We start from the raw sequence: 72,089 nt of genomic DNA on the forward strand, positions 1-72,089 counted from the left end.
TTCCTGAGGGGAGGCTGAAGACAAAGGGGTGACCACAGCCAGGGCCCCTTGACTCTGAAATGACCCGTCTCAAAGGGGTGACCCCAGCCAGGGCCCCTTGACTCTGAAATGACCCGTCTCAAAGGGGTGACCACAGCCAGGGCCCCTTGACTCTGAAAAGACCCGTCTCAAAGGGGTGACCACAGCCAGGGCCCCTTGACTCTGAAATGACCACAGCCAGGGCCCCTGGACTCTGAAATGACCCGTCAGTCAGGCTCATCAATAGCTCAGAAAAGTTGAACATGGAATTGTTTGCTCCTAAATGTTTTTTAGATCTCACTGAAATGTATACACGTTATCATGATTTCATTTTGTTGTTGATTTTATACAAAGCTCATTGTTTTTGATAAGTGCTTTATAATAGCATCCCAAATGTGCTGACATCATCACATTTGGGCAAGTTGCTATGGCCAAATTTATCCCAATGAGTGTTTTTGTGCAAAACTAATGCTTGGAATGGATTCAGCATCATGAAAACCCCCTAGTTTGACATGTCACATGCTACTTAAAAAGCATAAGGAAATTTAGAAAAGATTTCCTTATAATAGGATGTCAATGGTGGCCATACTGTACAGGCCATTTTCAACACTCAGACAATTCCAGGCAACTTTTCTGTTATTCAGGATATATTGAAGATGCAAAATCAGCTGAGTTTGTTTTTTTGCAATTAGATTGAGGTTGATCCTGTATTTTCCATAGATTTCCTGTACTACAAACAGACAGGCAAGGATGGCACTTAGAGCAAAGGTCAAGGGGTCACAGAACCAGTAGGGTTCATCTTCATACTCCAGGGAGTATATTTAAGTACTGTACTTAAGTAGGCTACACATTTTGAGGTGTACTTTACTTGAGTGTTTCCAATTCACGGTACTTTTACTTCTGCTCCACTACATCTCGGAGGCAAATATTGTACTTTTAATCCACTACATTTATTTGAAAACTTTCGTTACTTTGTGGATTTTGATTATTATTACAAAACATGCATTAACCACTTCAGCCCTATACACTGGACAGACCATTCAACATTCAGCCCTATACACTGGACAGACCATTCAACATTCAGCCCTATACACTGGACAGACCATTCAACATTCAGCCCTATACACTGGACAGACCATTCAACATTCAGCCCTATACACTGGACAGACCATTCAACATTCAGCCCTATACACTGGACAGACCATTCAACATTCAGCCCTATACACTGGACAGACCATTCAACATTCCTAATGACTGACATTACAGTACCAGTAATTGGAGCACCACTGCTAGCAGGCCTAAAAATATCGTTTTGTGATTGCAATGGTGAAAATCTACTGTACGTGAGCTCCATGCTTGATTATAAACGTATTATTCATTAACCGCATGGCCCTGGGCGACAGCCAAATTAAGGCTGGAATAACCAACAGGGATGCTGCCAGTCATAGCAATTTCCTATGTAAGGTCATGAAATATTAAATAAATAATGAGTATACGTTTGTAATGTGTTCCCTGGTGTTTTATGATGACAAAGGGCTTGGCCAAGAATGGGGTTTTATAACTGTGTGGCGTGTAGTGCTTCACTTCCTGAAAGCCCAGCGCAGTGATCAGCTGTCGCAGAGGAAATGACCTCTGTCATATTTGTTCCTTGAGAGAGACTGCTGTAGATTCCCTTTGGTACAGTCAATTCCTATGGCAGCAGGGCAATTCACTCCAAACCCATGATAAAGGTTTGAATGTCGAGAAAATGAAATCAATGTTTCAAATGTTGAATAAATATTTCCTAATATGACATGAACATGTATTTATACTTACATTTACTGTATAGCCTAGAGACACCAATAATGTTATTTATATTATATTTTCATTGTCATATCACGTTTAGTTATTTATTAGGCAGTCAGAGGCAGTAGGAAAGCTAAGAGAGCGGATTATGAGAGAATAGGCCCCTGGGCACGGACTTGTAAAGAATAATAAAAAATAAAGCACTGACTTGCAGCCAAGTCAGTGCCATCACTTTTTTCACCTGCCAGCTGCCACAGGATATACTGTACAGCATGCACAGGCTCCACACGACGCCACCAATACTGGTATATTAACTGTACTTTACACAGGCTCCACACGACGCCACCAATACTGGTATATTAACTGTACTTTACACAGGCTCCACACGACGCCACCAATACTGGTATATTAACTGTACTTTACACAGGCTCCACACGACTCCACCAATACTGGTATATTAACTGTACTTTACACAGGCTCCACACGACGCCACCAATACTGGTATATTAACTGTACTTTACACAGGCTCCACACGACGCCACCAATACTGGTATATTAACTGTACTTTACACAGGCTCCACACGACGCCACCAATACTGGTATATTAACTGTACTTTACACAGGCTCCACACGACGCCAGCAATACTGGTATATTAACTGTACTTTACACAGGCTCCACACGACGCCACCAATACTGGTATATTAACTGTACTTTACACAGGCTCCACACGACGCCACCAATACTGGTATATTAACTGTACTTTACACAGGCTCCACACGACGCCACCAATACTGGTATATTAACTGTACTTTACACAGGCTCCACACGACGCCACCAATACTGGTATATTAACTGTACTTTACACAGGCTCCACACGACGCCACCAATACTGGTATATTAACTGTACTTTACACAGGCTCCACACGACGCCACCAATACTGGTATATTAACTGTACTTTACACAGGCGCCACACCACGCCACCAATACTGGTATATTAACTGGACTTTACACAGGCTCCACACGACGCCACCAATACTGGTATATTAACTGTACTTTACACAGGCTCCACACGACGCCACCAATACTGGTATATTAACTGTACTTTACACAGGCTCCACACGACTCCACCAATACTGGTATATTAACTGTACTTTACACAGGCTCCACACGACGCCACCAATACTGGTATATTAACTGTACTTTACACAGGCTCCACACGACTCCACCAATACTGGTATATTAACTGTACTTTACACAGGCTCCACACGACTCCACCAATACTGGTATATTAACTGTACTTTACACAGGCTCCACACAACGCCACCAATACTGGTATATTAACTGTACTTTACACAGGCTCCACACGACTCCACCAATACTGGTATATTAACTGTACTTTACACAGGCTCCACACGACTCCACCAATACTGGTATATTAACTGTACTTTACACAGGCTCCACACGACGCCACCAATACTGGTATATTAACTGTACTTTACACAGGCTCCACACGACTCCACCAATACTGGTATATTAACTGTACTTTACACAGGCTCCACACGACTCCACCAATACTGGTATATTAACTGTACTTTACACAGGCTCCACACGACTCCACCAATACTGGTATATTAACTGTACTTTACACAGGCTCCACACGACGCCACCAATACTGGTATATTAACTGTACTTTACACAGGCTCCACACGACGCCACCAATACTGGTATATTAACTGTACTTTACACAGGCTCCACACGACTCCACCAATACTGGTATATTAACTGTACTTTACACAGGCTCCACACGATGCCACCAATACTGGTATATTAACTGTACTTTACACAGGCTCCACACGACTCCACCAATACTGGTATATGCTGCAGGCCTTTGTGTTTATTTTAAACTTGCTTTATTATATTGTATTTCTTTTCTGTTTTGTTAGGCGACCTTGGGTGACCTGAAAGGCGCTATATAAATAAAATGTATTATTATTATTATTATTATTATATTAACTGTACTTTACACAGGCTCCACACGACGCCACCAATACTGGTATATTAACTGTACTTTACACAGGCTCCACACGACTCCACCAATACTGGTATATTAACTGTACTTTACACAGGCTCCACACGACGCCACCAATACTGGTATATTAACTGTACTTTACACAGGCTCCACACGACGCCACCAATACTGGTATATTAACTGTACTTTACACAGGCTCCACACGACTCCACCAATACTGGTATATTAACTGTACTTTACACAGGCTCCACACGACGCCACCAATACTGGTATATTAACTGTACTTTACACAGGCTCCACACGACGCCACCAATACTGGTATATTAACTGTACTTTACACAGGCTCCACACGACTCCACCAATACTGGTATATTAACTGTACTTTACACAGGCTCCACACGACGCCACCAATACTGGTATATTAACTGTACTTTACACAGGCTCCACACGACTCCACCAATACTGGTATATTAACTGTACTTTACACAGGCTCCACACGACGCCACCAATACTGGTATATTAACTGTACTTTACACAGGCTCCACACGACTCCACCAATACTGGTATATTAACTGTACTTTACACAGGCTCCACACGACGCCACCAATACTGGTATATTAACTGTACTTTACACAGGCTCCACACGACGCCACCAATACTGGTATATTAACTGTACTTTACACAGGCTCCACACGACGCCACCAATACTGGTATATTAACTGTACTTTACACAGGCTCCACACGACTCCACCAATACTGGTATATTAACTGTACTTTACACAGGCTCCACACGACGCCACCAATACTGGTATATTAACTGTACTTTACACAGGCTCCACACGACTCCACCAATACTGGTATATTAACTGTACTTTACACAGGCTCCACACGACGCCACCAATACTGGTATATTAACTGTACTTTACACAGGCTCCACACGACGCCACCAATACTGGTATATTAACTGTACTTTACACAGGCGCCACACCACGCCACCAATACTGGTATATTAACTGTACTTTACACAGGCTCCACACGACGCCACCAATACTGGTATATTAACTGTACTTTACACAGGCTCCACACGACTCCACCAATACTGGTATATTAACTGTACTTTACACAGGCTCCACACGATGCCACCAATACTGGTATATTAACTGTACTTTACACAGGCTCCACACGACTCCACCAATACTGGTATATGCTGCAGGCCTTTGTGTTTATTTTAAACTTGCTTTATTATATTGTATTTCTTTTCTGTTTTGTTAGGCGACCTTGGGTGACCTGAAAGGCGCTATATAAATAAAATGTATTATTATTATTATTATTATTATATTAACTACTTTACACAGGCTCCACACGACGCCACCAATACTGGTATATTAACTGTACTTTACACAGGCTCCACACGACGCCACCAATACTGGTATATTAACTGTACTTTACACAGGCTCCACACGACGCCACCAATACTGGTATATTAACTGTACTTTACACAGGCTCCACACGACTCCACCAATACTGGTATATTAACTGTACTTTACACAGGCTCCACACGACGCCACCAATACTGGTATATTAACTGTACTTTACACAGGCTCCACACGACGCCACCAATACTGGTATATTAACTGTACTTTACACAGGCTCCACACGACGCCACCAATACTGGTATATTAACTGTACTTTACACAGGCTCCACACGACTCCACCAATACTGGTATATTAACTGTACTTTACACAGGCTCCACACGACGCCACCAATACTGGTATATTAACTGTACTTTACACAGGCTCCACACGACGCCACCAATACTGGTATATTAACTGTACTTTACACAGGCTCCACACGACTCCACCAATACTGGTATATTAACTGTACTTTACACAGGCTCCACACGACGCCACCAATACTGGTATATTAACTGTACTTTACACAGGCTCCACACGACGCCACCAATACTGGTATATTAACTGTACTTTACACAGGCTCCACACGACTCCACCAATACTGGTATATTAACTGTACTTTACACAGGCTCCACACGACGCCACCAATACTGGTATATTAACTGTACTTTACACAGGCTCCACACGACTCCACCAATACTGGTATATTAACTGTACTTTACACAGGCTCCACACGACGCCACCAATACTGGTATATTAACTGTACTTTACACAGGCTCCACACGACTCCACCAATACTGGTATATTAACTGTACTTTACACAGGCTCCACACGACGCCACCAATACTGGTATATTAACTGTACTTTACACAGGCTCCACACGACGCCACCAATACTGGTATATTAACTGTACTTTACACAGGCTCCACACGACTCCACCAATACTGGTATATTAACTGTACTTTACACAGGCTCCACACGACGCCACCAATACTGGTATATTAACTGTACTTTACACAGGCTCCACACGACGCCACCAATACTGGTATATTAACTGTACTTTACACAGGCTCCACACGACTCCACCAATACTGGTATATTAACTGTACTTTACACAGGCTCCACACGATGCCACCAATACTGGTATATTAACTGTACTTTACACAGGCTCCACACGACGCCACCAATACTGGTATAATAACTGTACTTTACACAGGCTCCACACGACTCCACCAATACTGGTATATTAACTGTACTTTACACAGGCTCCACACGACGCCACCAATACTGGTATATTAACTGTACTTTACACAGGCTCCACACGACGCCACCAATACTGGTATATTAACTGTACTTTACACAGGCTCCACACGACGCCACCAATACTGGTATATTAACTGTACTTTACACAGGCTCCACACGACTCCACCAATACTGGTATATTAACTGTACTTTACACAGGCTCCACACGACTCCACCAATACTGGTATATTAACTGTACTTTACACAGGCTCCACACGACGCCACCAATACTGGTATATTAACTGTACTTTACACAGGCTCCACACGACGCCACCAATACTGGTATATTAACTGTACTTTACACAGGCTCCACACGACGCCACCAATACTGGTATATTAACTGTACTTTACACAGGCTCCACACGACTCCACCAATACTGGTATATTAACTGTACTTTACACAGGCTCCACACGACGCCACCAATACTGGTATATTAACTGTACTTTACACAGGCTCCACACGACGCCACCAATACTGGTATATTAACTGTACTTTACACAGGCTCCACACGACGCCACCAATACTGGTATATTAACTGTACTTTACACAGGCTCCACACGACGCCACCAATACTGGTATATTAACTGTACTTTACACAGGCTCCACACGACGCCACCAATACTGGTATATTAACTGTACTTTCACATCTTGCCTCAATAGGATTTACGGCACACATAACACACAATTAACGGCAACAGCATACTTAACATAAGTAAGATTATACTGTACATCGATTCCTGCATTTCAAGCGTTTTTTAACAAAAATACACTGCTTTCTGAACCACAAATAAGAGATTAGGTTAAGCCACCTACTGTATAATATCAACAAAAAGAAAACCTAGCCTGGGCCATGGCTCAGCGGTCCAGGCACCTTGGCTGGTAATCCAGTCTGGCAGTGTGCCGCGGGTTCGACTCCCGATCCCGACGGCCTTTACTGCATGTCTTCCCCCCCATCTTTCTCCCCATTTCCTGTCAGCCTACTGTCTGTCCCTCCAAAATCTAAAAACACAATTGACAGCAAGCTATGGTATCACATGCGCGTGATTATAAATCCCACCAATGTTCTAGGATAGACCCGCCTTACCATGTGTCTGATTGGCTCCCGGGCAGTCATAGATTTACTGATGTTAGGGTTAAGATTAGGTTTAGGTATAGTTTTACTGATGTTAGGGTTAAGATTAGGTTTAGGTATAGTTTTACTGAGGAGGATAGGTTTAGGTTAGGCTCAGGCATCGTTGCAAAAACAAGAACTGTCAATCACAGGCCAATGACAGCGGGGCTTTCCTAGAACTACGGTGGGATCCATAATAACGCGCCACGCACAGTAGGCCTATAGCAAACACAAGTATATAGTACGTATGTACAGTATTTGGTACTATCCTGCTTCATACAAAATCATCCACAATCCCACATACTGTAGTTGGACTACTCCGTCACTTACTTGCCAGTGTCATTGTGCCTCGGGTTTGGTTCTTGGCGATGTCACCGTCGTCCGTTTCTCCAATTGGCGAAAAAGCAGGAAATGATGGTCCCCATGGTAACGTGACTTTCCATCAATCAGGGCAGGCCAAATATTATCAGTGACCTGTGGTCATGCCTGCCAGGAATGATAAATACAATAAAATATTTAGCAACTATGGAAAAGGCCTTGGGTTTCTCACACACACATAACAGAAAGCCAGCACAGGACACACACACATAACAGCAAGCCAGCACAGACACACAGACACACAGACACACAGACACACACACACACACACACACACACACACACACACACACACACACACACACACACACACACACACACACACACACACCTCCCTGATGGCACTGAGGGGAGAGAGTATCCCCCAAAACAGCAGACATCTCTCACCTTTGACAGGGAAATGAACTTCGACTCATTTCAGAGGGTATAGTTCAGGGGGAAACTTCAACAGGTTCATATTATAAGTGTTAATTTGAGAGCTCATTCCTAGAGAAGTTGCTACTGTATGAGTCTAGGATGGGTGTGTGGTGCACCCCCCTCCCCCTCCCTCCTCCCCAAACCAGAAGGATGTTATCTAAAAAGGAAGTGCTGCAATGACGTGTATTCATTTTCATAAACGTGTAATTTGTTCAATGTACTATAATTGTGTGTACATTTTCAGTATGAAAAGGCCAAACAAATCGTCTAGACTCTACAACAGTGGTTTTCAGTGGAAACCAAATGGACCCTTACAGGTGCATATGGTTTAATTTTACACTCTTGTGAGTTCATTGTTAAACATCTGCTAATGATTTACAAGTCTAGATCAGATTCTAAAAATGTCTTCTACATCCTGACAGTTTTCTGAAAAAGCTATGTTTCTATGTCAGTGGTTCTTCGATTTTTCAAAAATAGCAGACCTACAAGCTCGTAGCGCGCCACTCGGTGGCGCGCTATGAGCTTGTAGATTATTCTAGTTTATTTTGCTAGCTTTAGTTATAATAATAATAATTTCTTCCGTTTTCTACATGAATATAACCATATAAAATTAAATGGGAGTTAAATGCTGCAATTTGTAAAAATGGCAAAATATGACTCCTAACGTTGTTGAAGTGGGACTCATCAAATGTCCCTGGGACTCATCTAAAAGACCATCCCTGCATCCCGGGACTTATTACATTGAAAACCTATTTACATCACTGATTGTTAATAATTGAATCAACCTTTCCTGTTGTCTCTCCTATGGTACCAAAATCTAAAAAACAAAAATACATCGCATGGATGCACCTGGCACTAGTGGGACGTATCCTCAGTGATGTATCCCAAGGTCATCAGGGTTTCAGGTCTCCCAGCATCATACCCCTCACTTAGGTGACCCAGCCGAGGTGATCAAGTCCCGACTTGCGTCCCAGTAACTACCCTCGATCAGTCCCATTAGGGAAAAACCAGGGCCACACAATCCGTTCCTCCTGAACTACTCTGCCGGGACTGGGTATGCGGGAGGATCGCATCAATCTGGCACGTGGAAGGACTAGGCTCTGTGGGTTGACTCCTGTCCGTGCCCCTCTTACGTCTCACCAGGTCCACTCCTGCTCTCACCAGGTCCAGCACCTATGCGTTGCACCAGACTCCCAGCACCAGGCACTTCATTCAGGAGTGGTGGATTCTCAAGCCGCAATGGTTCTGCACTCTGCAGGCTCCACCTGGCCCATGGTGGTGCCGCAGGCTCCGCTTGCGGCTTGAATGGCCCTCCTAAAGGCCTCACCGTGGGGTTGCTTCGTCCTCACGGAAGACACATCAATACAGCATGTACTGGAATTGTGGACAAAATCTTTTGGGTCCGAGAGGCTAAATCTCATCAAATAGTGGTCTGTGGCTGAAATGCCAAATAAATAATGGGCCTTGATGCGAAAAGGTTGAACACCACTGCTCTACCACTGCTACACGCAATTTCATTTGATCGAACAGCATCCCCTTGCTTACTTACTTTACTTACGCCTATAGCCCAACTTTGGGCATAGGCCACGAACAAGAGCTCTCCAGACATCCCGGTCCTGGGCCATTTTCTCCAGCTGTCCCCATGTGTGGCCAGATCTCTTCACATCTGCATCCAGGTCACGGCGCCAGGTGTTTCGTGGTCTGCCCCTCTTCCTTCTCTCCAGAACAGGGCATGTCTTGTGATGCTAGATGCAGGCGTGCGAAGAGTGTGGCCGATCCATCGCCAGCGCCCCCTGCAGAGGCAATTAAACATTCTAGTGTAAATATCAGCCGACCTCTGATAAGAACAGAAGAGGAGTGGCATTTGGATTCCAGCTAAAGTTGATAATTATCAATTAGATACACCCATTAGACAGCCAGGAAAGAGAAAATAAATAAATACAGGCTCCAGTACATGCAGCACATGACAGTTTCAAACGCAATACATCATGATTGTGGTCGAGCCATCAGGATGTGACCGCCAGATACTCTAAACCGGCAGTTTATTTATTCAGAGAGAGAGAGAGAGTGCCGATTGAGATGTACCAGTGGGAGTTCACTCAGTGTAATTATGGTGATAATACCATTGATTAGCAGACTCTGAATTCTTTCCCCACACATGAGCAGCTGGTATTGTTTTTTTAAATATTTTTTTTATATCCCACGATTTTGTAACCCATTTTTCACCCCTGTGTCAATTATCTAATGTGATCCTGGGCTCTACACACCCTCCGCCAACCTAGTCCCCATATATGGGGGACATGAAGAGAGCAACAGACTTGAACTCATGCTTCCTTCATGGATGAGTGTCCAAGTTGCTCCTTTACACCCGAGTTTCCTTGGTTGGACGTAGCGCGTCCCCTCCATCAGGTGCCCCGGCTGGCCAGGGGCAGCTGGTATTCGCATGGACACAAATCCCATGCCAACTGGATTCACATCATGATTCCATATCTCTCCATTACCCTACTCTCATATGGTTGCCATCATAATGTCTGTGTGCAGAGCTGCAGACACACAGACTTACACGCACGCGCACACACACATGACTATAGGTGAATTACAGTAAGTAATAAGTGAAGTATTATTCATCCTTTATTTGACCAGATTCCGATGGAAATTCTTGTTTTAAATTACTACCTGGGAATAAGTAGTAGATAAAATACAAATAAAGTAATACACACTAGGCTATGTTTCATGCAAGTGACATTAAAAATGGAGAACCAACCTTTTTATCTTTAACAAAGCTGACAACTCCCCCATGTGTCCTCAAACACATACACAAACAGCATAAGGGAAGTCCGCAGTTTTTTCAGATAGCCACTAGTCCTACTCATATAAAGACAAATAGCAAAAACAAAATTGCTGACAAAAGCTTGTAGATATAGCATTTTCAAAACTTATTTTTAAACAATGTTAGTGTTCTCCATACAATTATGTTGTGTTGTGTTTATGTTGGACTACCGGTAGCATCGCTCCAAACAGATAAGGCCCAAAGCAGGTCCCCCCGCCACCCCCACCCCTTTGGTCCTTGGCGCAACCACAAGGGTGGCCTGCAGGACGGTAGGACCCCATGTTGGGAAACAGTCTGAGCAATATCACATATTGTAGATACTAATTATGAATAATAAAATGTCTCACAGTAGCATGTATAGCCGCCTACACTCAAGGCTTCATTGCAGTGAAGTCATTTCCGAGAGAAAGGAAAAGGAGGTGGAGTGGTTTACTAATCTCAACCACAAGGATGACATACATGTTGTTATTAAGGCTCTCCTTGTGTGGAGCTACAGTATATTCATGGCACGTGTGCAATTGCACGTGGCTCTCAGTGTGTGTGTGTGTGTGTGTGCATTAAGAGTCTGGGACCGTGTGTGGGTGGGGGGGGGGGGTGGCGGGTGACATTTGGCAATTCCCACGGCATTTCTCACCAAGATGGTAATTGTATTTGTAAACACATAGGGAAGTGTCTGCAGAGGCTGTTTTTTTCCCTTCCTTACACTCGGTAACAAAGTGTTGCACATCAAAGACAAAATGCAAACAACATCCCAATTCCCCCTGAGGGAATTCACACGTTTGTGTCTCGTCTCGTTGTCCCGCTGTGCATTACTAATCTAATGCATTGAGATGATGAGTTATCTTAACCCATGTTGACCTGGGAACGATTCTATAAATGTCTTGACAGTTTTCTGAAAAAGCTATGTTTCTATGTCAGTCGTTCTTCGATTTAAAAAAAATAGCAGACCTACAAGCTCGTAGCGCGCTATGAAATTGTAGATCTGCTATTTTTCAATAGCTAAAGCATAACATAATGTGTGTGTGTGTGTGTGTGTGTGTGTGGTGGTCCTGTGCTCATTAGCAGCTCGTTTTCTTGTTAGCTCATAGTGCTTAACTGATGATTGGGGCAGAAACTGATCGGTGCTCCTGCTGTTGCTGTGAGACATTTCACAAGATCTTTTACTGGAAGTGCTATTTAGGCAGAACTCGTAATAATTAACTGCTGCTGGTGTTCTGGATGCTAGGCTACAGACACATACTAGACTTACTACTTTTTTTCCTTCTTTTTTGTGCAGTCAGGAGCACGTATTTTAATGTTAACGAGAAAGAAAGCAACAACGTGTGGTTAAAGACTCAGAGGGGGCCAATTATATTTGAGTTAGGTGGGCAAGTACTCAGGTCTTTTTTATTGGCCTAAAATATTGTCTATATTTCATGAATCCACTTGCTGACCGGCTGTCGGTATTGGGCAATATTTTTTATAGGGGTTTCTTGTGACCGTTAGCTGAGTGGAGCTGAGTTTTCAGTGTTACAGACTATTTTTTCTTCTTGTGACCCTAGTTTGACATGTCACATGCTACTTAAAGCATAAGGGAAGTTTGACATTTTTGCCTGCCATAGTGGTAGCTGGTAGGGTCACAAGAAACCCCTATAAAAATATTGCCCAATACCAACAGCCGGTCAGCAAGTGGATTCATGAATGTATACATACAGTATATATACAATGTATATACGTATATAGACAATATTTTAGGCCAATAAAAAAAGACTATACAAAATTTCCCACTTTAAACAAAAGAAGCCTGTCGTCTGCTGGACTAATACAATGAGAGAGAGAGAGAGAGAGAGAGAGAGAGAGAGAGAGAGAGAACATGAATAGAAACAATTAAAATAGGCTATAAAAAAACACAATTAAGCGTTGGCAGAAAAAGGTGAATGAATGCAGCGCATACCCATTACACAATATAGGCCAAATTAAACAGCAAGGAAGAAATAGATACAAAGGAAGGAAGAAATAAATACAATGGTGGCACTTACTTTATTTTCTTGACAAAGTCAATGGCCGACCTTCTTTCCCTCTGGTCAAAGATGCCATAAAGTCCTTGTCAATTTCATAATAAGTCTCGCATTTGTTCAATGTAAATAAGAGCCCAGGAGGAAGCCTGGAAGCCAAGCATTCTGACACAGCCTGTAGCCGTTGTGCTTAATTGTCAATAAAAAGACCATTCCTTTATATTTTAGCTCCGTTTTCAGTTTGAAAATGTTATTAAAAGAAGAAACAAAAGCAATAGCATCCTCCATGTCGTGAGTCGTGACCGCCGCCATTGTGGGAAAAGAAAATACAAAAAAGCGCGCGCACCTGCACCAGCTGCTGAACTTGACCAATTAACACATGAGAACCAACCAATGGATCCCAGAAATGAGTGGATGGATGGATATCACTGTATTGGACCTTAAATGAGATATTATGTATTTGGCCCCTCATTAATTTTTTTCATTCATCATGTAAATATAAAACCAAATGTAATATAAATAGATATAATAAAAATATATAAATGTTCTGGTTACCGGAACAATGTTTAGGAGGAAACTGCATGTGGAAAGGTGCACTTTTAAATAACTGATTGATTGATTGATTGATTGAAGAATTTATTAACAGTTTGCAGAATTACAGTACATTTCAAGCACAAACTCAATACAAAGGCTGTTAACTGTGAGTGGACGACCCAATTAAGCATTACACTTGTTTCCAACAGGGTCCACCATGTTCAAATCATCAAAACATTTAGAGACGTACAAATAGACTAGTTTTAATTATGTGTAACCCTGAGCCAATAATTAATACAAATAAATAAATGCTCACCTTACCACATGCCACGTTGAACGGAGTCCCCCAGGGCTCTATGCTAGTAGGTTTTGTTTTCACTCTACATTAAATATCTTGGTTGAAAATAGCCATGCACCGACAAGTTTACAATTACCACGCGTCGCAGTAAGCTTGTCGATTTTCTATTGTCTCTGAAAGCTTTCGCCACAATAGAGGGTATGTGTGTGACATCATCATCATACCCGGAAGTTACGCGGGAACACTTACTGAGTGACAGCCCATACATACAAACAGATAACTCCTATTTGATTGCATTAAACAACTTTAAATTAAACATTAAATTAACTTTGCCACTAGATTTGCTACTCGATCTGCCATTCACTTTATGCATGCGCATACCCTCTATACCGATGCTGGGGTTTAAGTGACTCAGACAAGAAAGCTATAGCATGTGGGCAGGTTAAAGATGATGGTACTACGATTATTGCGATCGTAAGTCGCAGATATGAAAACCTGCAAAACCCATCACTCGATTCGTCACGCCACCATATATGGCCGTCAGCCTGTCACGCCTTGTGACACGTCACGCCACCAAATATATGTATTTTCGATTGGGCCTTTTGACTCATATAGGCTTTCAGCTTTCAGGAAGAAACAAACAATACACAGGGAAGAATAACCACAGCCGAGGGGGTCTATTAAAGTATGTTAACTCCATACACATACAAAGAAATCATGGCACTCCATCTTTAAGGTCGCTTTCTGGGCGCTGTCCCCTACTGTATGTGGTCGATGTGTTGACACACATTAATCTAATCTTGCACGTGGCAGATTTCATAAAAGTCATACACAACGCCTGAGTGTAGCCAGTGCCAAATCTAATCAAACGCATGGCCTATGCATAATCATCTACGGTACCCACCCACTCATGCATCATGTTGACTCAGCTTTTCCCATGTTACAGGAAATCAGAGCATTTTGTGCTATGCATATAATATATTGTACGGATAGCACAAAATGCTCTGAAATTATGAGAATCATTAGTGCTTTAGGCCAAAACCTCTTATTTGCAACCAAACGTTTGCGAGTAGTTGCATGAAACCATTATCCCCAATGACAGTTGCAAGGAGTTGCATTGTTGTTGGAAACCGTTTTGTTGCAATGAGTTGCATTTATGCAATTTAGGCCTTAAACACACACACACGCACACACACACACACAGACCAAAGGTTTCAGTACCTGATGCACGCCACACAACAGCACAGTTCATAGTAATAGATAATCTAATATGTTATGGTTAAATATACTCCCTCGATCATATCCATGCACTTATAATAGACCTGGATGGATGGCAATTGGTCAACAGAAGAAAAATGTCATTAAGAGATCATCTAACCATGCAAATACCGATCGAATGTCTTTGGAAGAGTTGCCTTTGAATAAAGAAATTAAATAAGAAAAACAATGCCTGGCTGAAACTAACAGCTCATCTGTCATAGTGTAATCTTTTAATAATGCTCCTGTGGAAAAATTGGTCCTATAAAATAAACACAGACCGTGTGGAGTCTGTTCCAACTGTCATGGTTCATTCCAAGCCAATTAGCTTGGCCTGGCCTGGCCTTTAATCACACGTGTTGAGCCCCGTCACTTCCAATTTGATACAGAATTCATTCAACAATACATAATCAGCCAATCCAGATGTTTTGAAAGGGCAAAGAGCATGTGAGGACCACTATGTAACCAATTGAACCCCAGCATCCATCTTCTGTGGCCAAAAATAGCAGATCTGGCCAGGCACCTTGGCTGGTAATCCAGTCTGGCAGTGTGCCGCGGGTTCGACTCCCGATCCCGACGGCCTTTACTGCATGTCTTCCCCCCCATCTCTCTCCCCATTTCCTGTCAGCCTACTGTCTGTCCCTCCATAAAAATATAAAATAAAGGCGAAAGCCACAAAAAAAAATAGCAGATCTACAAGCTCACAATATGTCACAACGCAACACGTTCTGAGCTTGTAGATCAATTGTTTTTGCCAAAGAGATTCTGGGTGACCTGAGGGGGGCGGGTAGCCTCGGTCCCAGGCTTACTTATCTGGGGGGGGGGGGGGGGGGGGGTACAGGGCCAACTGAGGTTCAGTTCAAAGGCATAACAGGTCTCACATGTCTCTCCATCGCTTTAATAAACACGTCCGTTGTCCGTCAGAGGTAAATAAACGTGAAAAGGACATATTTTGTGTTCTGCATGGCTATTCCTTCATTGTACCTTTGAGCCTTGCACCTATAAGACCAGTCATCTACCTTTGAGCCTTGCACCTATAAGACCAGTCATCTACCTTTGAGCCTTGCACCTATAAGACCAGTCATCTACCTTTGAGCCTTGCACCTATAAGACCAGTCATCTACCTTTGAGCCTTGCACCTATAAGACCAGTCATCTACCTTTGAGCCTTGCACCTATAAGACCAGTCATCTACCTTTGAGCCTTGCACCTATAAGACCAGTCATCTACCTTTGAGCCTTGCACCTATAAGACCAGTCATCTAATTTGGAGCGTTGCAGGCTTTCTGCTTTAGCATTTTCTCTTTCTCTTAGTGTCAAACCACCTGTCAGCTCAATCAGAACAGTTCATCTTCGTCACGGGAGGCTGCCAGGAACCCTGACGCATGGTTTCCAATGGTGACTGTCATTCTGGAATAGAACACTGAGGATGACAGGAAAATACAGGATGGCCTTCACTTTCCATGTGGGTGAGATGGTGAATAGATCTACTCCGGTCAACTACCGGTCAAAACAGTCATTACCGCTTTAGTGACATTTCAGGGGGGGGGGGAAAGGGAAAAGGTTATGGGGGAATGTGATATAGTTTTTACTAGGGAAGATGATTAGGTAGTTATATTTGGGGAATGGTTTTTATGGCTGTGTTATCAGTTTGTGAGGTGAGGTTGTGAATGTGCTTTCTGAGGTCTGGGGAATAATTATAAAATATAAAAAGCCATCGACTGTCCAGGATAATTTGATGACCGCTGATGTGATATTCATTTTCCAGGTGTTTCCATGGTTGGAAATCCACTCAACAAAGATCAGGTTTGGAGGAACATTGACAAATGTTTCACAAAGTCATAAATCCAGTGTCTTATTTCTTCACTCAATGATGTACTTATAAAGAAATACTATACAAATACTATACAAATAAAGAAAAGCCAGTGTGAAAACCGGTAATACAATAGTATGTTCATTTTATGTCACTTACTGTACAGATACGTATACTGTATGCTGAAAGGAGAAAAAATATATAAAGTTTGTGCTTCTTAATTGCAGCTTTGGTCAAGAAGTATCCACTTTTTATAAAAAGGTACCTGTCTGGTAGTGGTAAATCAGACCAAGCCAGTGTGGTCTATTCTAGACATAGACAATACCAAAACTGAAGAGGAGGGAATGAATATACTGTAGCAAGTATCAAATACTGCAATGTAGAAATACTCTGTTACAGTAGTACATTTCGGAATTCAAAATGTACTTGTAGTATTGGTATCCAAATGTACTCAAAGTACCAAAACTAAAATTACTTCACAAGTAATTGTATGCACATCCTTTGCAAATAGCAGATCTACAAGCTCACAATGCCAAAGTGGTTAATGTTTGTTTTGTAATAATAATCAAAATATACAAAGTAACTAAGAGTAGAAGTAAGTACTGGAAATAGGAAATATTTTAATTTCCACCAATAGAAACGATCTCATGGTCAAGTTGAGCATGGCAGTGGTGAGAGGTTTGGTTGAAATGATAAACCACAACGTTATAAAAATACAACATATTAGCCACTAATCAGGTAAACCGTGTGTGTGTGTGTGTGTGTGTGTGTGTGTACGCGTGCATGCGCACACACACAGTGTGTGAGCTTGCACTGTACAGGCAATTCTCTTGACAAATGGCGTAGAGGGAAAGAATTGCACTCCGTGTGTGTGTGTGTGTGTGTGCGTGCGTGCGTGCGTGCGTGCGTGCGTGCGTGTGTTTGTGTGTGAATGACCATGCGCAACATATTTTGCTCAATGCCATGTTAACGACATAATATTATAAATACAATCAATACAAAAATATATCCATCCATGGCATTTAAAAAATAAAAAACTATAAAAAAAAAAATTCACAGTAGCGACAGCTTGTGTTTTTCTACTCTCTCCGTCCCTCACCTTGTCTCTTCTCTCCTCTATATCTGCATGTATCTCTCACCTTGTCTCTTCTCTCCTCTATATCTGCATGTATCCCTCACCTCGTCTCTTCTCTCCTCTATATCTGCATGTATCTCTCACCTCGTCTCTTCTCTCCTCTATATCTGCATGTATCTCTCACCTTGTCTCTTCTCTCCTCTATATCTGCATGTATCTCTCACCTTGTCTCTTCTCTCCTCTATATCTGCATGTATCTCTCACCTTGTCTCTTCTCTCCTCTATATCTGCATGTATCTCTCACCTTGTCTCTTCTCTCCTCTATATCTGCATGTATCTCTCACCTTGTCTCTTCTCTCCTCTATATCTGCATGTATCTCTCACCTAGTCTCTTCTCTCCTCTATATCTGCATGTATCTCTCACCTTGTCTCTTCTCTCCTCTATATCTGCATGTATCTCTCACCTTGTCTCTTCTCTCCTCTATATCTGCATGTATCTCACCTTGTCTCTTCTCTCCTCTATATCTGCATGTATCTCTCACCTTGTCTCTTCTCTCCTCTATATCTGCATGTATCTCACCTTGTCTCTTCTCTCCTCTATATCTGCATGTATCTCTCACCTTGTCTCTTCTCTCCTCTATATCTGCATGTATCTCACCTTGTCTCTTCTCTCCTCTATATCTGCATGTATCTCTCACCTTGTCTCTTCTCTCCTCTATATCTGCATGTATCTCTCACCTTGTCTCTTCTCTCCTCTATATCTGCATGTATCTCTCACCTCGTCTCTTCTCTCCTCTATATCTGCATGTATCTCTCACCTTGTCTCTTCTCTCCTCTATATCTGCATGTATCTCTCACCTCGTCTCTTCTCTCCTCTATATCTGCATGTATCTCTCACCTCGTCTCTTCTCTCCTCTATATCTGCATGTATCTCTCACCTTGTCTCTTCTCTCCTCTATATCTGCATGTATCTCACCTTGTCTCTTCTCTCCTCTATATCTGCATGTATCTCTCACCTTGTCTCTTCTCTCCTCTATATCTGCATGTATCTCACCTTGTCTCTTCTCTCCTCTATATCTGCATGTATCCCTCACCTTGTCTCTTCTCTATATCTGCATGTATCTCTCACCTTGTCTCTTCTCTCCTCTATATCTGCATGTATCTCTCACCTTGTCTCTTCTCTCCTCTATATCTGCATGTATCTCTCACCTCGTCTCTTCTCTCCTCTATATCTGCATGTATCTCTCACCTCGTCTCTTCTCTCCTCTATATCTGCATGTATCTCTCAGTTTTCTGGCCAAGTCATATCCTGTCAAGTCATATGCTGACAGTGTTTATCCAGACCATTTTTCAGAACCATTTTCCGGGATGATTTGATAACATCTCGTCTGTGATATAAAAAGATTCAGGGGTTTCCACGGTTGGAAGTTTGCAAATGCACCATGTTCTGGCCAAAACTTTCTGAAATGTTTCAAAGAAATTATATTCCAAGAAATTTCAAATATGTACAGAATTAAAAAAAAGGTCTTATGACAAAGCATACAGTACTGTATGTGTTGTATGTGTGGTTAACCACTTGAACCCTAGAGACCCTATTCTGCGCCAGTAGGTGAACATTTGGCATCAATAAGCAGCCATTCGCCAAAAATCGGCAATCAACAAGCTCACAACAACAGTGTATGAGCTTGCACTGTACAGTCTCTTGACAAATGGCCATAGAGGGAAAGAATTGCACTCCGTGTGAACTGAGCGGTGCAGTGTGTGTGTGTGTGTGTGTGTGTGTGTGTGTGTGTGTGTGTGTACCTGCGTGCGTGCGCATGTGTAATTAGCTTGGAATGGCCTGGCATCTGCAGGGGTCAATAGGTCGTACTCTGTAAACAGCAGGGTCAATAGGACCTACTCTAAACAGACAGGGACAGACAGACAGACAAACAGACAGACAGACAGACAGATTCCCTTTAAAGGAGACGGTGTGCACCGCTCAAAAAGGAGCGGAGAAAGCATAGAGAAGTGGTGTTTGTTCTGTTTTTGTTCCGTGTCACACGGTCACAGCTCAGAGTGCAGTGGAGCTGTGGACGAATCGGACCGCCTGTCGTCTCCTCCTCTACCCCTCGGCACCTCCTCCTCCTCCTTGTGGTTTCTGTCTTCCTCGCTGTCGTTTCTGGCCACGCCCCTTCCTCTCTTCTTCTTCTCCTTGGTCTGTGGCGTTCGCTGCTGAGCGTGGCCAGGCACTTCCTGGTCCATGACCGCCAGGAAGTCGTAGAACGGAGCAACGGGCATCCATCGCTCGTCGCCCATCATTCCTGGAGGTTATGGCAGACAGGTAATAATGAATTGCATTTTTATAGCGCTTTTCCAAGTGCTCAAAGCGCTTTACAATGGTTCATTCATTCATACATTGGGAGGTGAAGCGGCAAACAGTTCACACCAGTATCCTCACTTCCCACATTCACACACCAATGGTGGCGAGCTCACACCGACTGACTCATTGGATGCAATGTAGGGTTCAGTGTCTTGCCCAAGGACACTTCGACATGTAACATGATGTATGAAATTCGATCTAAGGTTAAGTCGGCTCAAACTACCACCTGTCTTGATTTTATTAAGATTTGACTGCAACAGTGAAACCGTTTTAAAAGTTGTTTGGTGTACGGCTGGCATAAACAGTCTAAGCTTGCCTTGCAAAAAATAAAGCCAGTTAAGTAGATTGTTGGCAAATACTTAATCTAGCCTAAGCGCCAAAGCAGTGAACAGAACAGAACACATCTGTGGAGGTTTAACAGAGATAATGAATGGAATGTTGTTGGTAATAGTGACAGATTGGTTATGGAGTGTCTGGCACATATCAGACCACGACAGGCGACGAGTATGAACCAGATCGGTGCTGCCGTGTTCAGGTCTCCAACTATACTGGTGGTCAAACTGGTCCGAGTAAAGAACAGTCAAAGGTTCATGACTTAAAGGACCACTTCACCACTTTTCAACATCTCTTCATATGATTGGTCCTCACTAATATTCATGGTAAAACACCACCATTTTTTCCTACCCAGTCTGTGTCTCATAGGAGGGCTTTGGGCAGTTCGGACACCCGTCCACCAGTGACATCATCATTAGGCAGATTTTTTTTTAAACAAGATTTGGATTTTTATTATCGTGAGAACGATGGCTTCAACTTTTGCATTGCAACTTTTCAGGAAATGAAAGCCTGCCGTTTCTATTAGCTTGGATTCACCATCAATGATGTCACTGGTGGACGGGTTTCTGAACTGCCCACAGCCTTCCTATGAGACACAGACTGAGTAGGAAACATTTGTGGTATTTTATCATGAACATTAGTTAGGACCAATTATAGGAAGAGAAGTTGAAAAGTGGTGAAGTGGTCCTTTAAGCCTTAGATTAACTGAATGATCACAATCATCATCATCATTATCACCATCAAGTAGCAGCTGCAACACTTAGAGACCCTTTTATTAGGAGAATTATAATGCAGACCCTAAATTATAAACCTCTCACGCATTCCTTTCACACATAGTAATGCCTTCAGGTGAGGTCATCATAGTTCAAGTGGATCCAGAACTACACTACAGAGTAACATTTGCGGTGGTACTTTTAACTTTGTGAGTGTACAAAATTACAAATGCACTAAATGGACGTTATGGGTTAATTTGGTTACGTTTGTACACTCAGAGTAGGCATAGGAAGAAAAATAGAATTGTGTGAGAATAGTGACCTCAATAGAGCGTCGCAGTCCTTCCCCCTTTCAAGAGGACGCCAGGCCCAGGAAATGATTCCCAATGCATTTTTCCCATAGACATTTCAAAAAGTATTTATTTAAAGACCATATAAGCATCGTACAAACCCAACTCGAGTCGTGACAAATCATGACAACAAACACAATATTTTGGACCAAACAAATAATTACAAAGAAGAAAAACAACAAAGAAAGTGTTGTAACCTGCCGCTTTCTTCTTCTTTCTAATTATTTGTTCGGCCCGTTTGTTGTCATGATTTGTCATGACAAGAGTTGGCTTTGTACAAGGCTTAAAAGGTCTTTAAATAAATACTTTTTGAAATGTCTATGAGGAAAATGAACAGAGAATCATTTCCTGGGCCCTGGTAGGGGGCGGGACTGCGACGCTCTATTCTTGTGGAGCAAAATTGAGATTCACATTTTAGCAGGAATCATGCAGCACTAGCAGACACTGCCACACGCTGCCATGCCTGGATTAATGAATGGAAATGACCACAGCTATAGGCTCACTGTGTCACAGTAAAATCCCTTTCATATTAGTTGTAAAAATTAAATTTTGCTTGTTCATTTTTTTTTCCACATGAGGCCATTTACAAGCTTTAGCTTCCAGCTTAAAATAGCAGACAGACTGCCCCATACTTTCCACCTAATCTCCACTCACTAACTGACCAAGGTTCTTACTGTCAAATTGTATTTTCTGCTGTTGTATTGTGTATTTATTTATGTATTTATGCGTATTCTATTTTGTGTTTTTTAACTTTTTTTCTCTCTGGGACATGGTCTCTGTTAAGGACCAAACAATGAAGTGAATAAAAAATAAAATAAATAATACACCCTAAGAACTAAGAACTACTTTTTACAATCATTTGCGTGTGGTTTCAAAACAAAGCCTTTAAAGTAAACTGATTCTTTGTAACAGTGCTTTGTGTTAGAAGAGAACATCATTCTAAAACGAGTAGATCTGGGGTTGGCTTTCACCCGCTGACAAAGACTTGAGGAGGAGGACAACTTGGCCTGTTGTTTACAAGTGGCAGAATGCAACTCAGCATATCTTTAAAAACCCAATATGTAATGTAACATGAATTGCAATGTGTCAAAATATGACAGAACCTAAAATATGTCTGTTGGTAATTTATTACACACTGAATGCTGGTATGAGTACAGTACAGTTCAGATACACTTTTACTTGTGAAATGAGTGCATTCCAACTTCAAGTCCTGCCTTCTGCGTTGTCTGGGTAATCTAATTCCCCAACTTCACATTCTCTGCAGTAAGGCGACCCCCCGCTGACATTTTCAAAGCACATTGGCTTATCCCAGAAAGCATACTGGATACCGCTTGCTGTTTTAACTAATAGATGTTAGGACAGCAAATCCTGCTGTATTTCCTGCTAGACAGTTCTTTGGATGACCAGACTCTCTCTCCCTGTGTGTGCGTCTCTCCCTGTCCCTCCATCTCTCAGGCCTATACAAATCTGACAAGGTGACCACAGTGAGATAGGCTAAAGCCCTGCAGATGGAGTGAGGTCATGCTGTATCTGTTGATGTGTGAGCAGTTATTCACTTGGCCTGCTGCTAACATAATGTCAGTTATTCACTTGGCCTGCTGCTAACATAATGTCAGTTATTCACTTGGCCTGCTGCTAACATAATGTCAGTTATTCACTTGGCCTGCTGCTAACATAATGTCAGTTATTCACTTGGCCTGCTGCTAACATAATGTCAGTTATTCACTTGGCCTGCTGCTAACATAATGTCAACGGTGCATTTGTCTTGCAGCAGGGTTCGAGTTTCAGCATGTGCTCATGCCACAGAAAGAGACACAATGAGAGAGAGAGAGAGAGAGAGAGAGAGAGAGAGAGAGAGAGAGAGAGAGAGAGAGAAGGATAGAAAGAACGAGCGAGCGAGAGAACGAGACAGTAAAATAAAGAGATAAAGCCAGGGTGATTTACTGTATGTTAATTAGCTGACTCAGCAGCGCAAATGAAAGCAACGTGAGCTTGCAGGGCACAAATATTTTTACAAACTAAGGAGAACAGGTGTCTCTGAACCATAGAAGATGTTGTTCACACTCACAGCACACAGACTGGCTGGTGGCTACATGGACGGTGTCTCAGAACCATAGAAGATGTTGTTCACAGCACACAGACTGGCTGGTGGCTACATGGACAATATGTATTCATTCAGAGAATGAATTCATTCCGAACAGAAATGTATAGAGAGTATGCGCGGGACATCATCACCAAACCAGGAAGTTATGCAGGAACGCCCACTGAGTGGCAAAAAACTACTTTCTGGCCTTGACAGCCCATGCATCCACACAGAAAAGTCCTATCTGATTGCAGTAAACGTCATTAAACAATGTTAAACTCACTTTGCCTGTTGCTTTGCCACTCGATTTGCCACTCGATGGGCCATTCACTTTAAGCATGCGCATACCCTCTATACCCAACTGTTTACATGGAACCTGAATAAAAGTATTCCTCGTTCCTCATTGGTTTGCATGACCAAAGCATTGTGCTTTTCTCTAACAGCAGCACTAAGGGCAGACATGTGTCAAATAATGCATGTATTCCAAATTCTCATTAGCGTTCCGAATAAAGTTTTTACATGGTAAATATATCCCGATTCAAACGGTATATCCCTCCAAACCCGAAAGAAATTTAATTTGGGTCAGACCGGAATGGAATATTCTATTCCAATCTTAGTTAGTGTTTACATTTTTCTTAATACGTGGAATATATCTGTCCATGTAAATGTAACATGGTTAATAATGCTTCCACTTGCCCAGTCATTAGATGTGTATTGTTTAAGAGATCTGGCCTTTGGTTGCCTTTAAGTTTAAGGGAATGACGTAACCTGTTGTACTTCCTATTTCATCTTTGCTATGAAAGCGCAAATGTTAATGTGGAAAACACAGATCAGCAACTGAGAATCCTGGTCTGTTACATAAACACAGCCAGTGTTCCTGAGATGTGAACAGATTAGATAAATAGGGCAATTCAATGCAGGGCTCATTTTAACACTGGATAAATAACATTGCAGAAATGTCATTTTTAGGCTAACACAAAAAGCCTGGGGACTTATTTCCATTGTGGTCCTAAGTATTAAATTAATCAATGACAGTTGCACAGTAGACAGTTGTACTTTACCTCCCCCTAGAGGATAAAACATGAACTGCAACATGAACGTCACTTCTCCACTCCATTCTAGACCTTCTTTTTAAAATTGCATTCATTTCCAGAACTTGATTGAATGTTTTCTATTATCTTTATCTTATAGATATCTTATAGATTATCCCCCCACCTCCATCACCCCCGGTCTTACCTGCAGGTGGTTCAACCCCGTCCGCTATCCTCTGTAGCCACTGGATGATGGAGTGTGCCACTATGGGGGAGTTAGGGGGGTAGTGGTAGAGCTCCCGGCCAGTAGACAGATGGGACAGGACCAGAGCAGGGAGGGCGGGCAGAGAGCCCAGGTATGACTCTAGGACAGAGGCTCCGGCTGGAGTATGTCCTCTACGGAGGAAATAGAAGGGAAAATAAATAGAAGTAGGCATGTTAAGTTAAGTTAATCGTTAATTGATTAATGGCCGTTAAGAAATTATTCAATTCATTGTTAACTGTTAACAATTCATTGGTGAAATGCTGCGGTTCTACCATTGGGCGGTTTTCTGTGAAAAGTAATGCCGTCTGCGCGTGCGCGCATGGCCGAGGAACGCACATGTGGGCCGGTTAAAAAAAGTCTCCTTTACCCCCACCTTGGTAGCCACAGAAACGTCTCTGCTATTGCATGTGATGTGACAGACAAGACAGTGAACTTTTCATTTAATTTTATTCCTCATAAAAGATGCCATTGCCTGGCCCTGCATGTCAAATGGTCAAATAAATATTTGATTGAGGAATATAATATGCCTTTTGCCTAATATGCTCTTTCTGTATATCAGCAAAATGTAGATTTTTATGTTAGACATTATTGAGGGAAATTAAAGGACCACTTCACCACTTTTCAACCCATCTTCATATAATAGTTTCTCACTAATAATCATGATAAAATGGCACCATTTTTTTCTACTCAGTCTGCTTCTCATAGGAGGGCTGTGGGCAGTCCATCCACCAGTGACATCATCGTTAGGCAGATTTTTTTTAAACAATATTTTTTTACAAAAATGTTTAGATTTTTATTATCGTGAGAACGATGGCTTCCATTTTCGCATTGCAACTTTTCAGGACTAGCAAGCCTGCAGTTTCTAATAGCTTGGATTCCCCATCGATGATGTCACTGGTGGACGGGTTTCTGAACTGCCCACAGTCCTCCTATGAGACACAGACTGAGTAGAAAAAAATGGTAGCCATTTTATCATGATTATTAGTGAGGACTAGTAGGTTTAAAAGTGGTGAAGTGGTCCTTTAAGATTCTCAGATAAACGCCGTTTATCAACTACCCAATTAATCAATCGATAAGGTTATCAATAATTAATGAATTAATTGATAATTCCCATCCCTAAGTAGTCAGTCAATCAATCAGTATTCCACAAACAGAACAGACTATAGCAGGCGATGGACACTGACACTTGAATTGTTGGATCAACTGATTTCTTCCCGGTTATCCCAGTTCTCCCCATGAATATAGTTCACTGTATTAACTCGTACTGGTCAGTCTTGGGGAGGGTGTAGACCAGGGGTCATCTTTACTAACTCCTACTGGTCAGTCTTGGGGAGGGTGTAGACCAGGGGTCATCTTTACTAACTCCTACTGGTTGGTCTTGGGGAGGGTGTAGACCAGGGGTCATCTGTACTAACTCCTACTGGTTGGTCTTGGGGAGGGTGTAGACCAGGGGTCATCTGTACTAACTCATACTGGTTAGTCTTGGGGAGGGTGTAGACCAGGGGTCATCTGTACTAACTCCTACTGGTTAGTCTTGGGGAGGGTGTAGACCAGGGGTCATCTGTACTAACTCCTACTGGTTGGTCTTGGGGAGGGTGTAGACCAGGGGTCATCTGTACTAACTCCTACTGGTTAGTCTTGGGGAGGGTGTAGACCAGGGGTCATCTGTACTAACTCCTACTGGTTGGTCTTGGGGAGGGTGTAGACCAGGGGTCATCTGTACTAACTCCTACTGGTTAGTCTTGGGGAGGGTGTAGACCAGGGGTCATCTGTACTAACTCCTACTGGTTAGTCTTGGGGAGGGTGTAGACCAGGGGTCATCTGTACTAAGTCCTACTGGTTGGTCTTGGGGAGGGTGTAGACCAGGGGTCATCTTGGGGAGGGTGTAGACCAGGGGTCATCTTGGCTTGTGGTGGAATTTTTTTGTCAAAATGTAATTTTTGTCGTGAACAAACAAAATGAGTATTACCAACAGGTCTGCAACTCTGAGAGTGTCCAAATGGAACCATTTGGAACCATTTGGTTCCATTTGTAAACAAAATACAGTCAAAGATAGTCACTGGCATCGGATGTTCTCCGTGTGAGCAATGCACGGGTCGTTGCAATATCATATAAACATTGATGGCAGCCATTAGTTGTTGTTCTTTACGCTATTGACTCTTTGCTGTTCTGCCGCCTATCTGGACACTGTGGGAACGAACTGACCGTCACAAGAATGATGTCCAGTCAAGATTTGCACTTTGACCTCCGACAGTAAAACATCAATCCATAAACCTCTTAAACCCAACATACTTCATTTACCGGGGTCCCCCAGGGGTCTATACTTGGTCCCTTCCTTTTCTCCCCCTTTTGATCGATTGATTGAATACTTTATTAGTCAGAAATTAAAACAGCACGAGGTACAGTCAGACATTTAGGACACAATTGTGTCCATTGTGGTCCTCTAACCAAATGAAAGCGGCAGCCAAATCCAGCCTGAATCAAATCTGTGCCACAATCAGATTGGAATCCGATTTGTTTAAATAAGTCTAGCCCCTCCTATGCCCAGCTTTGTGTGTTTGTGTGAATAATAGCGATGATTTGATTGGCTGATCACTCCATAGCGATGATTTGATTGGCTGAGAAAAGTACATATTGAGGATAAAAAGTGAGGACAGAAAAGTGAGGACGCAAATTGTGATTGGCCAGAATGAGATGATGTGTGATCTCACTTCACTTCAGGTGTGATTTTTACAAATGTGACTTGATCCACATTCAGAGGTGGTTTCAAATCGGTTTCAAATCTGACTTCAGGAGATCCGTCTCAGTCTGAACGCAGCAACCTGATCTAAATCAGATTCCATGTGACTTGTTTGTGTTTAGACTTTTTTAAACAAATTGGATTCCAATCTGGATGTGGCACAGATCTGATTCAGGCTGGATTCGGCTGCCAGTCTGAACACACAGATCTGTGACAGATCCGATCTGGTCACTTGCAAATGCAGTCTGAACGGTCGGACCAAAAGATCAGATTTGAGAAATAAATCCGGATTTGACCGGATGTGACTGTAGTCTAAATGGGGCCTTAGTTCCATTTGTACTCTCAGAACAGAGTTGTGTCCTTGAAACTAAACTCTTTGTCAGTATACAGTATACAGTATACAGTATACAGTACAGTATACAGTAATATATACGTACATGTGAATCCAGCAGGGCAGGAATCTCTCCTCCGTCTCCTCTCTCTCAGCTACTCCCCTCATCTCCTCCAGCGCCGCCTCGTTCTCCCTCCTCCCTCGCTCGTCCTCCTCCTCCCCCACAAACAGCAGCAGGAGGGGTCTGCCCAGCGAGAGGTACGAGGGCAGGCTGCCCACCGTCAGCTCTGGCTGGAGATATAGGGGATAGATATCTTTATTGTCATTCAGCAGTGAACAAAATTTAGTTTCACTGGCGTCCAATCTACTAGTTAAAGGAAATGCTAAAATACTATATTACTAAATCCTAAAATCGGGTACAGGTTATAGTTCCGACACTATTATTGGTCCGACAACCTACCTCAAGCCCTAACCTAAGCATAATAACAAGCACGGGAGCAGCGCATGTTCGAGCGCTAGTCCGACTGTTGTTCCCGCATGTCGGACTAATGCTCCGTCGGAATTACCATCGGATCCCCCTAAAATACACTTAAAAACACCATCAGGATCCCCCTAAAATACACTTAAAAACACCATCAGGATCCATAGCAGCATATAGGGAGTCCATAGCAGCATATAAAGTTTGTTTAACCCATTTTGGGCGGGAACCCCTTTTGGTGTTAGCATTATGTTATGCTTTAGCTATTGAAAAATAGCAGATCTACAAGCTCATAGCGCGCCACCGAGTGGCGCGCTACGAGCTTGTAGGTCTGCTATTTTTGAAAATCGAAGAACGACTGACATAGAAACATAGCTTTTTCCGAAAACTGTCAGGATGTAGAAGACATTTTTAGAATCTGATCTCATTTCAAAATGGGTTAAAAGTCTAATGGCTTGGGGGGAAAAGCTCTGGCTGTTTTACTCCCGATGCTGCGATACCTTCAACCAGAAGGCATCAGAGGTTGGAGGAGAGGGAGGCTGCGAGAGGTGAGAGAGATAGATGTAGAATGGAATAAGAGGATAATGAAAGTGAGGGGGGCAGGGTCATAAGTCAGAGAAAGAGCAGGATAAGTGAGAGAGAGGTTGCAGAGAACGATGGGGTGCAGAAAGAGTGAAGAATGATACATTCGAAGGCGTTGTTTTCCGCGCCGCTAACCCAGCTGCGAACGTTTACTTTAGCGTGCGCGCACACACGTGCACCACCCTCTGTGACGAAAGACTCGTTTGACCTTGGAGAAACCTTTTGCCGAGTGCACTGTCAGTCGCCATATGGAGCTCGTTAGCTGGGACATACCACTGAGTGCGTCCATATGCGAGCCAACAACAAAACAGCCTGCTGGGACTTGCATAAACATTCTTTATGTGGCCGTTATCCCAACGTCTGTTTACATATGGACTGAATCCCAACAGCTCATGAAATCAAGGCATGTGTGAGATGTGAGAGACTTCTGCTTTGTTTGTTGGATTTCTGCCGTTTGTCACGATGGGGACAATTATTTTTGCATCAGCACCACTTTCAAGTTTAAACCAAAAACCCAAATGGCTGTTAATAAACATACAGTAGCCATTCATTCAAATGATCAGACACCATGGCAGATAAACCTGAAAGTACTAGTAGGTAATAGCTTGTTTTCAAGTAACTCAGGTTTGCAGGTCCATATAATCACACATAGCACCCCACACACATCCACTATATTATTTAACCACATGAACCCTTGCGTCCCTATTCTGGGGTGAACATTTGGCAAATATAGCCAATCTACGAGCCCACCAGGCATTGCAACGTAATGTGCATGTAGATTGGCTATTGTAGAGATTTGGTATATGGGAAAAAATAAGCAGACCTAGGTCAAGTAAAGTAGTTAAACACATCGCGGACGTACACACACAGGCACCTGACACTTTGTGTACTAAGATGCATATTGCACACATACAACATGGACACATACATATAGAGTAGCCTGGCTTGGCCAGCCTCATAGCGGGGATTCTTCCCCGAGGAAACATCAGTGAACCCTCGCTATGAGTCTGGCCGCGCCAGGCTACATATAGAGTACATACTGTACACATACTTTTCATATTAAGACGGCACACATAATCTCGCAAACTTCCCGCATATTTCACAAAATCCTACACATCCCACCATATAACACCCTGCATATTTTTCCCATATTTTGCAACTTTCCACATATTTCCCAACTTCCTGCAATTTCACTGCATAAAAAAAAATCACATAAAAACCAGTATATTTCATCGAAAAACTCAAGGATTTTAGCCTGCATAATCAAGGATTTTTGCCCGCGTTATTACTGCTCAATGAATCGTAGCAGCAGCCAAAGAATTGTACTCGTTGTGTCTCTTATATGACATGTAACAAACAAACTATTGCATCTTGAATCCAAACAAAAGGAGCACATTCACAAACAAACATGTGCCCTGCGCACACACACACACACACACACACACACACACACACACACACACACACACACACACACACACACACACACACACACACACACACACACACACACACACACACACACACACACACACACACACACACACACACACACACACACACACACACACACACACACACACACGTACCAGGCTGTGGAGCAGGGCGGAGTGTATGTGTGTGGCCAGCTCTTCAGAAGACGACGGGATGGGGATGGAGGAGGGGCGTGTGTGGATCCTAGAAGATCCAAATACCAGCACCGCAGGAAGGTCTACGCCATGGTCCACGGCGCTGTGCACGCACACACACACACACACACACACACACACACACACACACACACGCACACACACACGCACACGCACACACACACAAAATTGCATATCAATACCTTTACAATATAAAAAAGGAACGTGCTGCCACACGTAAGCTTGTAGATCGCTATATTCTGGTGTGCGACTATAGCGATAACAATGTATGTCGTTCATCATTTTCTTCTTTGTTGTAGGCTAGTTGTGGGTCAGGGGCAGAGTGGTCGGATGGTAACCGGTTGTCGGTATCGGTCACATCCATATCATCCGGGCCCTAGTGAGTAATTCACATTATGTTATACGTATACTGTAGGTCTGTCTGGCTGTGGCGTCTTTGCGGGCTGCAAAACTAAACACTCAATTCGTAGTGCATAGAGAGTGAATCAAACGGATTCTGGTCATGTTAAGCGAGTGCAAACAGCCATTTGTTAAGCTACATATTACTATTCTTACCATCGTTCCGCAAGTCCGTCTGATAGCAAAGCTGTCAGCACTTCTCCCCTTAGTGACTTAGCTGCTTCGATGAAGACTGGTACATCTAGACAGACAGACAGACAGAAGTGGCAATCAAGTTACCGTAAAGCCTAGTTCAGACCAAAGATTTGTGACGAGACGAAAACGTTTTAAACCCGATTTATACTTGCGGAAGTCGTACAATGATGGCATGCACGTGCTGAAAATAGCCAATCGAGTTCACAACTCGTAGATTGGCTACAGTGAAGAACTTGTGGATCGGCCACCATAATAATATCTAAATCTGATTCTGATGTGCATTTAGTCACTATAGCAGTTCAACTATCTGGAACACCTGAGATCTGCTACAACCGTGTCATCATCTTCTAAAAGCAGGCTGTTCCCAGTTCAGACGTCTTTGATTAGCCCCAATGAAAAGGTCTGACATAACAAATTAGTCACGCACACACATGCATGCACACACACCCCTGCACAGTACCTGTGTCTGTGTGCGTCCTGAACAGCCCCAGTGCCCTGTCAGGCCTGTAGTCGGCCAGGTACGGTAGTAGGGGCACTTCCTGGAGAAATGATGTCACTTCCTCTTGGGAGGCCAACAGGACAGGGGAGGCCAAACGATTCCTGAGGAGTGAGACCACACACACAGTTCATACCACAACAGTATGAACTGTAGTTATACAAACAAACACACACACGTTTCCAGTTGTATTGAGGAGACAGGAAAGACCAGCGTAAACACGTGTGAGTTGTTTGAACAGCTCATTTTCATCTGCATCGCGTCTGTATGCATTTATTTGTTTGTTTAAGCCCGACCGATATCTCGGTTTGGAAGATATATCTAAAATTAGTTTACTTGTTTTTTTTACATTTTCGACATTGGTATCGGAGTTGACTTGTTGGGCAATTTAATTTACGTTCAATTTAATTATTTGCTTAGAAGTAAAATTGTAAGTAAACTTTTTTTTTTTTTTCGTTAACAAAACATCGGTAATCTCAGTGGGCTATAGGACTCTCCAAAAAAGGGATCGGACCTTAAACTCCTGCACTAGTCTAGCTCTAGTGTGTAGCATGCATAAACTACATTGTACCTCTTTACGTTAGAGGTGCTCCGATCGATCGGCCAATATTCACTCCAAAATGACTCGATCTGTGATCGACAATTTACCCGATCTGGAGAAACAGATCTTTCGTACCATTTACGTGGTATAAAAGTCAATCAGATAAATATGTGCAAAACACAAATTACGTCCACCAACTCTAGAATGTGGAGAGAATTCTGTTGGAAGAACCTAATGAGATTCTTTATTACACCTAAAATTAAGTCAAGACAATTGAAAACAGATCAGCCATGCTGGAGACAGTGTGGCCACATGGGAGCGGGCCACGCTCATATATTCTGGACTTGTCCTAAAATTCAGAAATACTGGCAGGATATCCACTCCACCTTGGAGACCATTCTGTGTTTTGAGATACCTCTGACTTGTTCCTTCTTATTGCTGGGAAATATCCCTGAAGAGTTTCTAATACATGATAAATATTTAATCAAGATCCTCTTAGCGACAAGTAAGAAAGCGATCACACGACGCTGGTACCAACAGGACCCACCAACGAAAGAACATTGGATGGACATTACTGAGGAACTGTATGTTATGGAAAAGCTAACATTCATACTTAGACTACAAAAGGATAAGTTCTATAAAATGTGGGAAAAGTGGGATCTCTTCTCTCAGCCTAGTGATAATGCAATAGGATTTCAATGAATGTATCTTGTAATATGAAAAATGCAGCTTTGTCTTTTGTTTTTGTCTTCCTCCTTTTGTTCTTTTTTTCCTGTCTTGTCTTTTGGTTTTTGAATTTTTGTCTGTTTTTTCTTCAATAAAAATTAAGTGAAAAAAGTCAATCAGATATATAGTATAATATCGTTTTGCATCTTTGCAGGTTTTGTAGGTTTTCCCCAAACATTCTCCCCTTCCTCCCCAGTCCCCACACACAGACAAACATTTTTGACGTGAGTTTTGACATATAATAATCTTGGAAATATTCAAACTTTCCCCTTACGCACACGATCGGTATCGGTATCAGCCGATCGTGAGAAAAACAATCAGTGATCGGGATCGATCGGTCCCAAAAAAGCGGATCAGAGCACCTCTACCTTACGTGGTGATCGTTAGCACAGAACTCACAGCATTATGAAACGATGCAGCGCCTCGCTGCCCAGCATTCCACTGTAGCGCTGAGCCGCCGCGTCCTGGGGGCGGAGCAGCAGCACGCTGGGGAAGGCCGTGATTGGCTGGAACGGGGCAGGGGGGCGGGAGGAGCCACCTGGCTGCGCGGCGCAGAGGTCCGTCCACTCGCCGCAGTCGACCACGCCCAGCTGCACGTCTGGAACCTCTGAGTCTGAACGGGCAGGAAACCGGTTAACGAGAACCATCAATTTATCCAGCGGTTTTCATCCCTTTTCATATCAAGGCCCATTATTTATTCTGCATTTGAGCCACGGAACCACCATTTGATGACATTTAGCCTTGCAGACTCCAAACTAAAGAATACGTCCACCATGTGATCCCTTTCTTTGTATCTTAGTTATGTACTCAACCTATTGGTTTTATACCTGTATATATGTTGTGTGTATCTTAGTTATGTACTCAACCTATTGGTTTTATACCTGTATATATGTTGTGTGTATCTTAGTTATGTACTCAACCTATTGGTTTTATACCTGTTGTGTGTATCTTAGTTATGTACTCAACTTGTTGGTTTTATACCTGTATATAATTTATGTTGTTTGTATGTCTGGCCTCGTGGGGAAAGATGGTGGGTGGGTGGGGAGGATTGGGAAAGGAGTTGTGGGAGAAAATATAAAAACAAAGAGTTGTATTTTCTTTCTGTGAAACTTGCATATGATGTCATACTCTTTGAATAAAATTTATAAAAATAAAAAAAAAGAATACGTCCACATTTCCATGCTGATTTGATGTTGGTAAACTTGGTACCATAGGAGAGATAACAGGCAAACGTTGATCAAAATAACAAATAGTCAAATAAATAATGGACCCTGATATGAAAAGAGTTGAAAACCACTGGCTAATGTATTTGTATCAATGAACAATAGAGGGTATGTGCGTGACATCATCATCAAACCCGGAAGTTATGCAGGAACGCCTACTGAGTGGCAAAAAACTATTCTGGCCTTGACAGCCCATGCATCCAAACAGAAAAGTCCTATCTGATTGCATTAAACAACGTTAAACAATGTTAAACTCACTTTGCATGTTGCTTTGCCACTCGATTTGCCACTCGATGTGCCATTTACAATTACAATTTACAATTTAGGCATTTAGCAGACGCTCTTAATCCAGAGCGACTTACATTAGGCAGGAACAAAAGTATGGGAATACATCACATATATAAAATGCATTTATCAAGAAACATGCGTAAGCTAAGAACGTAACTAGAACATATCTATATAATGACACTATACATATTAACTATACATATATACTATACTATGCTATACATATGTAGGCTACTATGATGTGCTATGACTATATACAATGCAATTATTGTGCTGTCTACATGACATGCTATAAGTCTGTTTCAAATGCTATCTAAGTCTAAAAAGTGCTATCTAAGGGGGTAGGATAAGTGCTATGGGCCATGATGGAGTCTGAAAAGGTGGGTCTTCAGACTACGGCGGAAGATTGGGAGTGATGCCGCAGTTCTGACTGCAACGGGGAGTGCATTCCACAGTTTTGGGGCCAGAAGGGAGAAGAGTTTGGGACGTGTGGAGCGTTGGCCTGGCGTTTTTAGTGAGGGTACTTCCAGCTTTCCTGCGTTGGCTGATCTGAGTGCGCGGGAGGGTTTGTAGGGTTCAATCATGCTTGCCATTCACTTTAAGCATGCGCATACCCTCTATAGTCCAGTTTTCAACTGGCTCTTAGTGCGTTCTAAGACTAAGCAGCCACTTAAACACCATATGAGAAAAATAACTAGTTGAAATACACTCTCATGTCTTGAAAATTAGTAACAATATGAAACCGGCAGAGATAACGATTCTACTGTGGCGTCAATCTTTACCTGCCAGTCTCTCTGCCACCTCAACGAAGGAGCTGAGAAAAGCCATGGAAACGGCATCCCCTGGTGGTGAGAGGAAGCCATTACGTCAGAGCATTGCTACAATACCCTGCTATTACACATAATATTTCATCATAATTCATTAATTTACATTTTTCATTTAAACATTTAAATATAATTTGTGACAATTTTGTGACAATTTTGTGACAATTTTGACAGTTAAGATTTCAATAACTACAACATTAAATAAACACGACACACAAACATATTGTGATCCAGGTAATATTGTCCATTAGGGATGCACCGATATATCGGCCACATTATCGGCATCTGCAAATAAAATTGACATTAACCGATGGCAGTAGCCGATATTTATCTGTTGTTGATAAGCATACATTTTCCATTGGCTAGGTTGGCGTGTTGGTTATCTGCACTTCTGCAGCCTACCAAGCTGTAGATTCTGAACATTTATTTATTGTATTGAAGATGTATTCGTTTTCCTGGCACAAAAGGGAGAAATAAAAACAACAAAAACTAATAAATACATATCGGTATCCCTATCGGCTAGTAATTTGTTATTTTAAACATCGGTATTGGCTAGGGCATTCACTTCTAGTCATTTTTACTAGTTGACTAGTTGCCTAGTTTACTAGTCGACTAGTTGTTTAACCACCTATTATGTAAAAAAAAAAATGTTATTTTTTTTTTTGGAAATAAACATTTGTACATTTAAAAACTGTGTACATTGGTGACTATAACTATAATCTACCTGATCTTGAGGCCTACAAAATCGGGGAAAAAACAATACAAAAAATAGTACCAACAAGGTCGACTAGTGGATTTACTAGTCGACTAGTAAACTAGTCGACTAGTAAACTAGTCGACTAGTTGCTTAATGCCCTAGTATTGGCAAAGGATTTCCATATCAGTGCATCCCTTATTATATTCCCTACTGTCCATGTCAAGCTCTATCACCAACAACAGTGAGTTGTGCTGCTGACTTACATTTGAGGTAGAAGAGTGCCACCGTGAGGCCACTTTGAGCTACTGCGTCGTGGAAGGTGTGCGAGGTGAGCTGGACAACAGAGTCCATGTCCAGAGAATGTCCTCTGTCTCTGTAGACAGACTCGCCCACTTCATCGTCCAACATGTCTAGCAACAGAAAGACAGACATAAAGACAAACAGAGAGAGATAATGTCAGTTTACTCAATATGAACATTCATAAGAGATATTTTATTTTACTCGCCAGCACAGCTGGGGAAAAAGAATATCCCTGTAAACTGGAAATCAGGAAATTCTCCATCACAAAAACATTGGTTGAATGAACCTTCTTCTCATTGGACTCCTGAGAAGATCTTGTAAGGAGAAAACCTGAAACATTCAACAAAATGTGGGTCTCCGTTCTCGACGCTCTGCCTTCATTGACTCCTCTTAGGTGATGCTATAACATTAACAAATTGCCGTTCCTGCGTAACTTGTTGTCAAGTTGATTATTGTGCCATTCTGGGGTGGGCGGAGGGCTAGGGGAAGGATTGTTATCCTTTTTTGTCTTTTTGCTTTTATTTTTATTTTGTCTCTATATTTTTCCTGTATTTATGCCTAAAAAATGTAATTGGATGGTTGTACTTTGTACACTGTCGACAAATAAATCTTTACAAAAAAAAAGACAAATAGCCTACAGTCTCTTCATACCCTGCTGTTTCTGTTATCTGTAAAAGTTTTTGTCAACACAGAAATGATGTAATACTAAATAGAACGTAATCTTTCCAAACGATAATCATTTTTCAGTACATATCTTTGTAGGTTTTCCTCTCCCTCGAGTCTTACCCATCGTTGGCCATTTTTCCCCTTCCTCTCCTTCCTCATCTTCCGCCTCCTCTTCGTGTAGCTCCGCCTCCTCACCCTCTTGGTCTGTGAAGAGTTCCATGACCTCCTCAAGGTTTGTCAATGTCAAATATTTCACCTCTGACCCCTGAGGGAATAGGAACACACAGTCTGCGGATGGTAAACATATTAATAATGACACACAGTAGTACTTATTAAACATGCGGACAGTTACTGTACGTCTATGGAAAATGAGCAACTTTACCTGCCCAGGGAGCCTGTAAGCAGCATTATATTCCTGGGGAGTTTTCACTGCAGGACTCTCCCTGGAAACACGCACGCACACACACAAGTTATAGCTTCATAGCACAGGCCCCTAATTTTGGGTATGTGTGTGTGTGTGTGTGTCTGTGTGTGTGTGTGTGTGTGTGTGTGTGTGTGTGTGTGTGTGTGTGTGTGACTGTGTGTGTGTGTGTGTGTGTGTGTGTGTGTGTGTGTGTCTATCCGTACTCCCTCACCTGTGTACCAACACAAGCTGAGCGAGGCCCCGGAGCCTCCAGGCCAGAGTGGTGGCCGTGTCCAGGTCCAGGTGCTCGGTGCTGGGCCGCGAGAACAGGAAGAGCAGGGGGGTGTGGAGGTGAGGGGCCTGGGACACATGGACCTGAGAGGATGGGTCCTCGTACACCTCAGACTGTGGTGAGGACAGGGGTGTGACGGGTTGGGTGGATGGGTGATAACAGGAGAGTGTGAGGGGTGTGGGTGGAGGGCAGGGCACATAGAAACAGTCATTAGACTTCAGATGCTCTTTTGTTCAGGGTCACCACCACCACATGTACTGTGGATCGAGACGGAGGCAAAGTGTGAATCGTTTAAATCAGTGGCTCCCAAAACATTTTAGCCCGTGAAGAGAAATCTGAATCAGATTATTTTCACTACTCCTCAAACATTTGTTCATCATCCTTTGACGCATGAACGCACAGTACAATCCTGACTGAGTCACAGGTCAGTTTTTACACTCTCAGAAGTAAATTAATTAACACTCCGATTTTACTGTGCAGTGCCACTCTAGAATCCTTCAATGTCAGGAATATAATTAGTGAGCTGCATTGATATTGTAATAGCTTTATACAGGAGTGCGTTCTAAGGTCGCACAAACAAACGATACAGGGTGCAGCGGTCACTCCGCCGTGAGGTTTAATACCACTATCGGAGCCTCCATGAGCTGGAGGAAGGCGTAGAGGCCGAGGGTGGACAGAGGCTTCCTCATAGGGGTCAAAGGGCACCGGTCAGAGGTCACGGTGGGGATAGCGAGGCCTCCTCGGTGAACCCTGCAGTGGAGGAACCACACCCCGGACGAGAGAGAGGACGAACCCACTCTGAGAGAGAGAGAGAGGGAGAGAGAGAGAGAGAGAGAGAGAGAGAGAGAGTGGGGGGAGGGGGGGCAGAAAGAGGGCAATACATGAGAGAGGGAGAGGAAGGAGGAGGCATGGGGGGCGAGAGCAGATTTCGGGAGGGATGGAGGAGAAAGAGGAGAGGAAGAGAGAAGGTAAAGAGAGAGAATACAAATAAAATCGACTAGAATCAAATAGAATCTAACAAAATACTAGGCATGTAAGGATATATCATATATATATATGATATAAACTGGTGGCAATTTAAAACGATTTTATAAATCGCAAATTATGTTGAAAAATACATATGTATCGTATCGTGAGTCGAGTGAATCGTTACATGCCTACTGAATAGAAATACACAGTGGTGGAAAAAGTACTCAAATGTTTTACTTAAGTAAAAGTATCAATACTGCAATTTAGAAATACTCTGTTACAAGTAAAAGTCCGGAATTCAAAATGCAATTGGGTAAAAGTACAAAAGAATAGAATGAACCAGAACCTACCCTAGGCGTCCAGGATGGGCCCTCCAGGGGTCAGAATGAACCAGAACCTACCCTAGGGGGTCCAGGATGGGCCCCCCAGTGGTCAGAATGAACCAGAACCTACCCTAGGGGGTCCAGGATGGGCCCCCCAGTGGTCAGAATGAACCAGAACCTACCCTAGGGGGTCCAGGATGGGCCCTCCAGTGGTCAGGATGAACCAGAACCTACCCTAGGGGGTCCAGGATGGGCCCTCCAGTGGTCCAGGATGAACCAGAACCTACCCTAGGGGGTCCAGGATGGGCCCTCCAGTGGTCCAGGATGAACCAGAACCTACCCTAGGGGGTCCAGGATGGGCCCTCCAGTGGTCCAGGATGGGCCCTCCAGTGGTCAGCACAAACAATGAACCAGAACCTACCCTAGGGGGTCCAGGATGGGCCCTCCAGTGGTCAGCACAAACAATGAACCAGAACCTACCCTAGGGGGTCCAGGATGGGCCCTCCAGTGGTCAGCACAAACTGGTATTTGGCTCCGTAGACAAACACCGTCTCCATCAACGACCTGTGTTCTGATAACAACCATCCATCACTGGGCATTAATACTGTGTTCTGATAACAACCATCCATCACTGGGCATTAATACTGTGTTCTGATAACAACCATCCATCACTGGACATTAATACTGTGTTCTGATAACAACCATCCATCACTGGACATTAATACTGTGTTCTGATAACAACCATCCATCACTGGGCATTAATACTGTGTTCTGATAACAACCATCCATCACTGGGCATTAATACTGTGTTCTGATAACAACCATCCATCACTGGACATTAATACTGTGTTCTGATAACAACCATCCATCACTGGACATTAATACTGTGTTCTGATAACAACCATCCATCACTGGACATTAATACTGTGTTCTGATAACAACCATCCATCACTGGGCATTAATACTGTGTTCTGATAACAACCATCCATCACTGGACATTAATACTGTGTTCTGATAACAACCATCCATCACTGGACATTAATACTGTGTTCTGATAACAACCATCCATCACTGGACATTAATACTGTGTTCTGATAACAACCATCCATCACTGGTCATTAATACTGTGTTCTGATAACAACCATCCATCACTGGGTATTAATACTGTGTTCTGATAACAACCATCCATCACTGGGCATTAATACTGTGTTCTGATAACAACCATCCATCACTGGGCATTAATACTGTGTTCTGATAACAACCATCCATCACTGGGCATTAATACTGTGTTCTGATAACAACCATCCATCACTGGGTATTAATACTGTGTTCTGATAACAACCATCCATCACTGGTCATTAATACTGTGTTCTGATACAACCATCCATCACTGGGTATTAATACTGTGTTCTGATAACAACCATCCATCACTGGGTATTAATACTGTGTTCTGATAACAACCATCCATCACTGGGTATTAATACTGTGTTCTGATGACAACCATCCATCACTGGTCATTAATACTGTGTTCTGATAACAACCATCCATCACTGGTCATTAATACTGTGTTCTGATACAACCATCCATCACTGGTCATTAATACTGTGTTCTGATAACAACCATCCATCACTGGTCATTAATACTGTGTTCTGATAACAACCATCCATCACTGGTCATTAATACTGTGTTCTGATAACAACCATCCATCACTGGGCATTAATACTGTGTTCTGATAACAACCATCCATCACTGGGCATTAATACTGTGTTCTGATAACAACCATCCATCACTGGGCATTAATACTGTGTTCTGATAACAACCATCCATCACTGGGTATTAATACTGTGTTCTGATAACAACCATCCATCACTGGGCATTAATACTGTGTTCTGATAACAACCATCCATCACTGGGTATTAATACTGTGTTCTGATAACAACCATCCATCACTGGGCATTAATACTGTGTTCTGATAACAACCATCCATCACTGGGTATTAATACTGTGTTCTGATAACAACCATCCATCACTGGGCATTAATACTGTGTTCTGATAACAACCATCCATCACTGGTCATTAATACTGTGTTCTGATACAACCATCCATCACTGGTCATTAATACTGTGTTCTGATAACAACCATCCATCACTGGTCATTAATACTGTGTTCTGATACAACCATCCATCACTGGTCATTAATACTGTGTTCTGATAACAACCATCCATCACTGGTCATTAATACTGTGTTCTGATAACAACCATCCATCACTGGTCATTAATACTGTGTTCTGATAACAACCATCCATCACTGGGCATTAATACTGTGTTCTGATAACAACCATCCATCACTGGGCATTAATACTGTGTTCTGATAACAACCATCCATCACTGGACATTAATACTGTGTTCTGATAACAACCATCCATCACTGGGCATTAATACTGTGTTCTGATAACAACCATCCATCACTGGTCATTAATACTGTGTTCTGATAACAACCATCCATCACTGGGCATTAATACTGTGTTCTGATAACAACCATCCACTGGTCATTAATACTGTGTTCTGATAACAACCATCCATCACTGGTCATTAATACTGTGTTCTGATAACAACCATCCATCACTGGACATTAATACTGTGTTCTGATAACAACCATCCATCACTGGGCATTAATACTGTGTTCTGATAACAACCATCCATCACTGGGCATTAATACTGTGTTCTGATAACAACCATCCACTGGTCATTAATACTGTGTTCTGATAACAACCATCCATCACTGGACATTAATACTGTGTTCTGATAACAACCATCCATCACTGGTCATTAATACTGTGTTCTGATAACAACCATCCATCACTGGTCATTAATACTGTGTTCTGATAACAACCATCCATCACTGGTCATTAATACTGTGTTCTGATAACAACCATCCATCACTGGTCATTAATACTGTGTTCTGATAACAACCATCCATCACTGGGCATTAATACTGTGTTCTGATAACAACCATCCATCACTGGGCATTAATACTGTGTTCTGATAACAACCATCCATCACTGGGCATTAATACTGTGTTCTGATAACAACCATCCATCACTGGGCATTAATACTGTGTTCTGATAACAACCATCCATCACTGGGCATTAATACTGTGTTCTGATACAACCATCCATCACTGGTCATTAATACTGTGTTCTGATAACAACCATCCATCACTGGTCATTAATACTGTGTTCTGATAACAACCATCCATCACTGGGCATTAATACTGTGTTCTGATAACAACCATCCATCACTGGGCATTAATACTGTGTTCTGATAACAACCATCCATCACTGGTCATTAATACTGTGTTCTGATACAACCATCCATCACTGGGTATTAATACTGTGTTCTGATAACAACCATCCATCACTGGACATTAATACTGTGTTCTGATAACAACCATCCATCACTGGTCATTAATACTGTGTTCTGATACAACCATCCATCACTGGACATTAATACTGTGTTCTGATACAACCATCCATCACTGGTCATTAATACTGTGTTCTGATAACAACCATCCATCACTGGGTATTAATACTGTGTTCTGATAACAACCATCCATCACTGGGTATTAATACTGTGTTCTGATAACAACCATCCATCACTGGACATTAATACTGTGTTCTGATAACAACCATCCATCACTGGGTATTAATACTGTGTTCTGATAACAACCATCCATCACTGGACATTAATACTGTGTTCTGATACAACCATCCATCACTGGTCATTAATACTGTGTTCTGATAACAACCATCCATCACTGGGTATTAATACTGTGTTCTGATAACAACCATCCATCACTGGACATTAATACTGTGTTCTGATAACAACCATCCATCACTGAGCATTAATACTGTGTTCTGATAACAACCATCCATCACTGGGCATTAATACTGTGTTCTGATAACAACCATCCATCACTGAGCATTAATACTGTGTTCTGATACAACCATCCATCACTGGTCATTAATACTGTGTTCTGATAACAACCATCCATCACTGGTCATTAATACTGTGTTCTGATAACAACCATCCATCACTGGGCATTAATACTGTGTTCTGATAACAACCATCCATCACTGAGCATTAATACTGTGTTCTGATACAACCATCCATCACTGGTCATTAATACTGTGTTCTGATAACAACCATCCATCACTGGTCATTAATACTGTGTTCTGATAACAACCATCCATCACTGGGCATTAATACTGTGTTCTGATACAACCATCCATCACTGGGCATTAATACTGTGTTCTGATAACAACCATCCATCACTGGACATTAATACTGTGTTCTGATAACAACCATCTATCACTGGTCATTAATACACTCAAACCTAATCAATAATAATAATCACACAATCATCGGCCCACAAATCAACACCATTTCAGCCTATTCTAGCATTCTTCTTTAGGCCGGTCATAATAATTACATAATCGACTAATCGCAATTATTTGAGAATGAGATACGTTTCCATTTTGAAAAACGTCCATACATTTTCAAACATTTTTCAATAAGCTTACAACACGTTTTGGAAAGAAAAAAAATATTAAACATGTCAGTGATTTCTTTTAAGTATATTTAAGTTGTGTCATATCTGTCCTGTGCAATTTGTGATTACGAAGCCTAAAAGGCAAACGGAAATACAAATTGTAACGTTCCAACGTTTAATGCAAAAAAAAAAACACAATTAAATCATTAATCACAATTATTTGTGTGATAATTAATCGTTAAGTTAAATGTGTAATAGTGACAGCCCTATTCTTCCATCATTGCTCTGTCCTCGTGTTATGTACAGTACCTGGCGTCCCCAGCATCCGGATGTATCCCAGCACCATGTCTGTCCTCCCTCTGGCCGGCCTCTCCAAGGCCTGCAGGTCGGCGTCCGACTGCACGTACCTCAACTCGTCGAACAGGACGGCACTAAGACAGAGACAGATGTGTGACGCATACATAGATGTGTGACGTGGTTCATTCATATGGTATTACCTACGTAGATGCACTGCGACGCGAGTATGCGACACCGGCTCTAACAACATTGCAGAGATCAAGACCCTGATCGGCCAATCAGTCTCTCCTGATTGTGCCTGACACACATTTCAGGACCAGAGGAGATCGTGCGTTCGTCGTGGCCGGTCCCAACCTCTGGAACGCCCTGCCTCTCCATGTTCGCTCTGCTCGGTCTTTGGCGGTTTTCAAATCCCTATTAAAGACTCATTTTTACTCTATCGCTTTTAATTCAATTTAATTTAAGTCTACCCATGTAGCCTATGATGTTCCCATGTACTGCTTATTCATTGTATTTTACATTTTTCTCTCTTACATATTGAAGCAATGCCTGTGTATGTTATTATGCTCTGTAATGTGAAGCACTTTGGTTCGACCTCGGTCGATGTAAATGTGCTATACAAATAAAGTTTGATTTGATTTGATTTGATTTGATTAGACTGGAGGGTGTGGACTAGGAGGGCAGTGATTCAGGCGTCTCGAGTTTGTACCGTACTGGGTCAGGCTTTCGCATGATCAACAAAATCTTTACCGGGAAGATATTGCGCTTACCCCACAGATTCAGTTTTATTCATTAAAATAAGTTCCAGGTTGCAGCTGTATAATAACTATTATAACAACATAGAACCATGAACATAATATACCATCTGAAGGATGCTTTATCCAGTGTGCCTTACACAGTATAATACACAGTATAATGCCAGTGCCATGCTCGAAGTCTAACCTCACTGAGCAAAACACAGCGAATGGAATCCTTTCCCCTAGCACCATGTGGAACAGCTTCTGGGACCTTCATGGGGCCCTTGAACCCATGCAATTGCAGGCTACACACACACACACACACTTCTGACTGTTTGTAACATCATAGTCTTATCCTCTGTATCGTAAAGGCCTATTCATACCCCAGTTTTAGGTGATAAGGTGACCACCAAAATGGTGGTTAGTAAAAACAGAGAGATGTGTTGGTGTGAGTGGTGAGTCGCTTACCACCGCGGCGGCATGACATCATGTTGTAGTGGTGGTCACCTTATCACCAGTTAGTATTAGTAGCCTTGCCGAGCCATGAGGCCCATAGGGCAGGAGCCTATCTCCTGTTTCTGTAGCGTGAGGCAGCTTGATGTACAAGTACACCCCCTGGACATGACGCTAGTATGTCACAGGGACTTACCCCCAATCCAACCCTTGATGCTGAGTGTCAAGCAGGGAGGCACTGGGTCCCATTTTTAGAGTCTTTGGTATGACCCGGCCGGGGATCGAACCCCGACCTCCCAGTCTCAGGGCGGACACTCTAACCACAAGGCCACTGAGCTGGTTTTTATATCACCAGTATTAATAGGCCTTAATTTTATCCTTTCCCCTGTAAGTAGTATGCAGAACTATGGATCTAACCCCTAATCCTGCCAGTAGTACGCAGAACTACGGATCTAACCCCTAATCCTGCCAGTAGTACGCAGAACTATGGATCTAACCCCTAATCCTGCCAGTAGTACGCAGAACTACGGATCTAACCCCTAATCCTGCCAGTAGTACGCAGAACTATGGATCTAACCCCTAATCCTGCCAGTAGTACACAGAACTATGGATCTAACCCCTAATCCTGCCAGTAGTACGCAGAACTATGGATCTAACCCCTAATCCTGCCAGTAGTACACAGAACTATGGATCTAACCCCTAATCCTGCCAGTAGTACGCAGAACTATGCATCTAACCCCTAATCCTGCCAGTAGTACGCAGAACTACGGATCTAACCCCTAATCCTGCCAGTAGTACGCAGAACTACAGATCTAACCCCTAATCCTGCCAGTAGTACGCAGAACTACGGATCTAACCCCTAATCCTGCCAGTAGTACGCAGAACTACGGATCTAACCCCTAATCCTGCCAGTAGTACGCAGAACTACGGATCTAACCCCTAATCCTGCCAGTAGTACGCAGAACTACGGATCTAACCCCTAATCCTGCCAGTGTTACAGCAGGCCTAGAAACAGAAACAAACTATAGGAATAAAATATCGCTGTGCGTTCAGTTTCCTTTTGGAAGTCAGTGGTTCTCAACTAAAATACTTCCAAATTCAGAACGAAAACAAATCTTTCATTTAAAAAAATGTCATTTTTGATTTGTGTGAGAACTACTGATGTAGAAGGCCTTTGGAAGGCAATCGGCCCGAGGTCTTAATCATTAAGACTTAATGGGTTAATGTTTTGATATATATTATCAATACAATCTTCAACGTTTAGCCAATAGAGGGTTTTCACATGGATAAGGTGAGTGGCAAATCGAGTGGCAAAGTGAGTTTAACGTTGTTTAATGTTTAACGCAATCAGACTTTTCTGTTTGGATGTATGGGCTAAGGCCAGAAAGTCGTTTTTTTGCCACTCAGCAGGCGTTCCTGCATAACTTCCGGGTATGCTGATGATGTCACGTGCTTAGCCTCTATTATTTGGGGGCCCACTTGTAATATATCTGGTCACGGCCCAGCAGTGAGCCCCGGGAGGCCCACAGGTTGAGAATGGCTGAGCTACGTGGTGTAAATCTGAATCCAGTTAACTTACAACAGGATGTGAGAGACTATAGCGTCGACATCGAACACAGTGTCCAGGTCAAAGCTCTTCAGTACTTCACCACCCCTGAGAGACAGACAGAAGAACACAGTGTCCAGGTCAAAGCTCTTCAGTACTTCACCACCCCTGAGAGACAGACAGAAGAACACAGAACACAGTGTCCAGGTCAAAGCTCTTCAGTACTTCACCACCCCTGAGAGACAGACAGAAGAACACAGACCCAGGTCAAAGCTCTTCAGTACTTCACCACCCCTGAGAGACAGACAGAAGAACACAGTGTCCAGGTCAAAGCTCTTCAGTACTTCACCACCCCTGAGAGACAGACAGAAGAACACAGACCCAGTGGTGGAAGAAGGTACCTGTAACTAATTACATTTACTTAAGTACTCTACTCAAGTACATTATTTTTGCTATTTGTACTTTACTTCAGTATTTCCAATTTCCAATAGTTTTACTTCTACTCCACTACATCTCAGAGTAACCTATATTGTACTTTTAGTCCACTACAATTATTTTTTGACAGTTTTAGTTACAAGTTATTTTGTGGATTTGTATTATTATTACAAAACATGCATTAACCACTTCAGCCCTATATCAATTTTGGCCTTTTGAAAATAGCCGATCTAGAATCTAGGTCTTATCAGCTCCACAGACTTCAAATTAGAGGTGCTGCGACTGCCTCCAAAAAATATTACATCCACTCACTGCTGATATGATTGAATTGATTGAGTAGGCATACATGCTGAACTACAGAAGTGAGGCCATGTATCCACCAGAGGGTGCTGAAAAAACTCACACAAACTTGGTCTTAAATACATTACCAGAAAACTCAAACAAAAGACTATGAGCCATTAAGCAGCTCAGCTATATGCTTATCTGGAGACCTCTGCATACCTGCATACATACCTCTAGTGAGAAAGGCTTGGACCTTGGAAGACCTCTGCATACCTGCATACAGACCTCTAGTGAGAAAGGCTTGGACCTTGGAAGCTACAGAGGCCGTTTTGCTGTCCTCTGATGGTGTTTGCAGGTTGGATCGTCACCATGTATATCTATGCAACTTACCTGAATAAATAGGCTTTCTTCATCAACTTCTCTCCTGTGCAGAATTTGGCCACCTGCTCTTTACTGCAATTCACCTGCAGAGACAAAGCGATCATTATACTAAAACCATCCATCCATCATCAAACCATGAATTATTTTACTGTGGTAGAAACAAACTTTATATGCTTTACAACCACTCTTTGAATTGCCCCCAGACCATGAAAAAAGTGGCAGTTGCTATTATAGGTAAATGGTAATTATAACAGAGCCTGCTCTGATTGATTGATTGATTGATACAAGTCAATACAAAAACTGTTACTTTGTGGACGAACCGTGATTAAGCACTAAACTTGTTCAAAACCGGGTCCACCTTTTTAATTTCATCAGAACATTAAAGACGTACAAAAAACCCAAACAGGAAATCATCATATAAAGAAAGTAAAAAAGGGAAAAACATGTACAGTATGAGGAAAAAGGGTGGGGGGGGGGGGGGGGTCTCAGACTTTATTTACAAGGGCCAGTTTCAAATTGCTGCTGTCCATAAGTGCTCTTTGAGAGCGGTTTTGAAGGAGTCAAGGGATTCACATGTCTTAATGGCTGTTGGTAGGGCGTTCCACATTTTAGTGGCATAGGAACGAAATTAATTTAATCCCTTGTTTGGGGTTTGTGCTTTAGTTGCTCTAAATATAAAACTCAGTTCTGAGGCCAGGCTTCAGTAGGACTTCAACTAAGTAACCTTGGCAACAGATATCCCATAATCGAGTAGAGCCTCAGCAGACTTCTCCAGCTGGACCAGGAACAGGGAGATGTCAGGAGACACTGGACAAAGAGACGGAGAGCATGACAGTTAAGACCTATTTTCAATAATAAAATAATAAGGAATAAATGTGGAATATTTTTGAAAAATATGAACTACACAACTACGCTGTCCCTGGCACAAATTTCAGATGGGGTGGGGGTCTGTGGCAAATTATATTGATTTGAGGGCATATTTGATTTGATTTGGGATCCCGTTGCGACCGCATGCCCTTGCTGACGTCGACCCCAGGCAGGGTTCGAATCCACAACCTTCCGCTTGACAGGCATATGCTCTAATCACTGCACCAAAGCGGCACTAACCTCACGTCACCAGGCTTTCAACCTCAGAGGAAAGCCTGGTCTGTGTTACTAAATTGCTGTGTTATCCAGTCGGGACTCGGGAGCGGATGATATCGTTACGTCATGTTGTAGTCTTTGTTTTGTAGTCATCAGGCCGAAACCCTCTAAACCAGAACATCCTTTCCCTCAAACCGGAAGAATAATACCTTCCAAATAAAAGCCTTGATGCGGCGTAGTGCGAGTCACGCTTTAATTGGAAAGGTATTAATTATGCTTCCGGTTTGAGGGAAAGGAAGCTCCAGTTTAGAGGTTTCCGGCCTGATGACTACAAAACAATGACTACAACATTCAACTATGATGAATTCCTGTTCTGTCCTTTGTCTATATAGAAGTGTCTATTTGTACGTCTCTAAATGTTTTTGATGAATTGAACATGGTGGACCCTATTGGAATTGGGTCGTCCACTCACAGTTAACAGCCTTTGTATTGAGTTTGTGCTTGAAATGTACTGTAATTCTGCAAACTGTTAATACATTTTTCAATCAATCATGACGTAACAATATCATCCGCATCATAAACGCAAAAAGGAATGCTGCCCAGGCTAGAGCAGCCCCACAATTCACAAACAATGATCAAACAAAAAACCAACAAAAACACCCAGGCTATATACAGTGCAACCTAAAAAGAACTAAGCTATATGTGACTGCACTGTAGTGTGGACTGTGGACTGTACCTTGATGCCCAAAGTAGACAAAGAGTGTCTTCCCAGAATGAGCTTTCTCACTAAAGCTGTCTGCAGTGTATTCCATTAGGCCTGATGTGTTTCCTGACACTGTGCATTGTGCCAGCACTGGACCCAGCATGAGCATCACCAACACACACATCCATGACATGGTGACCTGAAGAAGGTCCACTTATTGTCTTCACAGTTCACACACACACACACACACACACACACACACACACACACACACACGCTGGAGAAAAGGTCTTCGTTGTTATTGGACTCTATATGATGTAGGAAAAAAATAAAATATAATTTTTTGAGTCAATAGTCAGTCATCATGTACGACCTATACATTACCTGGAATCGTGAAGGCAAGTTCCAACTTCCAACCTCAATATTTGCAGAGGTTTTACAATAGTTGTTGTCCTGGTTTGTGGACTGGAGCATGTACAATGTGATGTTATAACACTGAAATTATAAAATAAGTGCACCTCTAATTTGAACATGATCTTACTGGCGTAGAATGGCTTTTACTGTTAACTGAAGCTAGTTGCATTTTTTTCCCCTTTTTTGCGCAAATCATAACATTTCTTAACAGATCAATGACATTTCATCAAATGATAATCAAAAGAAAGATGGTTAGTAGTTTAGTGTCTCTCTTCCTGACACAAAAGCCACGTGATCCAACCGGCCAATCAGGCGGATACGTCTTCCATGCGGACCAATCGGGTCAGTTGATCTGTGGGGTCTGGACGGGGCGATGGCCAATGGGCTGGCGTATCGGTTACGTGGGCGTGGTTTTGCATCTCACCCAAAGTAACTTTGGTTCTGTTTCAATTCAATTAAATTCAGAAAACATACGTTGTCATAGTAAAATAAAAATAAAACAGTTGAAAGTATATACAGTTGGAGGGGAGCATTTTTTCACTTAGGGACAAATAGCAGCATTTTTTTTCCTCAAGCCTATTTAAATAGTATACAAAAAACCCTCAGATTTAAGACGTGTTAAAAGGTAGCAGCTCTGTTTACATTCGTAACTTAGTCGTAGCAGTTCTTTGTTTACTGTGCCGCCATCTAGCGGATTAAAGCTGAATTGACCCGAGAGCCCGAGAGGACTCTGTTCAACGACGTCATCTTTACGCGTCTGTGTCATCACCATCGTTCCTCACAACCAACATGTGAAGAAAAATGGGAGCATTTGTGTCTTTACTAGTACTAGTTTCCATCTGTTAGACTTTATATCGCGATCTAGTTCGACCGACGGTGTATTTATAATCCCACTACCTACCTCCCCTGAGGGCAGATAACGTTACTACATATTGTTATTAATATTATTCCTGTATACTCACACAACTGTTACTTTACCGTTATGGATCCTAATATAATCAATATCCACGAAGATGAAGAGATCATTGAAGTGATCGACCTGGACGAAACTGAACCAGGGCCTGGTATGTAGTAGTAGTAGTAGTAGTAGTAGTAGTTTAGTAATAGTTGTTGGTATATTGGTGGTGGTGTGTGTTGTCCACTCAAATCCTATTTCTGTTGTTTAATTATGACTATAAAGTTCCCACTCAACTTTACTTATTATAGTCACTGCCTATATAGCCTTGGATCAAGACTATGATGTATGATGTATTTGATAAAATACATCTATGATAGTCTTAATTGATCCAAGGCTAACCACTGCCCATACACTGTACATTCCTGTGTTAAAAGACTACATTCATGCCCAAGGGAAACACTACTCAAAGTTTGAACCTGGATTAAATAACATCAAACAAGCCAACTAATATTTGTCACAAAACTACACTACTATTACTAAAGCCTAATGTTGTCCTGTCATGTATGGCCGTGGTGTCACTCGCTGAAAATCAACCTGTGTCCTCCTTGTCTCTCCGTCCGTGTGTCCAACAGATGATTTAGCTGACGACTTGGAGGACGTGGACTTTGACGACGCTGGAAACAACGATGACAACGACAGCGAATGCTGGGAGACAGAAGATGAGATGGAGGAGGAAGATGTTGAAGATCACAGCGAGTTGACCTTCTCTAAGCACACAGGTAACACTCGCTCCAATATCTGTACTGTAGGCACTCCCAGCAAATATTGAAAAAGTAGATTCGACACAAGACTGTGCGTCAGTGTGTGCATTTTTTGGCAGTTTGTACTGAGGCTATGAGTTGTGTGTACTGTGTAGTCGGTTGATCAGACCTGATTTGGGGCATCAGGGCAGCACAGGGGTAAAGTTACTGCCCTTCACCATGTCCATGGAGACTCACTAGCCCCTTTTCCACCAAAATAACATTGGTTCTAGAACTGGTGTTAGACAGTTTTTGGTTTAGACTATTCATTGGTTAGACCAGTCATTAGTCCTACAACTACAACCTCATCTCTCCTCATCTCAAACCCTAACCCTAACCTCCCATGGGGCAGCACACCTAAACCTAACCTTAACCCATGTCTAACCAATGCCTGTCTAAACTAAGTATGCACCCCGAACTGGTTCAGTTCTCGATTTTTGGAACCTTGGTGCTTTCACGGAACCAGTAGCCATTTTTTAATACAAATTCAACTGGTCATTTTCAGATTTGAATCTATGTAGCTGGTTAAACATTTTCAAATATCGTAATAAATACATTCCTTACACGTTACTGCAGTGCTTCGGTTTGGAGTCTTCTCATTGCTCCATATTATTGTACACATTCCCTACAGGCTCTGTGTTTTGTGTGAGCTTGGACCCGCTCACCAACACCATGGCCATCACAGGCGGTGAGGATGACAAGGCCTACGTCTGGACAGTGAGCAACGGAGAAGTTCTGTTTGAGTGCACCGGTGAGTAGTTAAGTAGATGTAGATGAGTAACCTTGTGTCGACACAGCTCACTTCATTCAGTACCGCGAACATGTAGATACTCCGTGTGAGCTGCGGAGGGAGAAGGTACCATCAAACTGCATTGTTGATCACGCTTAGGCCTCACTCAGACCTTTACTGCATTGCTGTATGCTTGTTGGATGAATGTTGTGTAGTGTCATGGCCGCCCCAATGCATTTCCAATGGGAGTCACATGGTTTGACACAACATTTGTGTTGTATGAGGGGGAGGGGCGCAGTCGAAACACAGCCGAAAGCCATACAACAGCTTGTAGTCCAAAATGTGGACTACAAACCATGTGACTTCCATTGGAAATGCATTGGGGCGGCCATGAGACTACACAACATTCATCCAACAAGCATACAGCAATGCAGTAAAGGTCTGAGTGAGGCCTTAGACTGTGTTGTAATGAGTGTTGGCATTGCAGCAGCACAACACACACAACCACAGCCAAAATTGACCAATGCCGTTTTGAACAGTTGCCAAGTCCGAGAATAGTTGTATCCAATTGGTCATATGGAAATCATTTCTGCTCAATTTATAAAAATGTGTACTGTACATGTCACATGGTGGAAAAAGCACACTTGCATCACATTGTGGATCTGCTTTTTTTGGGCTGGGATATTTTTCGTACGACAAAATATAAACCAGGATTTAGAATAATGAGGGAAAGGTGTCGTGAGCTGTACTGCTGCGTTCACATGGGCAGATGCAAAGATACAATCCACCATTCATTTTCAATGGATGCCAGCGACATGAAGATACAAAGATACACCGACGTTCGTAGCTGCTGCAATAGCTACAACAACAGCTACAAATACACTGTAGCTTTACATCTTTGTATCTTTTGCATCTGCCTGTGTGAACGCAGCATTCGGTGTCGATTTACTGTATTATTTGCATGTGTATCCACAGGACACAAAGACTCAGTGACGTGTGCCTCGTTTAGCCATGACTCCTCTATGGTGGCGTCAGGTGACATGAGTGGTGAGATCAAAGTGTGGAAGGTGGAGACCAAAGTAGAGATTTGGTCTTACGAGGTCGGAGACCTGGAGGTAAGAACTTTATTAACAGTATGTCTGTAATGTGTATATCACCTGTGTATATCACCTCTACTATATAATCATATTTTTGACTGCTGGGTAAATTATTATTTCATGGTGGTCTCAAGTTATACGTACTTGGATGAATTGAAACAATAATCAACAGATGAATGGGTCATGAATGAAGGGTTGTCTGCCTGGTGGCTCAACGGTACCATATAACTCCTTGTGAGTTCCAGGGGTTCAAATTCAAATCGTACTCCCGTCATGTCTCCCATGTTTCCCCATATCTCTGCCCGTGTTGTCCTGGCTCTCTACACTGCAGTGTTGTTTTCGTCAACTAAAACTAAGACGAAAAATGTTCGTCGACTACCTTTTTTCACTGATGAAAACTAAATGGAAACTAAATGAAAACTAAGCTATGAAGACTAAGACTAAATATACTGACAATTTCGTCAACAAATAAAAACTAGACTAAAATGTTAGGAAGGGACTATAGTGGACAAGAGATCCACTATAAGTCGTTTTACAATTAGTTGCATGCTGAAAATAGCTGATCTACAAGAGCTTGTAGATCAGCTATTTTCAGCAAGTGAAAATAACAGTCATTATGACGGCATCAATGCCCGCCAAAATACATTTTGTTCGACTAAATCAACTAGATTTAGTCGACTAAAATCTTATGATATTTAGGCGACTAAAACTAGACAAACACTAAAACATTCCAGGTGACTAAAATGTGACTAAAACTAAATTAAAACTATTCAAGAGACTATGACTAAAACTAAAATCTAAATTTGCTGCCAAAAACAACACTGCTACACTGACATCTCCATCTACTCCTATCCAGATACAGAGATCTAATCCTTAATGTTGTTTCCCATCATGTACGTTGGACCAGTGGTTGGAGTGGCATCCCTGTGCACCTGTGCTGTTAGCGGGAACCACAGACGGGAACGTGTGGATGTGGAAGATCCCGTCTGGCGACTGCAAAACCTTCCAGGGTCCTGGGTGTCAGGCGTCCAGCGGCAAGGTCCTGCCAGACGGTGAGGAACCACAATGACAATCACAGTGCAGTTTAACCATTCAAACCATTTGAAAATGTAATATTTAGTTGAGAGATTTGGTGTAGAGGGAAAAAGTGGTGCAAGTACAGAATCAACTCTGGTCCAGTCTTGAGGGTTTAAATGATGACTTCACCACTTCCAACCTATCTTCATATAATTGGTACTCACTAATGTTCATGATAAAATATCACGTCCTCATATAATCGGCTTTCTATTCCTGAAAAGTTACTATGCTATAATGGAAGCCATCGTTCTCACGATAATACAAATCTAAATATTCAAAAAGAACATTCCTGATCAATTATATGAAGATGCAAGATGCATAGCAGCTGATGTGTACTGTGCATTATATATACATAAGGACATTATTCAAGGTGCAGTATTCAGTTGAAATGGTTTTAACATGACGCTTGTCACCAGGTAAACGAGCTGTAGTGGGCTATGAGGACGGGTCAATACGACTGTGGGACCTCAAACAGGGCAACATTATCCACGTCATCAAGGGTGAGTTAAAAAGCATTGTTTGACACCGCATGGCGGCTATTTAAGGGGAGTAATGATACGGTAAGTGCACGGTGCTGAAACGTCTGCAATGTCTTTAGATTGTGTCTCATCAGGTACAGTGATAATCGGCATTCCAAACAGTTTTGTTTGTAAATACATCATAAGATGCGATTATCATCCATCTGTACTGGAAGCCTTGGCATGGAAGTCATTCAGAAGTCAGGGTTTCAACTATTGTCTCGATCCGATCACGTGTTCGGAAATGTTCAAATAATCGGAATCGGATTAGGAGCAAAATAATTTGATCGGGACATCCCTAGTATCAATATTATATTCATATCATGATATTAGACTGTCTGTAATTTTGGATATTAGGCATACGGCATAAGTGACGTGTTCTATAAAAATATAAATATCGGATTGGGAAAAATTGGTATCGGCAGATTCTCAAAATCTCAATCTGGTACCCAGCTAAATGATGAAGAGTTGGTAATCAAATGGACCCTTATAGATCTTTAACTTTTGAGAGTGTAAAATGAAACCAAATGAACCCATACGGGTCCATTTGGTTTTATTTTACGCTCTCAAGAGTTACATTATTGTTAAACATCTTTATTACTTAATTTACAAGAAGTCTACACACAATTAGAGAATTTAAAATAGCCCCCATTATCGATTTTCTTTTTTGTTCACCAAACTGTCTATACCAAATCTCTCATTTGAGACACCATGCCACAAATACATGACATCTCCTGCAACAGGTCACGAAGGCCACAAGGCGGTGCTGACTTGCATGGCATGCAACAAGGATGGCTCTCTGGTGATGACGGGCTCAGTGGACGGCTCAGCGAAGCTCATCAACACCACCACAGGAAAGGTAAGGCAGTGGTTCGCCATGACAAACAATGGAGAGGAAATGGGCTTAGCACAAATCAAATTGATAGAGGTTGCACTCGGGGTTGCTAGAAAATGTATTGCAATAACATGGAAGTCTGACTCCCCCCCACCTATCGCAAGATGGTCCTCAGAAATGAACAGTTGTGTTCCTCTTCGACAAGAAGATTTATATTCGAAAGGGTTTGAAACATTTTTGAAGATTTGGCAACCTTATTTGAATTATATGGAAAATTTGTCCTTACCTGTATCAGAAATGTTATAGGTTAGTTATTTTCAGCTATCTCAGTCTGGTTCGATTGCTTCCGGAAACAATTTTCTCTGTACAGTAGATTTGTCTCTTCTTGTTTTGTTTTGTTTTGTTTTTTCCACGTTTTTTGTATAATATTATTATTGTTATTATGCTGTCTTCTATGTATGTGGGTTTGTATGTGGGGAGGGGGGAGGGCTGTGGACGGGTGGTCTGCGTATTTTGTGAAAAATTGAAAATAAAAACAAAATATATAAAAAAAAAAAAGTGCATAGCCAACATCTACAAAATGACTGTTAGTAAGATACGTGCATGGTTGTTTTGCTAGTAAAGCTTTCATGTACTTGTATTTTGAAAACCCTGCACAACCTAAGGGTTGTGGTGGATAACGCCAAGTGTTTTTTTTTATTTTTTCCTCTGCGTTGTTGTTGTTGGCACGATTATCTAAAGCCGCATAATATAACATATTTTATTATCCACATTTTGCAGTGTTTAAAATTAAACTGTGCATGCATGCACTTATCTGTATTTTTGCGTTTTTCTTTTTTTTAAAGGTCCTTGGAACTTTCTCATTGGACGGAGGAAAAGCCAAGTCCTCAAAAGACGAGGAGCAAACCAATTCTGTGGAATCAGTGGGATTCTGCAGCGTGTGAGTACTACAGAGACACTTTTGTAATGACCAACAATCACCTCTTAGAGGTGATTGTTGGTCATTACAAAACATAAACTGGAGCTGATCCATTTAAGGATTTAAAAACAAATAAAGATCTGTCTTCACCGTACGTCTCCTCTGTTGCAGCTTTCCCCTGGTGGCTGTGGCGTTCTTGGATGGGACCCTGGCTGTGTACGACCTCTCCACGCAGACCTTGAGACACAAGTGGCAAAACAAAGTAAGACACATTTCATTTGATTTTCAGCACCTACAGCTGCAATCCAGGACTTATTTGAACTAATAAATGTTATTTTAACCAATCTGTAATGGTGGAGTATGTTAATACAACATAAACTAGCACATCTGCTGTGGTTGGAGCTGGAGGTGGTCTCCCTACTCATCCATTGAGAGACTTAGAATGGTGTTGGTACTGGTTGACAATGTCAATAAAGTTAATTGAAGTAGATAGTGAAACAGATTGGACACTAGGGGCTCTATCTTGCACCATTTTTAAATAGTTAAAATAGCCAATCTACATCAACACGTTGTGAGCTTGTAGATTGGCTATTTTAACTATTCAAAAATGTTTTTCAAAATAAAATAAAATAGGCAAAGTCTTTTAGAGATTAGGGGTTTAGCATGGACGAAATTAGAGCCTTAGATGCGCTGCCATATGTTGTAGTGGTTGTAATACTACTCTTATTATTATAAGTATTATTTTACATTCGTCCGTCACATTCCTTTCTTGTCTTACATCAGTGGTGTATATGTTTGATGTGCATATCTCCATGTGCGTGGGCTATGCTGACTCCTGTGTGTTTGTGTTCATTTGTCTGTCTGTCTGTCTGTCTGTGTTTGCATTTTTTTGTCTGGTCCAGGCTCCCATTGTGCGCATGCAGTGGGAGGACTCCAGCTCCGTAGTGGCCACCTGCAGTCTGGATGGAGTACTGCGCCTTTGGGACGGGCGCTCGGGCACCATGGTGTCCGAGTTCCACGGCCACACCGCTGAGATCCTAGACTTCACCCTCAACAGGTACGCAGCCCAGTTATTTTAAGATTAAAGAGTATTTGAAGTGGTCAAACTAGCAATATAATACATGTTTAGAAGCATCGTCCAATCCATAAACACCAAATGACACAAAAGCTAAGTTTAAAGCCTCAACCTGTGATTTCTTGTAGAACAGCAACACCATAGGTTTAGAACATACATGGGCAACTGGCGGCCCGGGGGCCACATGCGGCCCCCACCTTCACTTAATGCGGCCCTCAGGTTAATCAGAATACTGATATATTACTGATTTGTAAACATGACCCGCTTTAATTACTTCAGTCTAAATTAGTAGCTTAATGAGTAGTATTAAAATGTTATTGTCTTTCTTTTATGTCCAATGTATTTGTATGTGGTTCATGAAGACATATAACTATAATTAAAGGCATTTGAAATTAAATAAAAATGTTACTTTTCAGGATTACAATTGAAAAATAGCAAAACAATAATTTCACTTCATATAATAGCAAAAATAGCTAGATCCTATATCTTTGCTATGACAGAAATATGCAATGTGGCCCTCTGGAGTGAGTGTGGAAATATAGTGGCCCTTTCCATCGTCAAAGTTGCCCACCCCTGGTTTAGAATGTTTAGCTTTATTCCATGAGCCCTAGCCGCTATACTCACTACGGTGGCCGAGTGTCATTTAAATAAATGTTCTCTTACACAGTGGCAAATCATTAAGAATTTTGCAAACCTCTGTACCAAAAGTATTTTGTCGGTTGCTTTTCCGCAAGTCAAGTAAAGAATTATGTCTCGCATGGATCTACAGAGAAGCGTCGCTGGCCATCACCGCCTCTGGGGACAACCAGGCCAAAGTCTTCCTCCTCCAGAGTCCTGACCGGTAGAAGCTGCGGACAAGACTTTAAAGAGATGTTGCAAAGATGGACTGAATCATACCCCACTCTCCCCAGGCCACAGATGAACTGAATCATACCCCACTCTCCCCAGGCCACAGATGAACTGAATCATACCCCACTCTCCCCAGGCCACAGATGAACTGAATCATACCCCACTCCCCAGGCCACAAACATGGCAGCCAATGATCAGTCAGTAGTAGGAGTGTGTTTTGCAGTCTACCATGATTCACTCACTAGATTTCAAATGATTGTTTTGCCCATAGGGTTTTTGACGTATGCAGTGTATGAGAGTTTCACAGTCATTTTGGACAGTGGTTCTCAAACGTTTTAATTTCAAGAACCCCCAGAACTCTTGAGTGTAGAAATGGAACAAAATAGATCTGTAAGTTCCATTTGTAGAGTTTAAAGGTCCAAGGAAGCAAGAGGGTCATTTTGTTTGTGTTACAAACATCCTAAAAATATTGTTGATTCTTGAGACTATCTTGTTTATCAAACGTGTGAATGTCATGAACCCTTTAAGTTAACTTTTGTTCTTAATTCAAAACCTAATGACAAATTATACTGTAAATCTGGAGTGGGAACTTATGGTGGACGTGAGTAAGTCTCTGCCTGTGTGACCATGCTTTTTAGAGGAATATAGTGGGTGACAAAAAAAAATGTAGTAAGCATGTGAGTAAATTTGTTTGCTGCCGGCACACATTTGTGTGTCATGTATTTAACAGAATTGAAGCTTTTCACATGGAAAGATTACAGCCGTTTAGTATTTTACAGATTTTTATTGTAGAATTGGTTGATTTCTCTTCTGGTCTCTCATCGGTTGTAGATGAAACCTCCCAGCAATGCAACAGACATTGCTATTTATATTTGTATGATTTTTTTTATTTTCTCCCAATTTGTCCCTACCGCCTCACCTACCAGTTCCTTTATTGTGTTTCGTGCTTGATCAGCTGTGTCTGATGGAGCTTGGCACGCATGATCACAGGCTATGTTGTCATTTAGATTATTGGTTTTCTTGTGGTAGAAGGATTTAGGTATTGTGGATCTAGCCTGTGTAGAGTCTCATTCCAATTCTGCAGAACAGGCTTAAGGATTTAATTTTCAATGCAAGATGTACTTCCTTATGTGTGCAACTGTACACTAATCCTTACGAGGAAATTCTACGAACTGATTAATTGTTACACCCGGTATGGTTGCCACGTAATAAAAGGAAACCGGTCTGATTTGATTTGACGGGAATCGCCAATGTTCTTATAACTAAACTCTTGTCGACTCATTTTACACAGAATAGGCTGCTGAAGATTTTTTTTCTTTTCTTTTTTTAGATTGATTTATTGACAATGTACACATTGTCGTATCACTTTACAGAATCTCTTTTTTTTAAACAAGACATACTGAAAAACAAAACAAAAAGACAAGCCAGACTAAAATCAAAACTAGAAAAAATAAAGCCCCCCCACGCCTGCCTGCTAGCGTCTCTGAGAATAAGCTCTTGAAACAGAATGCTTTGGAAAGTGTTAGATTGATGTGAGGTTTTTCACGTCCTCACAACAGAACCATAGGATTCAGGTAAAAAGAAAACAGCAAAGTTGTCCTTTTAAATCGCTTTGTGTTTACCGGTAATCACAGACAAGGTGCCATGTTCATATGCCCAGACAAAACATTCAATCCTGTCAAAAACATTGATGTAAAACCTCAATATTCTCTTGTGTTATTTTAAAATTTCATTTTCAACTAAGTGGACTTTTTACTCATCCACAACAAAACCCACTACTTAACATTACCGTCATCAGTACAGAGGAAATGTTCTGTCATTTAAATATTTTTACATTTGAATCATAATAAAATTAGGGATAAGACAAGGATGTATCACACTGCATATATTTGGTCATTTCAGCGAGGGAGGATTCTTTTTTTAAACATCTGAAGGATGTTTCATTTTTTGAAAATGTTGAGATAAGATGCCATTCATTATCTTATCCTCTGAGATGAAAACGATCATTTGGTTGGTAATGAGTCTAAGTGGCCTCTTGCTTTGTTTAGACTTCGTCTTTGATTAAGCTTTGAAACTTTGTTTCATCTCATCTAGATACTCAAGGGCAGGCAGACGAGAGTGAGGCTGGTTGCTGAGTCAACCAATGACGATGGAAGAGTTTAGGGGTTGTGTGTCGCGAAATACAATCTGAAATGTTGATGTTGCTGCGCCAAGATATACATGGATACACTAGATGGACTAATTAATCCACATACCTTATTATGTATTTAATCACTGGGGGGCTTATGATGCAGAATAACAATGTGGTTTTGACAAATTAGCAACAGAACCAAACTGCTTATTCTTCTCTCATGTACTTCCTTGGCTCGTTCATTTTGTTTGGCCAAAATTCCCTCTTAAGTGTTTTCAGCATTCGATTTCTAAAAGCCCTGATGGTTCCAAGCATGTAATGGTGGCAGATGAATAATTCAGGATTCATTTCACTAGAGTGGACTGAGGTCATGGTCTCAAAGCTAGCCATTCCTTCCTGGTTCTATGACCATCAGTGAGCCAGTCTGGCACCAAAGTCACCCAAAGGATCTGACTAAACCAGGCCATTATTTCAGGGTGATTACTTTAGGGAATTTTAAAATGTCTCATACTTAGGTGTGCTGCCAAGAAGTCCAGCTCTGAAAAGCTTCTATCCCATTTTAAAGTTATGGGGGAGAGACTACATGGGAAGTGTGTATGTTCTATATACCCTGACTTCAGACCCGTGTTAGCTCTTTGAGGGGCATCTTGACTTCAGACCCTACCTGGTCCGTGTTAGCTCTTTGAGGGGCATCTTGACTTCAGACCCTACCTGGTCCGTGTTAGCTCTTTGAGGGGCATCTTGACTTCAGACCCTACCTGGTCCGTGTTAGCTCTTTGAGGGGCATCTTGACTTCAGACCCTACCTGGTCCGTGTTAGCTCTTTGAGGGGCATCTTGACTTCAGACCCTAGCTGGTCCGTGTTAGCTCTTTGAGGGGCATCTTGTTACAACTTCCTGAGTTGGAATCCAGATTTTCCTCTCGCTTCCTCTCTCCACTTTTATAACAAGGCAGAAATGCCTTGAAAATAAGGTCGTCTGGGTGGTAAAGCACTCGCTCACCACCCAGACACTCAGGTTCAGTTCCTGACTATGGTGCCTCCTAGCCTGGTTAATAAACCAGACCGAATCAGCCGTTGGCAAAAAAATATATACCGCGACAGTGTTGTGTGATATTAGTCTGGCTTATTAGCCAGGCTAGGTGCCTCCAGCTTGGCTCAGATGCTGCAATGAACACAGTTGTCAGTATGTGTGGGTGCCATTAGATTTTGAGGTAACTTGTCAATGTGCACAAATGGAAATGGGGTCACCAGAACTCAAAGTCCCTCATACCCAGTATTTTTCCATACTGTAGACGTTTTCCCCCTTTTTTACTTTCTTTAAATTTATATATTTTGTTCATAGAAGTGTATATTTTCACGTCTCCAAATGTTCTGATCAATTGAAAATGGAGGACCCTGATGTAAACGAGTCGTAGTGCTTTTCATGGTTTTATCCTCGTAGCTGTTTTTGTATCGACTTGTGCTTCATTTGTTTGAAATGTATCCATTCTACAAACTGTGAATACGATAATCAATCAATCAATCAAACCAAAATCAGTAGGGACCATCCTCTGGATCATATATGTCAAACTCAAGGCCCGGGGGCCAAATCAGGCCCGTGAATGAATTATCTTTGGCCCGCGGAATGATATTTAATTAGTATTAGAACTGGCCCTGGTATATTGCACGGACCACCATAATACTACAAGTCCGCCAATGCACTGTGAGTGCATTGGCACATATCACATACTATGAAAGCAGTGCTTGGTGAGGATCATAGAACAGGAAACTGAGCTTAATAATAATGCATTTTCAGTTTTAAATGCATTTACTTTTTTGCTGTTTGCCTGGGACGTTCTCATGACCGCGGTGCCCGTGTGTTGAAACCCAGTCCGGCCCTCGACTTGTACCAATTTCTTTATTTTGGCCCACTGTGTATTTGAGTTTGACATCCCTGCTCTGGATCATGAAGGTACTGCAAATTCAATGGCAGATCTTTTGGGGATTGAATGGACCAAAGTGGTGGAGGGATGGACGGTTCTCCCGTTGTCCTGTTGGAACCCTGCCCGAAAACCTTCCCTGTCTTCAACTGTCAGCCGGTCTCAATAGAGAACAAAAATAGAAGTAATCAACTGTTCAGACCAGGCCAGAATGAGTTAACAAATCAATTGCAGTTTCTTTCCAAAATATACTATTTGGGACAGAAAAACACTACAGAGTGACTTAACCCATTCAAGACAGGAACGCCTTTTGGGGTTGTACAGTATAGCAACATAACATTTTTTAATAAACATTTTTCAGAAAACAGGATAACATATGGGTCACTGTAGTAACTGGGCCATTACGCTCTATGAAACGACACGAGTGGTGTCATTGTCTTTGTGGAAGTCGCTGTTATGGCATTTTATTGGTCTTGCTCGTATTTCCTCCAAACAGGATATACGGTAGAGTACATTAAGACTTAAACCACTAGAGGTTGTAACTCGTTGCTATGCCTACACTTTTAATTAGCCCAAACTGCCAGAAGAGAGCAACTGTGTGTGCGTGCGTGCGTACGTGCGTGCGTGCACGAGCGCAAGTAAGCATGTGAGTAAATGTGTTTGCTGACACACATTAGTGGTGTCAGAATTGAAGCTTGTCACACGAAATGGTTACAGCGTTTAGCATTTTACAGATTTACAGTTTGTAAATACATCAAAGATGCCATTATAAATCCATCCATAATGGATAAAGCCTTGGCCTACAACAGAGGTCGTCAGGTGGTCCCCAACCTTCGTAAAGTGTTTCGACCCTTAACCACAACACACTCCAGTTGGCGGGTCAGCAGTGATTGGCCAAATCACTGCCCCTCTCATCCAGGCTTCCAGCTATTGTCCTTTCTTATGCCAGAGCCAACAGGAGGCTCTCTCTGCCATGCGTGTTCTTGTGGGATTACAGGCACTGAGAGGTCTCTAGGACTATGGTTTGCTTCCTGAGTCCTCCTACGTCTCACCAGACTATAAATCTGTGCGGTGTGCATGCGTCCATCCTTGTCCACACTTGGCCTTACTCTGGTGTTTTTGAGTCAAGGTGGTTTAATTGAGCTTCTCTGCGTCTGTCACAGTCCTTGTTGTTGCCGTTGAATCTGTCCTATAGCGAGTCTCTCTTCCTCCCCTTCTCTCGGGAGACTGGGGTTATTGCTCATTCGTACAATCTGTAGCTTGCTTGGTGCCCTCTTGCGAGTGCTGCAGCAGGGGTTGTTGGCCCCTGTTACCCTACCAGTCTTTCCTGGAAACCTTCCTCGGTTGCCATCCGGACTTTCCTGGAAGTCACTGGTTGCCCAGGGACTGTGGGATTTGTTGATTTCTATTCTGAGCTCTCATCAGTTCCCAGCAATGCAACAGGTTCTTGTTTGTTTAATTTCTTTAAAGGTTTCTCCCAATGTTGTTGTCATGCCAATTATTCCTCCCCACACATGTTTGTGCTGCCACTGCAGTCCCATTCTGCCTCACCTACTGTCCCAGTGAGGAGCCTCTGTCCTCCTCCTCCCATTCTGCCTCACCTACTGTCCCAGTGAGGAGCCTCTGTCCTCCTCCTCCCATTCTGCCTCACCTACTGTCCCAGTGAGGAGCCTCTGTCCTCCTCCTCCCATTCTGCCTCACCTACTGTCCCAGAGAGGAGCCTCTGTCCTCCTCCTCCCATTCAACATCCCCAGATGATGACGGGCACCACCCCAGCCCATAGGAATACGTGCAGCAACAAAATTGTTGCTGCAAAATTGTGAGTATTTTTCCTCACAATTCCGCCATCAAGTCTTCAATATAAAATGTTAGCCTCTTTGTTTGTGCTCGGTGAAGGAAACGGGCTTCCATACATTCCTCTCCAGTGTCGTTTGGAGGCCGGTGTGTGTCCTGTGTAACAAGTGCTTCCTCTTTGGACCCGTAAATTCAAGTCAAGTATTGTGTTCTGTGTCAATGTTTACATACTAGTGTTTAGCCTACAGTGTGTCTTGCAGTGTTTGCATTTTTCTCTCCAACATACAGTACATAGCCCACATGATTATGTCATACATTGGGTTGTGACAATAACTAGTAAAAATACATCGCATGGATGCACCTGGGACGTATCCTCAGTGATGTATCCTGAGGTCAACGGGGTTTCGGGTCTACCAACATCATACCCCTCACTCTCAGGCGACCCAGCCGGGGTCGATCAAATCCCGACTTACGTCCCAGTAGCTACCCTCGATCAGTCCATCAGGGAATGAGCAAGGCCACACAATCCGTTGTTCCGGAACTACTCTGCCGGGACTGGGAGAACCAAATTCTGGTACGTGGAAGGACTAGGCTCTGTGGGTTGACTCCTGTCCGGGCCCCTCCTATGTCTCACCAGGTCCACTCCTGCTCTCACCAGGCCCAGGACCTGTGCGTTGCACCAGACTCCCAGCACCAGGCACTTCATTCAGACAATATTCTGGTGACCTGGTAAGGGTCACACACACACACACACACACACGCACACGCGCGCGCACACGCACACACACCCTCCGCCCTGACAAGCACTTGGAATTGTAGGATTTGAGGCATTATACATTCAGTTGGACATTTGTTTGCATCTTTCTTACATTATTTGACAATTTGGCCAATTTTATTTTTTACCAGTTTTTATAAATTAGTATAGGCCTTGTTTATTACTTTTGATGCAGTAATGTTTTCTTCTCTCTCTCTCTCTCTCTCTCTCTCTCTCTCTCTCTCTCTCTCTCTCTCTCTCTCTCTAAAAAGGTCTTAAAAGTCATCCTTAAATTTTCTTCACTGTCATCTGAGGATCCCCAAAACTCATGTGAGTCATACAGTAAGAGAAAAGTGCTCCTATCTATACCCACTTACCTTCCTATGTACAATGGCCACCTCCATACCAGCTGGTATACAGCTTAAAGGGTTAGTTCAGATTTTGGGACTTAAAGCTGTAAGAAATACTTGCCATTAATATGGTAGTTGCAAATACTTGCCATTAATATAGTGGTTGCAAAAGAGTGCCGTGGTGGGAGTTCTGGTCTGGTTTTGGTGAATATTATGTAATACCGGGCATTTGGGGGGGGGTTCACTGGGGGCAAGCATTAAAAATAAATTAATCCACAAAACTAGTGTCATTTGTATTGTTGACCTATTCCTATCATATAGCACAACTTTCGTTCAACTTTCAACCCTCTGTCACATGGAACTATGGTTTTGTGCTGCTGCCTCTGGCGTAGTGATGTGACAGAGGGTTTGTGCTGCTGCTGCTTAGTGGCATAGTGATGTGACAGAGGGTTTGTGCTGCTGCTGCCTCTGGCGTAGTGATGTGACAGAGGGTTGTGCTGCTGCCTCTGGCGTAGTGATGTGACAGAGGGTTTGTGCTGCTGCTGCTTAGTGGCATAGTGATGTGACAGAGGGTTTGTGCTGCTGCTGCCTCTGGCGTAGTGATGTGACAGAGGGTTGTGCTGCTGCCTCTGGCGTAGTGATGTGACAGAGGGTTGTGCTGCTGCCTCTGGCGTAGTGATGTGACAGAGGGTTTGTGCTGCTGCTGCCTCTGGCGTAGTGATGTGACAGAGGGTTCCTCTGGCGTAGTGATGTGACAGAGGGTTGTGCTGCTGCCTCTGGCGTAGTGATGTGACAGAGGGTTGTGCTGCTGCCTCTGGCGTAGTGATGTGACAGAGGGTTGTGCTGCTGCCTCTGGCGTAGTGATGTGACAGAGGGTTGTGCTGCTGCCTCTGGCGTAGTGATGTGACAGAGGGTTTGTGCTGCTGCCTCTGGCGTAGTGATGTGACAGAGGGTTCCTCTGGCGTAGTGATGTGACAGAGGGTTTGTGCTGCTGCCTCTGGCGTAGTGATGTGACAGAGGGTTTGTGCTGCTGCTGCCTCTGGCGTAGTGATGTGACAGAGGGTTTGTGCTGCTGCCTCTGGCGTAGTGATGTGACAGAGGGTTTGTGCTGCTGCTGCCTCTGGCGTAGTGATGTGACAGAGGGTTTGTGCTGCTGCCTCTGGCGTAGTGATGTGACAGAGGGTTCCTCTGGCGTAGTGATGTGACAGAGGGTTGTGCTGCTGCCTCTGGCGTAGTGATGTGACAGAGGGTTTGTGCTGCTGCTGCCTCTGGCGTAGTGATGTGACAGAGGGTTGTGCTGCTGCCTCTGGCGTAGTGATGTGACAGAGGGTTGTGCTGCTGCCTCTGGCGTAGTGATGTGACAGAGGGTTGTGCTGCTGCCTCTGGCGTAGTGATGTGACAGAGGGTTGTGCTGCTGCCTCTGGCGTAGTGATGTGACAGAGGGTTGTGCTGCTGCCTCTGGCGTAGTGATGTGACAGAGGGTTTGTGCTGCTGCCTCTGGCGTAGTGATGTGACAGAGGGTTGTGCTGCTGCCTCTGGTGTAGTGATGTGACAGAGGGTTGTGCTGCTGCCTCTGGCGTAGTGATGTGACAGAGGGTTTGTGCTGCTGCCTCTGGCGTAGTGATGTGACAGAGGGTTCCTCTGGCGTAGTGATGTGACAGAGGGTTTGTGCTGCTGCCTCTGGCGTAGTGATGTGACAGAGGGTTCCTCTGGCGTAGTGATGTGACAGAGGGTTTGTGCTGCTGCTGCCTCTGGCGTAGTGATGTGACAGAGGGTTTGTGCTGCTGCTGCCTCTGGCGTAGTGATGTGACAGAGGGTTTGTGCTGCTGCTGCCTCTGGCGTAGTGATGTGACAGAGGGTTTGTGCTGCTGCCTCTGGCGTAGTGATGTGACAGAGGGTTCCTCTGGCGTAGTGATGTGACAGAGGGTTGTGCTGCTGCCTCTGGCGTAGTGATGTGACAGAGGGTTTGTGCTGCTGCTGCCTCTGGCGTAGTGATGTGACAGAGGGTTGTGCTGCTGCCTCTGGCGTAGTGATGTGACAGAGGGTTGTGCTGCTGCCTCTGGCGTAGTGATGTGACAGAGGGTTTGTGCTGCTGCTGCCTCTGGCGTAGTGATGTGACAGAGGGTTTGTGCTGCTGCCTCTGGCGTAGTAATGTGACAGAGGGTTTGTGCTGCTGCTGCTTAGTGGCGTAGTGATGTGACAGAGGGTTCCAAATTGAACCAAAGTCGCACTATATGGTAGAAAAAATGTCAATAATACAAATGACGCTAGTTTTGTGGATTAATTCATTTTTAATGCGTGGCCCCCAGACCCCCACAAAATGACCGGAACTACTTAATATTCACCAAAACAAGACCAGATCTCCCACCACGGGACTCAAGGAATCAATTAATACCTTTGCAACCACTATAGTAATGGCAATTATTTCCCACAGCTTTAAGTCCAAAAACCTGAACTAAGCCTTTAACCTCGGCGAGCGAGGGAAAGCAGCCCCTGTGACCTGGTCCTGTGTGACCTGGTCCTGCGTGGCGTTGACCTGCGTGACGTTGACCTGCGTGGCGTTCGCCGGCCTTGCCATTTGCTCTGGGTGTTTTCCTCATGTGTCACTGGATACTAGTGTTTGGCCTCAAAGGTCACTGGATACTAGTGTTTGGCCTCAAAGGTCACTGGATACTAGTGTTTGGCCTCAAAGGTCACTGGATACTAGTGTTTGGCCTCAAAGGTCACTGGATACTAGTGTTTGGCCTCAAAGGTCAGCACCTGGACAACAAGCAGATTGAATCAGCACATGTATTAGTGGCCCTCCGCAGAGAAAGCTCCGTGTAAGCCAAAGCCTCCTCCTATTAAATAGCAGCTTGTATTCAACGGGGGCTGCCGTGGCGGGGGGGAGGGGGAGGCGTGGGGGAGGGGGAGGGGGGGAGGCTACCGTGGCGGGGGGGGGGGGGGGGAGGCGTGGGGGAGGGGGAGGGGGGGAGGCTACCGTGGCGGGGACAGAACTCCCATTATGCCGAGACTGATGTGCTTGTAATGTCATGATAAACCCATCTGTCGGGGCTGGTTCTTAAAATACACCCGTTTCCTAATGATGATTACTAGAGTACATATACTGGAGTACAGGAGTACTCACACTGTCCTGATGTACAGTAAACTTCCATCTGTGACTTAAAACTATACGACCCCATTTAAAATAATATAAGGCCTTATGAGGCAACCTATATGGGCCACTTTCCAACTACTGTAATGCCCTATAAGGACATATTTCATGCTCCCCTTTAGTTCTGGTTGATAAGGCCAGAAGGGAGCCATTACAAAAATACATTACATTGTAGATTGATTAAATGTTATACATTAATGTATTAATTCAATTGCATGAGCACATAAAATAATAAATAGATGATCATTGCCAAATACAAAGTGCCTATCACTTTCCTGCCCTGCACATTGTCGGGCAAAGGAGCTGGGGGTGGTAGTGTTGTGTTTACTCCAGTCCCGTTATCTCTGCAGGACCTCGTCCATCTCCCCCAAAGCCCCGAGCTGTTCCTTCAGTGTCTGGCAACAACACAGGCCTCCATCTATCTAAAGGTATTTTATTTTATTTTTAACAGACATGAGCTCTGTTTGACAGCCGGATTGAATGTTTGGAACAGACCCAAGCAGATATTGGTGGCCGCAAAGATTTCCTAGAGTTTGTTGTGACCTACTTGGTAGGTTTTACCAAGCTCAGAAAATTCCAAAGAAAAATCTAATTCTGTGATGGGATCCACATGTGAACACCGTGGGACCGTGTGGCTCCAATGGGAACACCGTGGGACTGTGTGGCTCCACATGGGAACACCGTGGGACCGTGTGGAACACCGTGGGACCGTGTGGCTCCAATGTGAATCTTGGCCAAAAGGCCTTTTTCCCCTCCAGTGCATATTTAGGTTCAAACAAACCGTTAAATGTATTTACAAATAGAGTTTGAGGCAGTGGGGCTGAAGGCTTGACAAAACACTTGTCAAGCATGGCTGGAGTGAGTTAAGAGGCGTTCCATATGCACAGCATCCAGGGTGTTAATGTATCTCAATGCTGACCTAGAAGGGTATTATATGACTGAGCATTTTGTTGGGTGCAAAGAGGTAGTGAAGAACAGACATGGGGGTTCAATATGGGAACAGCACTGAATGCCAAAAGTGATTCTCTTTCACTTCATGTATTGTCTTATGAATTCACAACAAAGTGGTTCTCGACCTTGTTTTGTCAAATTGAAATGCATTAGGTCACAGAGCTTTTGTCTCTGATGCCCCGATCTTTTATATTTTTGAATATTATTTGCATCCAACTCAGCATGGATGTGGCACATTGTGAGCTTCAGGTTTGCCCTTTTTCAGTGAATAATGCATGCTACAAGTGGTCCATCATACTCGGTGGGAAATAGAGGAGAGGGGATCGGCTCTCGAGTTCAAAAGCTTTGGGTACTGATGTAAATACCGGCATGGAATGCCCCTCGATAAGAATATTGCATTTTGACAGGCACGGAACACGCTCTGTGCTCCATGTACAGTACCTAGAGATGTTTCTAATTCCGTGGCAACTGAGTCTAACCTGGAGAAAGAGCTAATGACGTGACACGATGACCGATTAGATAAGAATATGGGTCATGCATTGTTGGCCGTTGAGCCGTCTGTTTCCAAACAGGCATGTCATCAGGAACATGTATACAACAGTAGACCCCCACGGCCACGGGCCCCACCCTGTCTCCCCTCTGACCAACAGTAGACCCCCACGGCCACGGGCCCCACCCTGTCTCCCCTCTGACCAACAGTAGACCCCCACGGCCACGGGCCCCACCCCTGTCTCCCCTCTGACCAACAGTAGACCCCCACGGCCGCGGGCCCCACCCTGTCTCCCCTCTGACCAACAGTAGACCCCCACGGCCACGGGCCCCACCCTGTCTCCCCTCTGACCAACATGTATACAACAGTAGACCCCCACGGCCACGGGCCCCACCCTGTCTCCCCTCTGACCAACAGTAGACCCCCACGGCCACGGGCCCCACCCTGTCTCCCCTCTGACCAACAGTAGACCCCCACGGCCACGGGCCCCACCCTGTCTCCCCTCTGACCAACAGTAGACCCCCACGGCCACGGGCCCCACCCTGTCTCCCCTCTGACCAACAGTAGACCCCCACGGCCACGGGCCCCACCCTGTCTCCCCTCTCTGACCAACAGTAGACCCCCACGGCCACGGGCCCCACCCTGTCTCCCCTCTCTGACCAACAGTAGACCCCCACGGCCACGGGCCCCACCCTGTCTCCCCTCTGACCAACAGTAGACCCCCACGGCCACGGGCCCCACCCTGTCTCCCCCCACGGCCACGGGCCCCACCCTGTCTCCCCTCTGACCAACAGTAGACCCCCCACGGCCACGGGCCCCACCCTGTCTCCCCTCTGACCAACAGTAGACCCCCACGGCCACGGGCCCCACCCTGTCTCCCCTCTGACCAACAGTAGACCCCCCACGGCCACGGGCCCCACCCTGTCTCCCCTCTGACCAACAGTAGACCCCCACGGCCACGGGCCCCACCCTGTCTCCCCTCTGACCAACAGTAGACCCCCCACGGCCACGGGCCCCACCCTGTCTCCCCTCTGACCAACAGTAGACCCCCCCCCCCCCACGGCCACGGGCCCCACCCTGTCTCCCCTCTGACCAACAGTAGACCCCCACGGCCACGGGCCCCACCCTGTCTCCCCCCACGGCCACGGGCCCCACCCTGTCTCCCCCCACGGCCACGGGCCCCACCCTGTCTCCCCTCTGACCAACAGTAGACCCCCCACGGCCACGGGCCCCACCCTGTCTCCCCTCTGACCAACAGTAGACCCCCACGGCCACGGGCCCCACCCTGTCTCCCCTCTGACCAACAGTAGACCCCCCACGGCCACGGGCCCCACCCTGTCTCCCCTCTGACC

The 72,089-nt window shown here is 43.3% G+C and overlaps 2 protein-coding genes across 4 annotated transcripts; one reads left to right on the forward strand and one right to left on the reverse strand.

Annotated features, from left to right (window-relative positions):
* Positions 1-16,729: 16,729 nt before the first annotated feature.
* Positions 16,730-50,604, reverse strand: txndc16 (thioredoxin domain containing 16). Of its 2 annotated transcripts, XR_013789061.1 has the most exons (21): positions 50,367-50,604; positions 50,016-50,203; positions 48,921-49,003; positions 48,206-48,279; positions 47,132-47,206; positions 44,375-44,496; positions 39,995-40,085; positions 38,846-39,020; positions 38,163-38,335; positions 37,910-37,970; positions 37,648-37,792; positions 36,825-36,971; positions 35,823-35,882; positions 33,929-34,142; positions 32,227-32,366; positions 31,728-31,812; positions 31,113-31,254; positions 28,570-28,754; positions 25,333-25,523; positions 20,059-20,558; positions 16,730-16,790 (listed from the first exon to the last, which is right to left on the reverse strand). XR_013789061.1 is itself a non-coding variant. In XM_079495033.1 (20 exons), exons 2-20 carry the CDS (start codon positions 50,173-50,175, stop codon positions 20,302-20,304), a joined length of 2,580 nt encoding a protein of 859 aa, XP_079351159.1. In that variant the 5' UTR covers positions 50,176-50,203; positions 50,367-50,604; the 3' UTR covers positions 19,850-20,301. The 2 variants fall into 2 exon arrangements, 1 of the variants encoding a protein (XP_079351159.1); XM_079495033.1 differs by lacking the exon at positions 16,730-16,790 and having other exon boundaries at positions 19,850-20,558.
* A 341-nt stretch (positions 50,605-50,945) lies between these two features.
* On the forward strand, positions 50,946-60,427 carry aamp (angio-associated, migratory cell protein). Of its 2 annotated transcripts, XR_013789103.1 has the most exons (12): positions 50,946-51,460; positions 51,927-52,073; positions 52,726-52,845; positions 53,800-53,939; positions 54,829-54,973; positions 55,415-55,498; positions 56,260-56,375; positions 57,197-57,291; positions 57,442-57,532; positions 58,173-58,327; positions 59,115-59,293; positions 59,366-60,427. XR_013789103.1 is itself a non-coding variant. In XM_079495176.1 (11 exons), exons 1-11 carry the CDS (start codon positions 51,379-51,381, stop codon positions 59,188-59,190), a joined length of 1,251 nt encoding a protein of 416 aa, XP_079351302.1. In that variant the 5' UTR covers positions 50,947-51,378; the 3' UTR covers positions 59,191-60,427. The 2 variants fall into 2 exon arrangements, 1 of the variants encoding a protein (XP_079351302.1); XM_079495176.1 differs by having other exon boundaries at positions 50,947-51,460; positions 59,115-60,427.
* Positions 60,428-72,089: the final 11,662 nt, after the last annotated feature.

The sequence above is a fragment of the Electrona antarctica genome (genome assembly GCF_951216825.1).
Source record: "Electrona antarctica genome assembly, chromosome: 24".
NCBI classification, from domain to species: domain Eukaryota; kingdom Metazoa; phylum Chordata; class Actinopteri; order Myctophiformes; family Myctophidae; genus Electrona; species Electrona antarctica.

Bases quoted from the DNA above. Each gene is read 5' to 3' on its own strand.
- txndc16 (XM_079495033.1), bottom strand. From the start codon at position 50,175: ATGTCATGGATGTGTGTGTTGGTGATGCTCATGCTGGGTCCAGTGCTG. The intron at 35,883-36,824 runs GTAAGTCAGCAG...TCTCACCACCAG, and splicing joins GGCACTCTTCTACCTCAAAT to GGGATGCCGTTTCCATGGCT. The intron at 34,143-35,822 runs GTAAAGATTGAC...CTGCCCGTTCAG, and splicing joins GGTGGCAGAGAGACTGGCAG to ACTCAGAGGTTCCAGACGTG.
- aamp (XM_079495176.1), top strand. From the start codon at position 51,379: ATGGATCCTAATATAATCAATATCCACGAAGATGAAGAGATCATTGAA. The intron at 55,499-56,259 runs GTGAGTTAAAAA...CTCCTGCAACAG, and splicing joins CATTATCCACGTCATCAAGG to GTCACGAAGGCCACAAGGCG. The intron at 58,328-59,114 runs GTACGCAGCCCA...ATGGATCTACAG, and splicing joins CTAGACTTCACCCTCAACAG to AGAAGCGTCGCTGGCCATCA.